Raw genomic sequence first — 72,089 nt, forward strand, 5'->3', positions numbered from 1 at the left:
TTCTATATAAATGTCTCTCTCAATCCCTATTCTTTCTCAATCTTTCTTTTTCTTTCTCATCATCACTAGCCTACACTATCTTTCTTCTTCTCTTGTTCATAAAATTTTTTATTCGGTTTTGTTGATATTATTCTTTTAATTGCTTGACGAGCTGTTAATTTTATGGTTTTTTTGTGGTGATGTTGGTTTGGTGGAGATGAGAATATTTGATCGACTATTTAAAGAGATTGACATCGGCTACAATTTATGTTAAAGACTTCTTTCCAAAGGTTAGCCATTAGTATTGATTCTTGTGTGTTTTTTATTAATTATGTAATTTTCTTTTAATTATTTTTGTTTTATAATGGAAGATTGTTATAATTTTGATACTTGTTTGATTAGTACTCTAAGTTGTTAAAGTTTGGTATAAATTAATTAATTAGTGTTATGAGTATCTATTGTGTTTATTATTAATTTATCAGGTGCATATATATATATATATATAAAACTTTACTTTTGTTAATGTACTCTTCTTATAAATTAATATTTATTATTTTAAAAATATTTATTTCAGGTTTTATTGAGGCAAGCTCTGCATCACCAAAACATCGAATACACCATTGAGACAAGAGTTACATCAAGAATAGTTATCTATCAATTTTGATATGATTTATTTAAGAATTCTAAGTTTTTAATGTTATTGGAACATTTTTCACAATTGAAATTTGTTAATCTATAATGCTAGCTTATGATTGTAAATTATGATAAACGTGTTACTTTTCTTTTAATAACAATATTGATTTAATTTTATTTATGATATAATATCATAAATAAATTTTTTTGATAATTTATATAATTTTTTAAAAATTCACTAAAATACGTTACAAATACCAAGTATATCATAAAAAAACATGATTGTTTGTGACATTAAAAATATCATAAATGATATAATATACAATTAATTGTGACATTACAAAAAATTAATTTATTGTATATTTTTTAACAACTATGCATGTCACAAAGTGTTTATTTTTTTATGACATCTATATTTTTGTCACCTTAGTTGAATGATCAATGGATTTAATAACGAAAATATTTTTTTTATTAGTGGCTAATTTTCATCATCACGAAAATAAACTTTTGTCACTAAATATTATATTTTTTAACAATATATAGTGACATTCAACATTTTTTATGACACTATTCTATTAAAAAGGGTGACGAAAATTTTTGTTATTATTTGAAAATCAAAAGGAATGTCACAAATGATAAAACTTTACCTCATATTTAGTGACAATTTATAACATTTTATGACAGCTTAGCACAATGTTTTGTGATAAAAATACATGTCATTAATGATTATAAAATAAGTAACATATAACAATTTTGTCACGTAAAAGATATCATTTTGTGACAAACATGTAAATTGTTACATTAACCCTTTAGTAACGGAGCAAAGGAGACAAAAGTGTGCTGATGATAAAAAAGTGTTACAAAATATTTTTTGTGACAAAAATATATTATTTTATGACATTATTGAATATGTCAATAATTGACAAATTTGTTGTAGTGCCGCCTAGTAATATGGGCTTTAAATTTTACCAAAATCTACCCATATTTTATGACCTTAAATCAAGGCCCACCCAAGCCAGCCCAAAATAAATTAATTTTTATTAAATAATTAATCAATTATGAAAAAAAATTTATAATAATATTTAATTAAGAGACTAATATTACTCCTATTATTTGACCTCAAAGTGAATCTTAATTTCATAACTCTAAAAGTCTAATGCAAACCATCAAGTAAATTAAAAGAAGCAAACGAAAGCAGTTTCCAAATCCAAACATTCATGTCTTCAAGGATAGAAACAGCTTCTCACTCATCTGTCCTTACTAACGGAGGTTATAAACAAACATAGAAATACCAAAGAATGGTATTAACTCACAGGCAACAAGAACTGTCTGAACAAATGAAGTGAAAAATCATATAACAAACTTTAGGAAGCATAATAATTTTTGGTTTCTTAGAAATGTAAGACAAAATGGCCAACAACTAAACTCACATAGTTTTAGAAAGACAAACCAACAAAACAAGGCCATGCATCAAGAATAAAGACGATTTAGAGTAGAATCAATTGTGTTTTTAACCTAAAACAATAAAGTGTAAGGGAAGTTAAAAAAAAAACCTATATGGTTTCCGGTTTTTACAAATAAAGACACGAGTGTTTTTTTACAATTAAGTACTTTGTGGTTTTTCGGTTTTTGCAAATCAAGGAAAAGTCGTTAATGTCGTCTGTGTTTGCTTACATGGCAGGGCAAAAAAAACCTTTAACATAAATTTTTTTCCCCCATGCCAGCTATAATTTAGTTTAAGCCTTAAATGGAGATCCTCCTCTTTTTCTTCCAATTGCTCCTTGATTCATCCTCTCGCCTGCCATCTCTACTTTCACTTTGCTTGAAAGAGTTGTACATCTTGATTCATGGATGCAAGATGCTCATGGATCACTGCACCCTTTGTGGCCGGATTTGGTTGTTGTTGCTTAATCCGGTGGACTCCGGCAGTTCTCATGATTTGAACCCTAAGATCTTGACTTTTCTTGATGTCATCCCGATCAAGGAGCTCGGCTTGAACCCCGATGTTCAGGATCATATGCGGTTTCTCTGGAGACGATGTGGGAAATCGAAGCTCTATATTGACGACGATGATGAGTTCCTTCATCTCACAGTCTTCTATTTTTTGAAAGAATTCAAGAACAATTGTGCTTCCGATTGCTCTGAGCTACAGATGGTTTTGGTGGACCAGTTTGGGATTCGAGATGCAAGAGCTTGCAAATCGGAGATTGAGTTTGTGGAGGGTCATATCAATGTCCATGAAGAAGATGCTGGCCCGGTGGTACTCACCTGTGTTGCAGCTCTCTTTCGGTACTCTCGATCCTTGCTCTTCGGTTTTAACGAACTTAGGACTAGAGAATTGAATAAAAGCCGTGGAATCAAGTGGATTTACCCTAACTTGATTCTTGTGTATAATTCCTATCAGCACAGTAATTAGAAGCTTAAACTAACTTGATCTAGTTGGCACGGGGAAAAACATTTTTATGTGAAAAGTTAGTTTTGCCCTGCAATGTATGCAAACACAAACGGAGTTAATGGCTTTTCCTTGATTTGCAAAAACCAGAAAATACAAAGTATTTACTTTGAAAAAAAAACACACATGTCTTTATTTGCAAAATCCGAAAACCACATAGGTTTTTTGTTTAACTTTTCCCTAAGTTATATGGTTATCTCTAGCTATCCCAAGAGACTATAAACATTACAGCCAAAGTTAACAATAATCAAGGATTAAACCTCCATTATAGAAGATAATAATAGGGATTGGTTCATAAGGCTTTTGATGAAATGAAAAGAGCCATTTTGGTTGAATAGATTGCTTGCATATGATTTCAAAAACAAAATAGCCAAGACACAACACACAAGTTCAGAAACAAACCACAACCAACAAACAACACTTTCTTACAAACTACCACCTCGTAGACATGTTGCATAGATACCAAAATATGATGTGTAGAAGCATAACTTGCAATAATAAAAATAACAAACATGAGATTAATCAAGAAAAGAGTTAAAAGAAATGGTACACTTAAGCTTATTAACTCAAGAACTATTTTGAAAATCAAAATGATATGTTGCTAACAACTTGATCACATATAGGAAAAGTGGAAATTGAAACATGGTAAACATTTCCCTATACTCATGTTCTTCAAATTAAATAAATAAAACTAAATTTCATATAAATCACAAAACTATTTTTACCTATGAAGTCATTACAGTAGCTTCATTTTCCTCATCATCTTCATCATCACTAGAAAATGATGCTTCATCTTCCAATCCTAATGTTATTGCAAAATAACAAAGAAATGAATCATATAACAAAAATATCATAACAATATATAGAATGACAACAAAAATTAATCACTAGTTTGAAAATCCTCAAGAGTGCATCCAATCATCCAAACAAACAATAGCTTGAGTGGTTTTTAGTTTGAGTGAACTCCTCGTATAATTGATGACTTTTTTTTCAAATACTAAAAACCAACTCTGAAGCCACAGTAGATATGGGAATTGCCAAAAGATCATGAGCCAATAGTGAAAGTTCTGAATATCTTATAGAGCTTTTATTCCAATAGTCCAAAATGTCAATATCAGTGTTCAACTCAAGTGTTTTATCCTCCAAGTAAAGATCCAACTGTGATTTTTCACCTTCAACTTTAGATGTATTTAGATAGTGCGCTTGTAATCTTCAATCTCATCATGGCTATCAAGTTTACTTCTAATAACATTAGAATCTTCAAAGCTGAATTCAACAAAACTGGCCCTTGTAACATTTGAACTTCCAACCAAAGATGAAGAATTGGATTTGAAGTTCTTCACATACTCATCAAACAATATTTTAATAGTATTAAGAACAGTTTGGACAAATCAGATACATGACTACCATAGAGTTTAGTATAACAATACTCCACATAGTTCAATTTGTAGCGAGCATCTAAAATTAGCAGCACAAGATAAAGCCAAACTATATTCTACCCAGTATTTTTTAAAATTTTCTTGCATTTCCTTGACCATAGGACTCAAGAATGTGTGTGGGCCTTTAATAGTGTCTATTAAGACATTGTGGATTTTCCAAACCCCTCTAAAGTAAATGTTTGAAGTTGGATATTTGGAACCAGAGAACATACGAGTTACATCATAAAAATTTTCAAAAACTTACAAAAGATTTGAACATTTCTCGTTTCTTCAACAGAAAGTGCAAAACAATGAAAGCCTTTATCAGATTGCCCCCAATAATTTAACACATCTTTGTAATTAATAGCAAATTCAAGCATTAAATATGTGGAGTTCCACCTGACACACACATCTTGATGCAATTTCTTTCTTCCATTCAAGTGAAAAGCTTTTTCAGCCATTTCAGAAAACATTTTCTTGCGAGGACCAAATTTTTTAATGTGCTTTATCCAATTTTGAAATTTACTAATAACAATATCAACAAGTCTCAAACTAGCTTGAAAAATGAGATTTACAATATGTCCACAACATATAATTTGAAAAAAATGCACCATTACATAAAAGAGCCATGTTGGTGCTAAAATGACTTTTAAAATAGGAAACCATGACATCATTATAAGAAGCATTGTTCAATATGATGCTGAAATTTTTATTGGCTATTAGCCATTGAGCCAAGCACATAATAAGTTCATCTACTATGTTTAAACTATCATAAGGAATAGTCAAAGCTCTAAACCTGATTATTTATTTATTTATTTTTTTGTAATTTCTAATCACTATCAACCCAATGTGCAATAACACAAATATATTCACTAATAGTATGCCCAGCTTTCCAATTATCAGAAGTTAAGCATATTCGACCAAGGGCTTTAGCTAACTCTTCTTTGTCATGCTCTCTTTCTTTTGCATAGTATCACATAACGTCTCTAGTTGTTGTTTGTCTACTTATATTTTTATAGTTGGAACTTGCAATACTCATCAAATATTTAAACCCTGTTTCTTCAACTATTCTATAAGAATGCTTGCCACATACAAGAAAAATTGAAATAGCTCTACGACATTCTTCTTCATCATAGTTATAGTTCTTAATAAGTGACCCGTCACTTATACTTGGCTGACTTGTTACTATGTATTGTCTAATATCTTTGTTATAATTTTAGGTAGCCTTGTAAATGACGTCTTAAATGGGAAGTTCCACTAGAGGATTTAGTAGATAAAATGGCCTTACAGTGATTGCATTGTGCCTTTATTGGTTCCTTGTCATCACTCTCAAGCTTTTTCATATCATTGCACACCTTTGATGTAGTTGTTTTTTGACGCTTGGAAGCACTTTCATACTCAGTGTATCCGTCCTCCACATTTATAGGAGTATTTGAACTTGCCATTGTCATAAAATTCAAGTCCTACAACAATATAAAATTTTAAATGAATAAGAGTAGTAGAAAATAGACAAACGCATGATTTGATTTATAATAAAAAACAATTGAATAATGGGAAAAATAACATGCTATAAAGTTCTACAAATCAATATGGTAGAGCTAGTTTAAACATATTAATCATTTGAAAGAAAATACTTAAATCCATTTATTTGTTTGTCTTTTTCTCACTTGTTTTTGAAAATCATGAGAAACATTGAAACTTTATATTGAAGGAACCTAAATTCATCATTGTTGAAACTATTATGAAGATTCAAAACTAATTAATGTTAGCATTCAATTAAAAAATCATAGCATACGGTCACATGTGAAATTTACAAACAAAACATAGAAAAGATTTTACAATGTGCAAAATATTTATCATTAATAACTAAATTAATATGCAAAAATACATGGTCTAATGGAACATAACTAATACATAGTCTTATCTAACATGATAGACCTCCATAGAGCCAAGATTTTTGCCTTGATAGTAAATCCAATTTTATAAACAACCACTAGTTCATGCTGACCTCTCAAAATAGAAAAGCATCTAGCTTCTTGCCAACAAAAAGCTCACAGGATCACATGAATATACAAGAGGATGTTGATATAAATTTAGTCATAGGCAAAACTAATTAATGTTAGCATTCAATTAAAAAATCATAGCATACGGTCACATGTGAAATTTACAAACAAAAGATAGAAAAGATTTTGCAATGTGCAAAATATTTATCACTAATGACTAAATTAATATGCAAAATACATGGTCTAATGGAACATAACTAATACATAGTCTTATCTAACATGATCGACCTCCATAGAGCCAAGATTTTTGGCTTGATAGTAAATCCAATTTTATAAACTACCACTAGTTCGTGCTAACCTCTCAAAATAGAAAAGCATCTCGCTTCTTGCCAACAAAAAGCTCACAGGATCACATTAATATACAAGAGGATGTTAATATAAATTTAGTCACATGCAAAACTAATTAATGTTAGCATTCAATTAAAAAATCATAGCATATGGTCACATGTGAAATTTACAAACAAAAAATAAAAAATATTTTACAATGTGCAAAATATTTATCATTAATGACTAAATTAATATGCAAAATACATAATCTAATGGAGCATTACTAATACATGGTCTTATCTAGCATGCTAGACCTCTATAGAGCCAAGATTTTTGGCTTGATAGTAAATCCAATTTTATAAACAACCACTTCGTGCTGACCTCTCAAAATAGAAAAGCATCTAGCTTCTGGCCAACAAAAAGCTCACAGGATCACATGAATATACAAGAGGATGTTAATATAAATTATTGAAGGGTAGTAAAAGAAGAGAAAAAATAAAGTTTGTGGAAGTGAATTTGACAACAAACACCAAGAAAACCTAATATGGCAAACATTACCTCTTTTCAATCTTCTTAGATGAAAAAGCCATACAAATTTAATTGACTATAAATAAGTTCCATAAAGGTTAACATATTTTTCTATAGAATTTATCATGCATTATTCACCCTCCAAATAACTCATGTTGGAAACCACCCTGGATCGATGGTTATCATGCCATTAACAAAAAGATCAAAAGACTCAAGAAAGAAAGAAAAAACATATCTCATGCCTAGGTAAGTATCACTCAATAAACATCTCAAGAACTAACACATAAATGGACATCTCAAATCACAAACTTATGAGAAAAAAACATAGCAAACAACAACAAAGAACCAAAAGCAACCAAGTTCCAAAAACCAAAAAACAAATATCCTTGCTCCTCGATCATGTCTATGTTCTACAAAAATTTAAAAATATTCTACATTCAAGAGTTGATAAAGTGCTTTTAAAGAAAAAGGAACAAAAGATAGAAAAGATTTTACGATGTGCAAAATATTTACTATTAATGACTAAATCGATATGAAAAATTTTGAGAAAAAATAAAGGTTTGATTTGGTACCTGACTCTTTGAATATCTCTTCAAAAAAGGACAAATCCACCAATTCCCACAAGTGATCCAACCAAAACACCAACAAAACCTACATATTTAAAAAAAACCATAAAAAAACCGACATAATGCCCAACAAGTCACCAATGAGAACACACAGCACCACCCAAAACTGATAAAAAAAAATTCCAAAAACCTAACAAAACCATAAAAACAAAAGAAAATAAAGACCACAAACCTCAAACACCCAAATCCGAGCTGAGCGAGCTCTCGCAGAGGAATCACCAAAGGGATCTGAAGAAACTAGAGGAGATCAGGGGGGATCGCAGGGAAACACTGACGAGGGACAAAGAGAAGAAGAAGAGAGAAGAGAAAAAAAGAAAGAAAGAAAGAAAGTTTTTTTTAATATTTTCTAAATTAATAAATATATTATATATTTTCATGCCGAGCTTGTCCTAGCTGGGTTTAAAAAGATAAAACCCAAATTCGGCCCATTTTTAAAATAGGCTTTTTTTTCCAAAGCCTGACCATCGGGCCTCATATATTTGTTCAAGCTCTCCCATATTTCGGGCGGGTAGCGTGGCCCTTCGACAGGTCTAGATTTGAGGGTGATCTCAGAGGAAAGATATTATCAAAATAGATAACGTCTCTAGCTTCAATGATAGTATTTCTAGCTATTTCACTCGCTTCCGAATTAATAACTAGGAATCTCCCAACATTGTTGTATAAGGCATACCTTACAAACTCTATATCTAGGGTTTTGGACCTATCTTTCTAAGATCATGGATTTTAACCTTAGCTAGACATCCCACACTTTGAAATAGTTGAGTTGTGGGGCTCTTCTTTTCCAAAGTTCATAAGGTGTTGTGTTACAGTCTTTAAAAGGAATTGTATTTAGGATAAAGCAAGCTAAGAGCGAATCCTGCACCCACAAGTTCTCGAGTACACCAGAACTTAATAGTATGGCATTCACCATGTCCATTAATGTCAAGTTCTTCTTGTCAGCAATCCCATTGGACTCAGGAGTGTAAGGAGCAATAAACTCATGCATAGATTGAAGACATAGCATTTGAAGTATACTCTCCATCTCTATCAGATCTAAGAACCTTAACGGTCTTGCCTAGCTGGTTTTCATCTTCAAATTTGAAAATCATGAACTTGCTAAGGGCTTCATCTTTGGATTTGATCAAGTAGATATAACAGAATCATGAATGATCATCGATAAATATAATGAACTTATGGTTTCCTGCTCTAGTAGGAGGTTTACAATAATCATAAATATCACTATGGATTAAATTAAGAAGATCAGAGTTTCGGTTGATGCATTAGCAAGGTTTCTTGGGTAATTTGGCTTGAACACAGATTTGACATTTAGAACCTTGATCAATATTAGATTTAGGAATCACTTCAAAGGTTCATCAGCCTTCTAATGGTTCTAAATTTCACATGACCCAATCTTCCATGCCAAATATCATAAGAATCAACATTCAAGACAAACATATAAAGAAGAAGGATAATCAGAACTTTCATTAACAGATAAATCAGAAGATTCACATACATTGAGATTGAACATACCACCAGATACAAAACCTTTTCCAACAAAAAAATATTACTTCTAGAGATTACAAGGCAGTTTGACTGAAAGTACATTCTTATAACCAAACTGAATCAAAAAGGAACCACTAATCAGATTTCTCCTAATGTCAGGTACATGTTGAATGTCTAAGAGAACTTTTCCAGAAGTCATCTTCAAATCAGTCCGTCCTCTCCTTATCAAGTGTGCTACTAACCTGTTTCCAAGAGTCACACATCCTCTACTTGAGACTTGATAAGTGGAGAACCATAAACATTCAACACAGACGTGGATGTTAGCAATCAAGAAACTACTGTAGGTTTTGACAAGTCAAATTAACAGAAGGAATAAAGGAAACTAACCTAAAGTGAATCCCAGCAGAGGGTTCACCCATCTTAAGCGCATTTAATTATGGTTTGGGTGGACCCAAAAATTTTATTAACAAGTTCATTCTTGCGGAAGAAGCAATCACGAGCAACATGGTTTGTCATACGACAAACAAAGCAGTATTTAAGATTTTTCTTAGAAGGTTTAGGAGCATAAAGTTTGGGTTGCTAAGAGGTTTGAGGACGTGAGTGGGTTGGCTTACCCTTGACCTTAAAGGGTTTTCCTTTAGAGAAAAACCAGTGACCTTTATCAGAAGAGTGAGAACTCCTAGAACTCTTAGAATTATTAGGGCTATCATTATGCTCAACTAAATAGATATGTTCCTTGTGAGAATCAACACCGTTAGAGAAGATCTAGTAGGCTTCCTTAATCCTAATAGTGTTATAACTTCTTACAAAGTTCAAGGAATCAATCTTGTGCCTAAGTCCATTTGCAAAGCCTGATCAAGAAGGTGGTAACTTGTTTAGGAGAATGGACACAATGTGGCTCTCATTGTACACAATACCACACTTCATACGTACTATGGCACTAAGGTAGTCTTGAAGGTATGAATCTGTTCTCCCATATCTACGCTATATACCATCTTGTAGTTCTCAAACTCTATACTCAAGTGACTGATCCTAATGGCATTGTCAAGGCCATACTCCTTTTCCAGGGCATACCATATATCCTTAGTAGTCTTATAATCAAAGTATTTGCCATAAAGATGATCAGATAAAATTCTAAGGATTCTATGGCGACAGTGGAAATCAATCTCTTTAGGAGTCTTACTACGAGTTGAGGAACTAGAGGATTCGTCTATAGTCAAGATGGATAATCAACGAAGTCAATTCGGACCAAGATCAGAAGAATCAGAATCAAGGGATAGAGTGAGGATTATGTGCAATTCTAAGGTGTACAACCAAAATTCAGCTTGTTTTTTTCACCTCCTAAAGTTCACCTAAGCGTCAAACTTGACAGGTCTATTGGAAGTATCAAATTATGTATCCATGTGTGTGAAGTGTATGTTAATCAAGTTCAAGGGCTACTAATGTGACACAAGCAAGTTTTTCAGGTTTTTAGAATTCAGAAAAACTGAATAAAATTGTAGAAATACAATTGTAGGAATAAACTTGCAGAAATTAAGTATTGTAGAATTATATGTACAGAAATATGATGTACAAAACTATATGTATGAAAATACAGTATACATAATTTTATATACAAAAATATAGTATATATGATTTTACATACAGAAACACAGTGTACAGAACTATATGTATGGAAATATGATTTACAATATTATAAATATAGAAATACAGTATCACAAAATATACTTGAAGAAATATAACAATACAGAAATACACTTGCAGCTACACAAAATATGTATAAGAACATAATTCAGTGTTAGATTGTAAGTAATACTATCAATATAGCATGCATTCTACACAAACAAGTACTTTAGAGATCAAGAATAATTTATCAATCACAAACGATTATTATACGTAGAGATTTCAGATAAGTTTCAACAAGCAATATAATTAATTAAAACTCAAAAATAAGGGTTAGAAATTTTCAGCCTAGGGTAGGCGTGCATAAGCACTACCCGAACGCTAAATTGGCTTCATCGTGCAGGATTTTCTGGTCTTCCTCCAAGCGCTAGGATACGCTAACCTGAGAATGATGAACTCCTCGCCTAGCACATTCAGCGACGATGTTTCCAAGTGCACCCACAAGATGCAAGCGATGATGAGATGAAAAGATGATTGGAAGATGGGAAAACACCAATTCTCTAAGTTCACAGCCGGGAGAGAATAAAATGTTGAAATACCAAACAGGTGGGCACGCGTACGCGTGGTGTAAAACATGGGCTAATACTCTCTTAAAACCCTAATCAAAGTGATAATGACACAAGACCTATATAAAGGGGCCAAAGTTTTATTCCACATTAAACGTTGGACTATAACTTATACTGAGATGAGTGAGTAGCTTAGTTTGAGTAAATAAAGGCATGTGGGACCGACCGAGGACCCATAGGCAACAAAGAATTATTTCAGAAATTTGTCCCAAAGGACTCACATCCAACAAAGAATAATACAAACAATACAACAAAAATTAAAAGTATAATACCCGAATTAGTCCCTTTACTTTTCTCTCTCTTTTCTTTGGTCCCTCTACTCAGAAATACGCCCCACTAATTAATCCCTCTACTCTTCAAAATGACCCAATTTAGTCCCTCTACACTTATTCTCTTCCCATCTAGTCCCTCTACTTTTGAAAATACAACTAATAATTAGCTTATTTTAGAGTAGAAGAGACTAAGAATAACCATTTTCAAGAGTAAAGGGACTACTTGGGAGCATTTCTGAGTAGAAGAACCAAAAGAAAAAAGAGAGAAAAGTAGAGGGACCAATTCAAATATTATACAAAAAAATAAATGGTACGTTGAGTTATAGCACAAATACTAATATTGTTTTATTTTTAATGTTTAAGGGCATTACAACTCAGCTCCAATATTGTTAATTACGTTTTGTTGAAATAAAATATGTTAAGAATGATCTAGTTACTTTTTTTCTTAATTAAAGATAATTTTATTATGCTATAATTTGATAAAATTTGTATACATTTTTTTTTATAAATGCTATAAATGCAATTAGTAAGGAGTAAGCACATAAACCATAAATTATTCATTAAGCCTCTAAACCTTTATCTGACAAGGAGTTTTAAGTTACAAGCCTGTACTCATGTACTGGGATCCATCATCAACATATATATGCTTTTGACGAGACTTAAGCTATGAACACTTAAAAATCCCATTTAATTTTTTTCCTCTACCCCAGCACTATTTGAAAACAAATGGATGAAAATAAAATTGTGCTATCTAATGGGAACCCAGGTGTTTTTTTCACTTGATCATAACACAATGACAATCATGCGTTGATTTCCATAAAAAATATTTTAAACCCTGAATTGGAGTTTTCATATAACTTTACTCATAACAGAACTACATGAAAGCCATTAATTATTTAGTATATAAAAAGTCCAAATATCATCACCAAATAAACACAGCTACACAACAACATTCTAAAACAACCAACCGACATACAAACAAACCAAACACACTAAAGCAACAACTCCAACAAAAGATCAAAAAACATTCTGTTTCCTTTCACTAGGTACTACTCGCATTAGCAATGCTCTCAGTAGTGACCTCCTCCTTCTCATTCTTATGATAACCAGGAAGCTTCTCCTTTATCTTTTCCAAGAACCCCTTCTTCTCCTCCTTACCACTTTCCTTGCATTCAACTGTAACAACTTCCTCTTCACTTGGTTTCTTGCTTTGCATGGGCAGTTTCTCCTTGATCTTCTCCAAGAATCCCTTGTTTTCTTCTGCCGGAGTTTCATCATCTTTTAGTGATGTTCCTTCCAATTTTTCTACTATGATTACTGAATTTTTATCGTCAGTAACAACTGATGATTTTTCGTATTCATTAACCTCTGTTTTCTCCTCCTCTCCGGTGCTCAACTTCTCCTTGATCTTCTCTGTCAGTCCCTTCTTCTTCTTCCTCTTCTTCTCTCCATTCTCATCTATTTCTTCTTCATCACTAGACTGTATCACCAAAATATAAATATTAGAAATTTTAAAATTATTATAAAATGGTAACATAATTTGTTAGATACTATTCATTTAAGTATAACAAGGACATCCCTTGAAATATATATATATATATATATATATATATGGAGCCATATTATTCACTACCTTGAAACTCAACCAAATTCATATTAATCTCATAATTAATAATAAGATTAATAAACACAGTTTTTAAATAGAAATCTTACAGAACTAGAGCTACTGTGAGTACGTTGCAGCTTCTCAAGAATTCCATGCTTCTCTTGATCATTAGGTTTCTCCTCCACTTCCACTTTTTCCACCCCACTTACAAAGACCAGTTCCTCATCTTCTTTCTTTTCCTCCTTTTTCCCCATGAAATCTAACAAGCCCCTCTCCTTCACTTCCACATCCTGAACCTGCTTTTCCTCTTCAGCCATCCTTTAATTTCTCTCTGAAATAAATTAATATCAATAAATAATTATAATAAAACTATTTAATAACTAATTTATCAAGGATTAATTGCTTTGGAAGTGGGATACAAGAGAATGAGGTGGTGCAAGTCCTTATATAGAGACTTTGTGGGTATCACGTGATAAGCACGTGACGGAGTAAAGGGTTATATTAAAGCGCGGGTGGGACCCGATAATCCATAGCACCCGCTTTGTGAAGAAATATTAGCCGTTGGATTTGCTCCGAGATCAGAGGATTTGGGACCCACGGTGTCTGGCTCAATTGAAAGGTGCCATGATGTAATCAAAGAGCGGGAGAGTGTGTGGACTCTTCTTGCCGACAGCCAATGGATCATTGACACGTGTTGTATTATCAATGTATGGGGCCTACTTGTCCACGTGGACAAGCTTTCGGTGGAGCAGGTCGAGGTCGACAGCCAATGGTTTGGCGTGATTGCCCGCACGTGCGACGCACGAGGCCGTGACTTAGACCACCATTTATTAGTATTTTTTTTTTAATTTGTTTTCCCTCGTTAGATTATTATTCATTCATTAATAATTCAGTAGACTTGGTTTTATAGTAATTATCACAGAATCAAGATGTAATTTATATTTAACTATAATTTAATAAATTTTATTATTTATTTATATGGCCTTAATATATATATTTCAAAATATTAAAAAAATCAAAACATGCATTATTTTTAAAAAATAATTCGATTATCTGACATGTCAAAGTAAGTATAACATCAACTGGGACTCATATGATGTTAATTTCTCATTGAATATGAGATGATTATTTTGATATTTTATTTTTAATGTTAATGTAATTATAAATCATATATATATATATATATATATATATTTTATTTTTAAGAATAAATTCAGCATATGAATAATAAATATTTTAAATTCCAAACTTCTTCCACTCTCTTTTGTAAAACACTCCTCTTCTCTTTTATTTTTTCACCGACCCATCCAATCCAAAGAAAATATTTTTATATATGATAATTTGCTATTATTTAATATTCTTCCAACAATTTTTTTTTAAATAAGTACAAAAGAAAGACTATACATTGGTAGAGACTTACTTTTACAATGGTCAAAAGAACACTCAAGAAAAAAGAGAGAGAGGACATGCATGCATGAGAGTTCCTAGAGAAAGATGCCAAATGATATCATATGCTCCACATGAGCAATTAATTCATATCAATTACATTTACAACTTTAATTGTACCATTACCTGATATCTAGGTAATCACCTCCTCAACTTTAATTATGCCTTGAATTTCCAATGTCTGTCTTTAAGTTGCACCTATCTCTCTTAAAATGTGGCTTTAATAAAAATAATAATAAAAAAGGACCCTCCAAGTTAGGATATATGCAACATTTATATATAATCGGTGGAATTATTGTTCCCATTATAAATCATGTTTAATTTAAGTACCTTTGTTTAGATTGATTTTAATTACTAGGAAATATATGGTAACATGCATGGGAGCATATTATCATTTACTAAATAAAAGGATTTTTATGCAAGTCTTTTGTGACTAGTAAATGAGTTGTGTTTGATTGGATTAGGCCTACTCAAGCTCAAATTAATTCAAAAAAAAATTTGTCTGAATTTAGTTCTAATTTAATTTAAAAAAATCGAGCTTAGCTCAATTTATATCAAAAGTAAATTGAATTGATTTATTTTTCAAAATTAATTTGAATTTAATTTGATTTAATTTAAAACTGAATTCTAAATTATAACTTGATCTTTGTTCTGAAAATAAATTATATAAATGATATGATATCTGAAATATAATCATATATTATATAATAATACTATAAATATATGAAAATAATAATTTAATTATATATGTTGAGCTAAGCTAAAGCTTGATTAACACTGACTCAACTCACATTTAAATGAAAATTAATTTTGAGCTTGGAAACTAAGCTTCAATTTGGTTTGAAATTTCAAAATTTCAAACTAAGCTTGAGCTTTTACTAAGGTGAGCTCAAAATGCTCATGAATAACTTCATTAATTGACAATTGTATTTGCAACTTCAAGTGCCATTAAAAAACTACATTAGCATAAATAATATTAATTGAATTCAATTTGAGAAATATGCTTTAGCCATGACTTCATGGTTATATTATTACTTAATGAATAATTTGAATTTTTTTTAAACAATCTATATTCTATATCTATACATACTATTAATGTAGATGTATAAACTGCACTGAGGGCCCGTTTGGTATGATGTAAAGTTGTTACTTTCCCTGCAAAGTAAGAGGGGTGAATCTATTTCAAGCGTTTGGTTCTTAAAAATAATATGGTCTCCTTGTAATCACTTTCCACTTGACTAGGAAAAGTGATTCACAGGGGGGGTGGTGTGAAAGTGTTTACACCGTTGGATGGAAAAGTTTGGTAATTGTCAAATTACCAAACTACCCTTTATTACATAAAACTCTTTCTCGGAGAAATCCTGGTAATATTTTTTTCTCAAGTTTGTTAGATTATTTTGTGTTAAATTTTTGTTAAATTTTTCTTGGTGTAAAATTCATATTTTAAATGGATCAAAGATAAATAAATTTCATATTTGTTTGGATAAAATTTTTATTGGAGAATTTTTGTTTTGATTAAATCAAATCTATGTTGAAATAATAATCCAACATGATAAGATAATAACTTTGAGACATATATATTTTTACTTGTCCACGATTGTTTTTAATTCCCTACGAAAAAAATTGTTCAGATTTGTAGTGAATCAAAAGTTTTTAAAATATATGAGATATATAAATAAATATTAAGTAGAAGCATCTCAAAATCAAAAATATTAATTCCTTAGTTTAACAATATTATTTCTTGTCTCTTTTTATCATGTTTTGCATAACATATATTTTTTTATTTTTTTATGGGATTTTTATTGTAGATATAATGGTGCAAACCTTTTTTCTTATGTTCATAAATTCCATATTTTTGCTAATTTTTGTTAACTTGGTAAAACTTTATGTAAAAGAAAAAAAGGATGCCTTTTGATATTTTAAAAAAAGTTGATGAAATTCAATGTAATTCATCAACATTTTAGGGTTTTGCTTGCGAATTTCATACATTCTTTTGAAAATTGGTTTATTTAACTTCATATATCTTCTTTTTTCCCTTTTTTTTTTTTTAAGATTTATGTTGTTGTAATAGAAAATCTTGAGTAATAGATATGATGTAGATAATAAAACTACTTTGAAAACAAAAGTAATGTGAACTAGTGTGGATAATAAAACACTAGTGTCGGATAATAAAACTGGGTGGACTTTGTTTTTGATTGATTTTTGGAGGGTTTTTTTATGTATAAACCCTTGTAAAATCTTGATATTATATTCAGTCCTTAATTTTTTTCACAACCAAATCATTGATGAAAATATAGTTTACTTAAGCCATAAAAGAAAGTGAGATTTTTTTGAATGCCGAAAAACCCAAAAAACTTTTAAAATGATTACGTACTGTAGTAATGTCTATTTTAATGTGTGTGTTTTATCGGTCTGTAAATCAAGATTAAATATTTGAATTTATTTTAATGTGTGTGTTTTATATATATGTTTGTAATTGATGAATTTATTTTCTTAAAGCATTTGAAGAAGCTTTGTAAAATAAAAAAGAATAGACTCAATAATCACCTTTTTAGGCCTTAATTTTTATTATATGTTTTTATAGGTCTATTTTGGTTATAATTGCTGAAATGGATGAAATTATAGAAGAAGATCATGCAATGCTCTTGGCTGCGTATATAGTTACTCTACATCTCAACAACTTACTTTCTACAATTGGTTCATTTTTGGAGTTCTATGTCTTAAAGTTGAAAAATAGAAAGCGAAAGAGAAGAATGAGTTGTAGTTATGAGAGACATCTCATTAATCAAGTCAATTTTAGGAGGATGGTGTTTGATTCGGATTTGACTTGTATGGAGAACATTAGGATGAATAGGGCAGCCTTTAATAAATTATGTGATATGCTTCAAACTATTTGTAGGCTTGTCCCAACAAAAAATATAAATGTTGAGGAAATGGTTGCTTTATTCCTCTATATCCTTTCTCATCATGCTAAGAATAGGATTGTAAAAAGAGAATTTGTAAGGAGTGGAGAGACAATAAGTAGGCAATTTGGTCTTGTCTTACTCTCTGTATTGAGGTTGCATACAGAATTATTTAAAAAACCAGATCCCGTGCCTCAAGACTCCACAGACCTTCGATGGAAATGGTTTAAGGTAAAAATATATTTTATTCAATCAAACATTTGTTAATATAATATTTCAAATTTGAGTTAATTAATAAACTAATTATTGTGTTTCGCTTAAAATTTCAGAATTGTTTAGGTGCTTTAGATGGGACTTATATAAAGGTCAATGTTCCTGAAGTTGACAAGCCTAGATACAGGACAAGGAAAGGAGAAATTGCCACTAATGTTCTAGGAGTGTGTTCACAAGATTTGCAATTCATATACATATTACCTGGGTGGGAAGGTTCTATAGCAGATTCTAGGGTACTACGAAGTGCACTTTCTAGGACAAATGGTGTAAAAGTTCCTCAAGGTAATAATCGCTTATGTTCTCAAACTAGCATACCAATAGTGAGACATTTATCATTTAAATTTAAAAACTTAAAAAAACTTTTTATCTTCAGGTTTTTACTATCTTTGTGATGCGGGTTATACGAATGGGGAGGGATTCTTAGTTCCATATAGAGGCCAATGTTACCATTTGAATGAATGGAGACAAAATAATCATCCACAATCAAAAGAAGAATTGTTCAACTACAAACACTCAAGTGCACGGAATGTTATTGAAAGGTGTTTTGGACTGTTGAAAATGAGATGGGCAATACTTAGAGATAGGTCTTGGTACCCAGTTAAAACACATTGTCGAATTATAAGTGCATGTGCACTGCTACATAATCATATTAGGAGGGAGATGGCTCTTGATCCACTAGAGGCTGAATTGGATGAGTCATATGCGGATTTCGAACCTTTCTCAAATGTACAAAGTATCCAATACATTGAGGCTTCCAATGCATGGACAACTTTTAGAGACAACTTGGCTCAAGAAATGTGGAATGAATGGCAAGCTTCTAGGAATCAAGCTTGAATTAAGTTTTTTGCTTTTTTGTTATTATCTTTAAGGGCAATTGTTACCATATGTTTAATGACTTTTGGGTGGTCTATGTAATTTTGGAAAACATTTTATATAATTGAGAGTTATCTCAATCTATGCAGTTTTCCTTTTTATCAATGAAAATATTGTGTTTATCCATTATTTATGAAATTGTTTATTATGTTATCTATGTTTATACATTATTTATGAAAGTGTTTATTATGTTATTTATGAAATGTATTTTTTTTAAAATTACTAGTTTTGGTGGTGACAATGTTTGATTTCTTATAGATGGAGAATTTAACAAGTCAAGCAGGTGTAAAGACAAACAAGAGAAACAACCATCAGTGGACTCCAGGGAAGGACAAAATTTTAATTGAATGTTGCTTGGAGCTTGTGAACCAAGGTTGGAGAGCAGATAATGGCTTCAAGACAGGATATTTGAGTCAACTACAAAAATGGATGGCTGAAAAGATCCCCAACTGCAAAATCATGGGTGATCCTCATATTAAATCTAGGATGAGGATACTTAAATCACAATTTAGAGAACTAAAGGAGATGAGGAGCCAATCTGGGTTTGGATGGGATGATGCAAACAAATGTGTAACCTGTGAGGATGATGTATGGTATTCTTGGTTGAAGGTAATATGCAATTCATCTATAGTAGGAATTTTACAATTATGTTTTTATGCGCAATGTTGCTAATAACTACTTATAATGCAGAGTCACAAAGAGGCCGCTGGACTTAGAAACAAGCACTTCCCTTACTTTGATGAGCTAGCAATCATTTTTGGGAAGGATCAAGCAACTGGAGATGGAGCAGAATTCGCAAGTGAATCTGTGGAAGCTTTAGAAAGGGAGAACTCAACACTCGCAGCAGCCAAAGCAGCTTCTGAAGCTCATGAAGCAATGAAAAACATGGTTGAAGATGACTACTTTGGTGTGGATATTGAGTTAGAAAATGAGTGTGTCTTCATCTCTGAAAATGCTTGCGATGACTCCTCAAATGCTTCATGCAAAAAAGTAAGGCACAAGAGAAAATGCAAGGTGAATCAAGTGTTCCTCCAAAAAAACAGAAGAAACAGAGATCAACTAAGGATCCAATTGATGATTCCTTCTCCAAGCACATGGAAAGATTTTACGATATTTGTGGAGCAAAGCAAGAGATAGGTAAAGTGGCAACCTATTTCCAACACTTGAATGCAAATACAAAAAAAAAGACACTTCTCTATGAGAGCATCACAAAACTCAATGGTTTAACTAAGGAAGAGGCAGTTCAAGCTATTGGCAAAATTTCAGCAGATAGAGGCAAAACTGAATCCTTTTTTTAATTTCCAGATGATGATGCGAGGTTGATTTATGTGAAGAGTGTTTTAGATGGTGTCATCTAAATATTTTGTTTAATTTTGTTTCTTTGGTTTGTGATTTGGACATATTTTATGTTTTGGATAATTAAAACAATATGTCTAGACTTTGTCGTACTTTTGAGTTTGGATTATGAATTTATGGTAATACTTTGAGCTATTTATTAATGTGTGATTGTTCATATGGAATGTGTCATGAATATTTGTTGGATAATATCAATCAAGGCAATAGATGTAAGAATTGAAACAAATAAAATTGTATGATGGACAATTAGGAACACGTGGTGGTTTAAATCTATATTTTTTTTAGTGTACTAAAAAAAACATAAAAACCCCATTTGATTTTTTTTTTAATTTATGAAGAATAGGTTAATTATTGTTTGCACTAAGTTAATAATATTATTAGAGTTGAATAAAAACCCAAATTTAGTAACTATAACAACTAAGGGCAAAAATGAGAATAAACCTAATTTTACATTGAAAAGAAGTTCATACCAAACGTGGGAATTAAGTTTGCATGCAAAGTAATTACAATTTTGATTGGGATAACCAAACGTTGTAATGTTATTTTGCAGGTAAAGTAATTGCATGCAAAGTCTTTCCCAGCAAAGACTTTACATGCAATTACTTTCCCTGCAAAATGCCAAACGGGCCCTGAGAGTAATTTAAGGAATAATTTTAATATTTTCATTTATATTAAATATGGTATTAATAATTGAAAATTTTAATTGCATTGATTTCATCATGGGCATTAAATCGGTTTTGTATTTTTTTGTATTAAATATTTAATAGAATGTTCTAATGAAAGCCGAGGGTAATCTGATTGGAGAGGGTTTTTAAGGAAGATTTTTATTTTTTGTCATATATTTAAAGCGGCATTGATTTTATCATGCTCATTAAATCGGTTTTATATTAAACCCTTCTTATTTTTTTTTAGTTTTTGCTTTAGAAAATATTTAACAATATTTATTTGGTATAATATTAAATATTAAAATGCAAAAAAAAAATATATATATATATATATAGGATACTAATAGATAATATTATTATATTAAATAAGATCTTCTAATGCAAACGGATAATAATCTGATTGGAGAGGGTTTTAAGGAAGATTTTTAAACTCTCTCTTAAAAAATTCACCAAGGTTGCCAGACCCGGCCCGGGCAATGACCCGGCTAAGCCCAGGGGTCAGGGGTCAATGGGTTCGACCGGGTCGAACCGGGATCAATAATTAAATATAAAAAATATTATAATAATTAATAATGAGCAAATATAATATTAAATCCATAATTATATTATAAAAACCTACTCAAATTTGATATTTAAATTGATAAATGACCTTATATAGAGTAGAGTTTTCTAATTATGTCATTTATTTTTATATTTTTTTAAATATTTACAAATTTAATATATATTAATATATAATTATCGAACTTCTCTCGGTGTTATTTATTTATTTATTTATTGGTTGATTTTGTTAAAATAAATAAGAAATTTAATTCAGTAATTCTTATATCTCAATTGAGTTTTTATTTTTTCTTATATTTTTTATTTAATTAGAATACTTTAATTTTATATTTTTATAATAAAATTACACTCATTTATTGTTTTATTTTCTTAACAAATTAAATTTTTAGAAAGTATTTACATAACACATTAATATATTTTATTTAAATGTAAATTTTTGTTGGTATATTTATGATATATATATATATATATATTGTAATTCTATTTATTGATTATAAAATTATAAATTAATATTAATAAATATACACGATTTTGTGATTTCTAATAAAAAAATAATAATATTTTATTAAATATTGTAAAAATTAAATATTTTGACCTCGATTGACTCGGCCGGTCAACCGGTTCCTGGTTGAACTGCCGGGTCACCCGGGTTAACACCGGGTTTTTAATCACCGGTCGATGGGGTATCTGCCGGGCACATGGCTCGCTCCGTTTTTTTCCCGGTTGAACCGATAGCCGGCCCGGTCTCGACAACCTTGAAATTCACCCATTGCATTATGAGCATATAAGATTTAATGGAATTGATTTTATCATGGGCATTAAGTCAATAAACATTTAATAAGATCTACTTATGGAAATGGATGACCTTTGGAAATTGAAAATCTTTACTAAATTTATTTGGAATTATTTGTTTAGAAAGAAAGAACAACATTTATTTGGTATAACATAAAATATGAGAAATAAAAAAAAATGTGTTATTAATAAAAAATTATAATTAAATGAATAAAAAATTAACGACATTTATTTGGTAGTACATTAAATTACAACATGGGCTTTATTTTTTAAAAAATAATTACCAAGAGTTTCATATTTATTAAATGATATAGATTGGGTTTATGGGAAGATGAATAGACAATTGTAGAAGAAGATGAAAAATCTAAAATAAAAGAAATTAAATGATGGTAATATGAATGGAGAGGGTTTCAAAGAAGATTTTTAATTTTTTTATTTTTTGCATATATTTAAAGTGTCATTGATTTCATCATGGGAATTAACGACATTTATTTGGTAGTACATTAAATTACAACATGGGCTTTATTTTTTTAAAAAAAATTACCAAGAGTTTCATATTTATTAAATGATATAGATTGGGTTTATGAGAAGATGAATAGACAATTGTAGAAGAAGATGAAAAATCTAAAATAAAAGAAATTAAATGATGGTAATATGATTGAGGGTTTCAAAGAAGATTTTTAATTTTTATTTTTTGCATATATTTAAAGTGTCACTGATTTCATCATGGGCATTAAATTGATTTTATATTAAATATTTAATAATAAAAGTTTGAGATGCAATGAATTTATAGATGTCAAAATGAATCACAAAAAAAGTAAAATTCAATAAATTAATCATGAATTGATAGCTAATGGTTAACACATTTATTTAATTAATAATTTTTTTTCTACAAAAATATGGATAAGACATAAATTCAAACTATTTTAATTTAGTAAAGAAAATGACTATTGCATAAATTGTTATATTAAAACCATAATTTTTATTTATATTAAATATGGTATTAATAATTTAAAATTTTAATTGCTTAGTAGGCATGATTTCATTATGGGGATTAAATCGGTTTTATATTAAATATTTAACAAGCTCTTCTAATGGAAACAAATGGTAATCTGATTGGATTGGAGAGGGTCTCAAGGAAGATTTAATTTAATTTTTTTTTGCATATATTTAAAGTGTCATTGATTTCATCATGGACATTACATTGGTTTTATATTAAGTATTTAATAATAAACATGATGGTAATCTAATTGGAGGAGAGGGTTTCAAGGAAGATTTTTAAATTTTTTTTTAAAGAATTTTTGCCATTGCATTATGAACATAGAAGATTTAATGGAATTGATTTAATCATGAGCGTTTAGTAGGCTTTATATTAAACATTTAATAAGACCTACTCATGGAAATGGATGGTATTTGAAAACTGAAAATCTTTGCTAAATTTATTTGGAATTATTTGTTTAGAAAAGATTAAACAACATTTATTTGGTATTACATAAAATATGACAATAAAAAAAATGTTGTGTTATTAATTAAAAAATATTCAATTGCATTAATTTTATTAAAGACGTTAAATCGGTTTTACTTTACAAATTTAATATATTTTTACATACATTTAAAATGGCATTGATTTCATCATGGGCATTAAATCAGTTTTATATTAAATATTTAATAAGATCTTTTAATAAAAACTGATGATAATTTTGATTAGAGAGGGTTTTAAAAAAGATTTTTGAGCTCTTTTTTAAAGAATTTTTCTCATTGCATTATGAACATATAAGTTAATGGAATTGATTTCATCATGGGCATTAAGTCAGTTTTATAGTAAACATTTAATAAGATCTACTCATGGAAATTGATGGCATTTGGAGATTGAAAATCTTTGCTAAATTTATTCGGAATTATTTGTTTAGAAAATAATAAACAACATTTATTTGGTATTACATAAAATATAAAAAATAAAAACATACTATTAAAGTAGATGTATATAATCTGCTCACATAGAGTTTCAAGAAATAAATTTAAATTTTTTTTATTACATTTAAGTTTTTATTTATATTAATTGTGATATTAATAATTGTAAAACTTGAATTGCACTTATTTATTTATGCAATAAATGTTCATAAAACTTTTGAAATCCAAGGTATACAACAGTTTCCATTGTAGGAGTTATCTAATTATATTATTTTTATAATTTACTTCTAGAGTGTTTTAAGGAACAGATTTAAATTTTATTTAAATTATTTATTATATTAATAATTGAAAAACTTTAATTATACTTATTTATTTATGCAACAAATGTCTATAAGACCTTTGAAATCTAATTTATACGATAGTTTTTATTGTAGGAGTTGTTTAATTATATTAATTTTATACATGATATTGCCTTAAAACCCCTCACAAAATTTTAAAAACTCTGATGCGAAGCCGGGAAGAATGCCTCGTTCAATTTGACATTAATGTTAAGTTCTAAAATGGTACTCACATTAAGTAAAAAGTCTTTAATAATAGTAGCAATGGGTATTATTTGTAAAAATAAAAAAACTTGCAGAAAAAATGATAGAACCACATATCAAAGATGAAGAAAAGTGGATCTGCTATTCATAAAAAAAAAACCATCCATAATCAAGTCGGTACTATATCTTATATACAAATGAAGCTAAGAAATAAAAACAAACTTTTTTGTTTCTTTGTTTGTTTTATAACAAACTAACAGTGTCTATCTATTTGTTACAATATTAGTTAGCTAATAAACAAACTTTGATCGATATATCAGCTAATGAATTTAATTTAATATTTCAACATTATACGTTTATCTTTATAAAAAAAAATTATCCGTTTTTCGAGTTTTTGAAATAATGGTTTCTCTCTTCGTTTGGTTGAACTATATTTATCATAAAATACATTTTACTATTTCTCAATAATATTAGGGCCTTATAATAAGCAGGTGCATAGATACTCTTGTTATCTTTTTGTTTAAGCAACAATTTTGCATCTTCTTTCATAGCACAAACTTGCACTCAGAGCAACTTTAATGGTATTGTTGGAAGCGCTCATTGAGCGTTCAATGCTATATTACACCATTAGAAGAGGTTGGTGGCCATTGAACACTCAGTGGCGACTGACTGTTTAATTGATGGATCCCTTTCTATTTTTTTTTTATTCAAATCCAATGGGCCCATTTTTCGAATAAAGTTTTTTGGTTAAAATCGAAAAAAAAAAAAATCAAAGGTTAACTATTGCATCATCCAACTGTTATAATTTTTTTAATTTTAAAACTTTTTATCTCGATATATACACCAACATTTTCAAACAAATCCTATATTCTTCTCCACTTTCTCATCTTTAAATTTTCTTCATTCCTCATTTTTTAAAGACCTTGAATCCTAATCTATTTCAAGTTTCAATGAGTGGCACGCCTTTTGCACCATATAAATTTTAAAAATTAGCAAATACAAATTATTATTATTATTATTATTATTATTATTATTATTATTATTTATTTAGCACACTATATATATAACACTATTTTTACTAAATATCATACTTTAATATGCGGTAATATTTTTAAACATAGATGATATAATACCAAATATCAAAGTTATTGATCTATTTTGAAAAGCTAATTTGATCAACATACTAGATACAAAAGAGTTGGTTTTTTAAACTTAGCCTTAACATTTTATATTTAGAGCTTGTTTGTTTCACCGAGGTGGAGCCCGAAGTGACCGAAGTGGTGACTTTTATCCCACTTCAATCTGTTTGTTTCACCTGTTTTGAGGCCGAAGTGGTGATGTGACACCTCCATTATCCACCCACTTCACCCATTCCACTTTAGAGAAAAAAAGGAGAAGTGGGATTTATGGGGTTTTTCATACGTGGCTGAAGTGAACTTTAGAACCCACATGATTTGTCAGGCCTCATTCGGATCACCGCTTCTTCCATCACTTCGGCCTCTTTCATCTTCCCCACCACTTCAAATCACTTTCCCCTTTGTGTAATGGCAGCACCATTCCTATATTAGGGTTTTCGTTTTTCAGTTAGGGCTTTTCTATTTTCCCACCACTTCAGTTTCCCCTTTGTTCAGCTTTGGTTTCATCCTTGTCTCACTTGAGGTAATGCATTCTCGTGTCCCCAACATCCTTATTCTCGTAGACGAATATGTGGTTTTCTAGGGTTGGGTTCTTTTTTTTATATATACAGGGATCATCCCTAGTCCTTTTTTTCATCTACGTCTTCAGATTTTTTTCCCCATATTTTCAATCTTTCGGTGTTTTTATTTTTTTTCACCTTTCCGGTCATTGATTGGAGGCCCTATGTGTTGTTGGATACCAAATTTGGAAGTCAAGCTATTGGATTCATGATTTTTTTGGTAAGGTTTCAACATCTTGATGGGTCCTGCTTTCCATTTTAATTACATTTGTTGATTTTTCGATTGTTTTAGATGATGAGTTTATGATTTCTACCTTGATTCTTGATTTTTATTTTGTTTTTTGTTTGCTTTTTAGTTAACTATTGTTTGATATGTGATCATAAACTACGGGTTCATTTTATGATCTTCAATTTGTGGTTTTCATGGCCAGATCTATGGTCTCTCCCATCATTCATCATTCATAGTTAAACGTTGTCGTATATTAGGGTTCAAGCAAAAATTTGTGATGTCTTCTTTTGTTCATGGATTTTAATTTGTTTGTTCTCTTTCAGGTGTGCTTGGACACAATTATTCATAACATGTTGCTCGAATCACTTTTTTTACGGTCAAATCTATGATATGTTGCTTGAATAATGTTTGTTAAATTGTTTTTTTCCATTTTGATCTGCAATATATATATCCATGTTTTTAGTCCATATTCTTTGGATCATGTCTTCTTAATGGCAGATCTATGATTTCACCCATGATTCCAGGTTATTTGTGTTGATATGTTGTTGTATACTTTAGTTGGGTAGTGCGGGGTCATATTTTGATATTGGAGTTATTTTTATTTTGGCAAGATTTATGATTTCTACTTTTCCTTATGCATTTTAAATTTGGATCTACAATTTTAGCTATCCTTTGACACCAATTTCTATAACATGATTTTGGATTCACTTGTTTTTAGGTTAGATATATTATTTGTAGTTTGGTTATTATTTTTCCCCATTTCTCCTTTGTTTTGCATATATTGCCATTTTACTATGCCATATTGTTGCATTGATGGTCTGTTTAATATCAAGTCTAAGATCTCTTGCTTGTTAAAAGTTTGTTTTAAAATTAAGATATGTTGTTTCGTATTTCAATCAGGTACTATGGGTGTTAGCAAGCTATATGCAGTGTTACTGGTTTCATGAGTTTTTTTGCATTGGACTTTATTGTTTAACATTGTGCTTGGCTTCGTTTTTTCTGTATCTTAATGTCAGATTTATGTTTTTTTTTGCTGTAGAATGTAGCAATTAGATGTTTAATTCAGTTTTTTTCTTTTGGGATTGTTGTTTTCCTATGCTTATGAAAGAACTTGTTTTTCCATGGCTTTAGTTTTAATGTACTAGATTCTTCCATAAGATTTCTGAGGTGATGCATTAGTGGTTGCATTTAAATTTTTTTTTTGGACCTATTTCCATACATATTTATGCAAGTGTTTATAATGCAGTACATGTTTATGCAGGTTTAGTAATTTTGTTATTCTATAGCTGAAACCATTGGCTATATAGAATATTTTTCTATCGCGTTAGTGCATGCTATAATTCTGCTATGCTTTTTTCCTTCTGTGCTTTGCTGGAATGCTATATAATTTTTTCTTCTTATGCAATGCTAGGCTGAACAACTTGTTCTTCTTATACAATGCTTTGTTGGAATGCTGTACAATCTTGTTCTGTTATAATTTTTTTCTTCTTATGCAATGCTAGGGTGTACAATTTGTTCTTCTTATGCAATGCTTTGTTGGAATGCTGTACAATTTTTTCTGTTATAATTTTTCTTCTTATGCAATGCTAGGGTGTACAAATTTGTCTAGATGGATAGTTGGGTACATAATGAGTATGCCATACCCCTCACAACAGCATTCACAACAATTGTTGTCGTAGTTGCTTTTTTGTTTGAAGAAATGCATGAACCTAGGGTGTCAAGGTCTCAACAACCTTCTCTTTTCAGAGATCTAACTAGGAAGCGCCACATGGAGAATATCTTAATTGGTGGACAAGATTATTGTGTTAGTTACCTTAGGATGGATGTAGGGTCTTTCATGCATTTATCCTCCATTATACGTGATAGGCACCTACTTGTGGATTCAAGACATGTGTCCATTGAGGAGCAAGTGGCAATTTTCCTATACATAGTTGGACACAATACAAAGAATAGAACAATGCGGATAGAGTTCCTCCAGTCCGGGGAAACAATTAGTAGATATTTTAATAATGTTCTAAGAGCCATATGCACACTAAGTGATGACTTTGTACAACCTCCTAGTGGGATTTGTCACCTCGAGATTCAAGCTAACCCAAATTGGTATCCTCACTTCAAAGTAAGTATGTCATAATCCTATAGAAAATTTTCTAGAAAATTACTAAATCCAATTGATATGTTCATAATGTTTACTTGTCGTGTAGGACTGTGTTGGGTTGTTGGATGGTACTCATGTTGATGTGTCCGTTCCCACCTTAGAGTTACCACATTTTCGTGGCCAGAAAGGACCAATGCAAAATGTTCTAGCGGTTGTCAACCCAGACCTCAGGTTCACCTATGTACTTGCGGGTTAGGAAGGATTCACAAATGATTTCATCGTATTAAAAGATGTTCTATCACGGCCACAACCTGAGGGCCTCAAGATAATAGAAGGTTGCCAATCTAGTCTTTACCTTTTAGATCCTTAACCTTTTTCAATTGAATTATGATTCATTGTAGTGAATTCTTGTAGGGAAATATTACTTGGTTGATGCGGGTTATACGACCATGAATGGGTTCATTGCCCCTTACCAAGGTGTTTGATACCATTTAAAAGAACATAACGGAAGGGCGCCAATGAACCCAAAAGAATCATTCAACCCAAGGGACTCTATGTTATGGTCGCATGTTGAGTGAGCGTTTGCCATATTAAAGAATCAATTTAAAATTTTGACCTCCCACTAGTTTTTCCCTTTCAAGACTCAAGTTTTGTTGGTTCTTACTTGTTGTATCATTCACAATTATATAACAGGTGCTGATCCGAGCGATCAGATCTTCTGTAATAGAAAAATGTAGGATGATGAGGTCCTTGCATCGCAGCCTTGTTCGTAGTGAGAACAACGCGAAGATAACAGATAGTGGGTTGAGCTAAGGGATAGAATCGCTAATAAGATGTGGTGTCATTACTATGCCAGTATTTAACTGCTATTTTTATTTGATGTGTTATTTGTCTACTTCATTTGCTTTTTCCTGAATGATTTGCATGAATATCTACATATCTTGAATGTATTTACTTTATGCATTAAAAGCATGCATTCAACCCTATTAGACATGCTATCAATGGTTCTTAGGATTTTATATGCATTGTATTAACTACTCTTTTAGAATTATGAATTGCTTTATATGGTATTTCATTATCCATATTACTATAATGTATGCTACAACCTTTCAAATGTTATTCATGCACTGCTGTCTTTCCGCTTTTATGATGGTTGTTATTTTGTCGATTGATCCATGTCATACTTGTACTATATCAACTCCAGTTTTTATGATGGTAGTTATCATTTTTGGGGTGAATAATGTAACTATATCATATCTATTTTATGATAGTTGTCATTCTGGCCAATCATCTAAGTTTTATTTCTACTATATTAAATTTGTTTATATGATGGTAGTTGTCATTGAACTAGTGTTGTATTAATGTCTCCTGTGCATTATTAGATGAATTTAATATAGAATTTGTACATGTCTCTGTAGGTATAATTAAATATTGGGTTGTTTTTCCCACTATTTTCCCACTCAATGTATTTGTTTGCATTGTTGGCTTTTTAGGTAATTTATGTTTCTGTGTTATGAGTTTTGGGTTTTCATGGTTTTTTGTGGTTTTTTGTTCATCATGCATGAATATTTTCCTTATTTAGTTATCCTTGTTCAATGTTCTCTTCCCTGCACCATCTGACATGCATCATTAGTTTTCATAATTAGAATTTCATCGAGTATGGAAGTTGGGAATTGCGGAAATGATGGTGTGAATGCGAGGTCTACCAAAGGAAAATGTGGAACTCCCAACAAGAGATGGAAGGCAGAATTCGATAATTTTTTGATTCCGTTGTTGGTTGAGCAAGCTAACAAAGGGTTGAAATGTGACAAATCTTTCAAAAGAGTTGCTTTTGCTCATGCTGCGTCCGCTATGAACACCAAATTTAACACCAATTTCATAGTGGAAAACGTTGAGAACCATTACCAGATTTTGAAATCTCGATATGTGGAGATAAAAAAGGCAAGAGACTTGAGTGGGGCGGGATGGGATGATGAACCCAAAATGATTATCCTCAACCTAATCGTTGCATTCACCTATACGGAGGTACATGTCTTTTGTTTTTTTTTTCTAGCATGCTTCATCCATCTGCGATCAGTCATAGTCATCTTCTATTTTTCTTTTTTCTTTTTTTGCATTTTGTATGGAGGCCCATCCAGCTACAAAAGCTTTCATCAACAAACCTATTAAAAACTATGAAGGGCTCCTGATTATTTGTGGTAAGGATAGTGCTACAGGGTTATATGACACACCTCTGTATTCTGATTTTGGATAGAAAAATGTTGGAGATGAAGATAATGAGAATGAGAACTCGGAGTCACCCAGTCAAACAAGCTAACAGTGATGATGACGGCGCTGGGAATTTAGCACCTCCGGTTGCAGCGTAGCACCGCAATGTCATCGAGCTTGAGGTCCCAACGCACGAAGGGAACCAAAGGCATTCCAATGATAGCTGATTTGGTGACAGTTGTTGGGGAAATGACAGCGGCATTTAGAAACCCTACACATTGGTCAGAAACACTGTATTCAAGGGTTATGGAAATTGAGGGCTTCAATGAGCATTTGCTGGAAGAGGTGGTTAATTATCTCCAAGAGAGGGAAACGGAAGCCAGAAGGTTCATGGTTAAACGGTCAGACATGAGGGAGGCCTTGGTTAGGGAGTATCTCGCCAACCTTGATTGAGTGTTGCTTGCTGCAAGGAATTCCTGGACCTTGCTTAGCTGAAGGGGTGTTTAGGCATGGTTGCTAATTAATTTTATTTGCACTGCTTCATGCATTATCTGCTTCCATATTAGGTTTGCATCTTGCACTAGTTGCATCCCATGCATTTGATCAAACAATCATGTTACATTATGTTTGCTGATGACCTAGCAAGCCACTGACTGTTTGGGTACATGGTTGTAGCATGTGGCTTCGTTCTATGGTATTCTATCTAAGACACTATTTATGACAGAGCTATCTAGACATATCTAGACATAATGTGCTATGTGTTTTGATTTATTTGCCTCTGCAAGTTATCTCCAAGTTGTTTTGTTTTGTTTAATTTTTATATAGTTGACCAATGTTTGTTTGATTTATTTCATCTTTCATGCATTTTTGGTTAATATTTTCATATTCTATATTTTCTTTCTGTTTGTTTTATGCTTGCAAGTACAAGTATTTTGGCAATGATGAGGCAATGTTTTTAACAAGCACTGAGGCAATGTTAACTATTCATATGAATGTATCCTCAATGTGTGCTTCCATTTAGTTGGGTGCACTGATGGGGCAATTTTTTTGCAGCCATGATTGTTGCCCAATTGAAGTGAAGTCTGTTGAGGGTTCAATTCACATGTGTGTCCCTTATCATGTAACTAGTATGGCGGGCAAAGGGGCACTTGGTGTCTCCATTACAACCTATTCATTGCATTTCTTCTTGCAAATCAGTTTTGTGTTTTATGTATTGTATGTTTTCTTTTGATTGCCCATGAAGTGCTTCATACTGACTTGCCACCTGAGCCAAGGCTTGTAAAAGCTGGAGCACACTGCAGCCTTTTTCGTGATTTGGCAACCATGATAACACGAAGAATTCATCTGCACAGTTACTGTTTTTTGTTTTCCCATTATTGAAATGTCTATGCCTAGCACCAGTAAATTTGTAAAACTGAAAAGTTATAAATTGGAAGTTGTAAAACCGGAAGTTCTTGCAAAAACTGAAATTTATAATATTGTAATGGATGTTTCAACTTTTGGAATTAAAACTTATGAATTTTATTCTCATTTCAGTTCTTTATTTGTTGTAAAAATTTTTTTACTGTGTGTGTTCTTTCATGTTATGGGTGTGGTGTCACACACGGAATTAAATGGGATGGTTGCAATTAACACTGTCAGGATGATTGTCTAATAGTCGTTTGTTAAATAGAATGTAAAATATTTTGAAAATATGGATAATTCAGACTCTTGTTCCATGCAGCATTATAGCAGATGAAAACATGTTCTGTGCTTTTGAGTTCAAGCATACATGCTTCCAAAAATTGTTCAAAGTTCACAACAACAAAAAAAATATAATATAATATAATAAATTAAAAAAATTTATTAATAATAATACTATCTAATGATTAAAAAAACTAAACTAAACTCATGTTCAACATATCACAATATCCTAACTACCAAACTTGGGGAGATAATCTCACTATGGTAAAATAGTGGTGACTGGAATTGCACTTCCTCACCAACCAAACATTAGGAACCGCTGAAGTCAAGTTTACAGGATGTTCATTTCCCCAAACCAAAAACAAGAAAGTGATCACTATTGTCCCACTTCCATTTTGAATCAAACACACTGGAGTGCCACTTCCACACTTCCACTATTTTGGTCAGTTACTTCTAAACCAAACAGGCCCTTGTCACAACGATCCCAATACCATTTTATTCATTAAAATGGTTGGAGAGCTCTCTTGTTAAATATCTAATCAGTACTATACTGGTTGTCCACCATAAAACAAGAAAAAATTAAAGAAAATAAAAAAGGCCTCTTCTCAGCTATTGGCCTTTTTACCCATTTTCTTTTTGGCAAAACATAGTACTGCTGAATTTTTTTAAAAATTATTTGTTTTAAATTGTTAATACAACAAGCTTTCTTTCACAATTTTTTTTAAAACCTATATATATATATATATATATATTTTTAAAAATTTTCTTTATACATATTTTTTTTAAAACTTTTTTTTAAAACCTATTCAGGTATATATATATATATATATATATATATATATATTAATTTCTCTTCCTATTAGAGTGGGATTATGAATGCGGTCATGGAAGCATTTTATGAGGCCTTTAGACTATATACCAGTAATTTGAATTCTTGTGGGAATTGAAGTACAAAGAAACTGTTAATGTGAAGAGAAATTTTATACAAAAATTCACTCGAGCAAGTTTTTAAAAAAATAATTTTTTTAAAAAGGTTTAAAACAATTAAAACAAAAATAAGTTTTTTAAAAAATATGCAAAATGCTTGCTATTTTAATTATTATTATTTAAAATAACTAGATTTAAAAAAATATTAAAATCTGATTTTTTTTTTTAAATCAATAATATAATTTTTTAAAAGCCCAGAAAACCCAAAAAGATGAAAAAAAGGAAAAGCAAAAAAAAGTTTCTCTTTGGTGCTCTTTGGTCTGAGTCAACATAAATAATTGACTAAGCATTTGACAAGATAGCATCAAAGCCATTTTGATGAATAAGTGGCGCTAGGCTATTATGGTAAGAATTAAAAAAAGAAAAAAGTTAAGGCTAACAACCCAAAGAGCATTAACAGTGATTTGAAAGATTCACTTAAAACAAAATAAAAAATAAGTCGTAACATATGTCCTCTTGAAGTTTAAGGAAAAATTGATTAGGTTAATTAACTGATTTTAATTTGTTATATTTAACTTTTAAATATATACTTCTCCAATGCTGAGGTTGTTTCAGTTCATGTGCTAAGGTTGAAGTTAACTTCTTATGTTAGCATGCATCCTCAAATTTGTCAATGCCCTTGTCTTTAATTTTTTTTTAATATCTTTTATTTTAATAGATAATTCTTACTATCAGATTTGAACAAAATGAATAGATTTTAAGTTTTTTTGACATTCTAATGATGACTTTGATGAATAAATGGCCATAAGCTATTGTGGTAAGAATTAAAAAAAGAAGAAAAAAAAAAAAGTTAGGCTAAAACCCAAAGAGCATTATGAAAGCTAACAGTGATTGAAAAATCCACCTTAAAAAATTAAATAATAAGTCGTAACATATGTTCTCTTGAAGTTTGAAGAGACATTGTTTAGGTCAATTGATTGTAATTTGTTTTATTTTACTTTTAAATTTATACTTCTACAATGCTGAGGGTGTTTGAGTTCATGCGCTAAGATTGAATTTAACTTCTTATGTTAGCGTGCATCCTAAAATTTGTCAATGCCCTTGTCTTTATTTTTTTTAAAAATATATTTTATTTTAATAGATAATTCTTACTATTAGATTTGAACAAAATGAATAGATTTTAAGTTTTTTTTTTGAGATTCGAATGATGGCTTTGATGAAGAAATGGTCATAGGCTATTGTGTTAAGAATTAAAAAAAGAAAAAGAAAAGAAAAAGGAAAAGTTAGGGCTAACAACCCAAAGAGCATTATGAAAGCTATCAGTGATTTAAAGATTCACCTTAAAAAAGTAAATAATAAGTTGTAACATATGTTCTCTTGAAGTTTTAAGAGAAATTGATTAGCTCATTGATTTTAATTTGTAATATTTAACTTTTAAATTTATACTTCTACAATATTGAGGTTGTTTGAGTTCATGTGCTAAGGTTGAATTTAACTTCTTCTTATGTTAGCATGCATCCTAAAATTTGTTAATGCCCTTGTCTTTAATTTTTTTTTAATATCTTTTATTTCAATAGATAATTCTTACTATCAGATTTGAACAAAATGAATAAAATTTAAGTTTTTTTATATTCTAATGAGGTTTATTATTGAAACATATTTGTGTTGGGAAAAGATTAATGTGTTTAAGCTGACATATAAACAAAATCAAAATATACTGATGCAGGAAAGGTAAAAAAAAAATTAAAAAAATAACAAAAACAAAAACAAAAAGTTTGTAAACTAAAATAACTATATTTGTGTAGTTTATGAATGATAATAGTTTATATTTGTTATGTAATCTCAAGAGCACACAAAAACTTTGAGAGTTTCTTAGAAGTGTACATATAGGTAAAAATAAACCTTGTTCTTTGTGTGGGTTCAAAATTTTGTTAATTGGGAGGGGTAGTTTTTGAAGTTCTTGACACATTTCAAATTGCGTGTATGTACCGCAAGTGCACAGGTGTCGAAGTAATACAAATACCCCGGTAAGTGGGTTAGTCAAATCCATAGGGAACGGAAGTATTAGTAGTAACCAATTCTTAGTTATCTAGTTGAAATCAATGGTTGTGATGAAGTGAACTAATTGCAAGAATATTAATAAGCAAACAAAGGACAAGATAGAGAGTAAAAGAGATCTTCAATCAATAAAGATGAGGTATTCGGGCAATGGCCCCCTCAGATCTAACATGAAGCTCAAGACTTGCTAAATGCTTCTAAACCGAGTTTAATGAGTCGAGGTAACCCAAGAACAACCGGCCCTTGCCTCCAAGCCACCGGTAGTAGTCCCCGACAAGGCCCTCGGTGGAGAAATTGATCAATCTTAACACCTCATACCCCATATGACCGCAATAAGCTCTAGGGATACTTAAGAGTGAAACCGATTCCTAAGAATACACCTAACCCTACTTCTAGATGAAAGATCTCTAACCCCCTACAATTTCCCGGGGAGAGATCTCTCAATCTCACGCCTCACACCAAATATGGTTACATAAAATCTAGGGAAATACGGAGATAGAAAACACTTATCGGAAGGGAAGGGGAACACTCCACTATCTCATGACTCGCCATCTCACCCCTCTTTAACCTAGGAGTTGCAACTCTAATGGAGACCTTTCTCTCATCAAAGTAACAAATCATGCATATACAATCAACCACAAGGATCAATAAAACATGCAAGCTATAGAAACACAAAATTAAAATTCAAATCAACTTGGATTTAATAGAAAACATAAAGCAAATCAACACAAAAGATAAGATCCTAGGCTTCACATGCCCAAATACCTACTAGAGTTTAGCCGTCCATGGAGCAAGTTACAAAACAAAGATTAATACAATGAATAACAATGAAAACCGTAGAGAAAACCCCTTGAATTCATGATGATGGCCTTGATGGGTAGCTCAACGTCTTGAAAAATTCTTCTCCGAAGCTAGGTTGCCAAAGGCCCCCTCGATGCTATGACAGAGGAAAGATCGATCAAAGTTGGTGAAGAACAACCCCCAAATCTCACCAAAGACCTCCTCTAGAACCCTAGCCGCCTAGCCCTTAGAGTGCTCGCAAAAAAACCCTGCAAAAAGTCCCCAAAGAATAGGGCAAACGGCATATTTATAGTCACAAACCTCGGATGTCAAGTGCCTTCACGCGCCCGTGTGGATTTTCCACATGCCTGCATGAGCTGTAGGAATTTCCATGCGGTCGCGTGGAATTTTCATGCGGTCCAAACACTCTTCTCTTGAGGCCACATGGTCAGGCACACGCCTATGTGGTAGGCTATAAGACTTTTCTTCGTCGACTTATCATTTGAAAGGTCTTGCATTCTTCACAAAGAAAAGGAGGATGAAGATGTGACTGCCTTTGTGCCCTTCCGACTAGCAAATTGGCTTGAATCCTCTTGGAAGTTGGCACACACCTCCATGTTCATGAGCTCCTCTTGTGTCGTGATCCTTGGATTGAACAAAAACTCCCAAAATGTGTCTTTATAGCCTATCTTTGCTTCTTTTTCTCCCTTCAAGGTATTCACAATCTAATTGCACAAAAGAACACAAAATACACTATATGAGACATAAACCACCGTAAAAATGATGCTCACTGTATGTAAAACATATAGAAAAATATGTCTACTCAAGAACTTATCAGTTCTATTCTATTAAAAGAAACTAGAATTACTAAATTGATAGCATGCATAGTTTGGTGCTTGATATTTTTTAAGAAATAAAAATAATACTTTATTTACCTTGACATTAAATTATTTCATTTTTGTTAGAGCTAGGCTTGATGATTGACATCATTTGACATGTGTCAATGGTGATGTGGCAAGATGACTTGGCAAAAGATGATGATGTGGCTTGAAGACTAGAATATCATGGTTGACGCTATATTAGGAAGATCTCTCAAGAAACCATGTGGAGCTATCTTTAGTGAGAGCTTATATTTGGAGGATCTTTCTCAATAAACCAAGTGGAGAAAATCTATTGAAACTATCTTTGGTAAGAGCATTAACCTTGGCAGATATCTCTTGGGGAGCAAACAAAAGGCATGTGGAGAATATCTACACAATTATCTTCGGCAAGTGAATCAATCATAGAAGATCAACTACTTGGAGGCCAAGATTATTTGTAGCCTAGTTTGGTGAGAGGCTAAATGAAGAAGCATTTCATAAAAGGCAAGAGCAAGAAAGCAAGAAGACATGGACCATATTTAGATACAATTAGAGATTTGTTTAGATTTGGATGTAATCTAAATATGGGTGGATCTATTTGAAGACCAAACTATTTAATGACAAATCTATTTGGAGATAATTGAAGCCCAAGCTTGGATGAATAAAGATCTTGCTTCGAAGATATTGAAAAACCAAACTTGGATGAATGAAGATCAAGTTTGGAGATTGTGAAGACAAACATGGATGAATGGAGATCAAGTTTGAAAATCTTTGAAGACCATCTTTGGTTAGATGGAGACGCACCTTGGTGGGTGCGACTCTCAGGAGAGGGAACTACTGATATGATGTGAGGAAGCAAGCTAGTTGCTGCCAGGAAGAGCTTGGGAGGAGTTGACTGCATCGACTTGGACTGGCACAACAGGGAGGGTTGGAGATGTCGCAAGGTCACATTGCAATGAAAGCTATAACTCAGTCATGATCAGCAGGTGGGTAGCGTTGTAAACCCCGTTACAATAAGAGTTGCAATGTCTAATTTTGAAAGGTGCTTAAATTAGGAGCCGCGGTGATTCTAAAAGAGGAAAGCGCTATATTTGGGACATGGAGATGTCATTATAAGAAAATTTTCTATGAGATTTAGGGTGTGCCATCGGAGAGAAACCTAAGTGTGTGGATAAGCGAGAGTGGGAATTGGCTAATCTAGAGAGGGTTCATATATTCATTGTGAGAGTGAGAGTGAGTGTTGTACTAATATTTCTTTATCTCTTTTGGTGGATTCTTATCTTCGGCCTACGCCTTTCCAGACGTAAGCAAGTTGTTCCAAACTGGATAACCAATTCATTTATCTGCTTTCTCTTACTTGTTTGATTTTACATTGAGTATGTATGTGCTTATATTACATGAGAGATTGAGTGAAAATCACCACACTAGAACCCCACAGGAACTAACAATTTTTAGTAATAATTTTAGGATTTTCATATGTTTACATGCATTGCAAAATTTTATGTCTACAAATTAAATAAAGTGAATGAAATTTGTCATTCTTTATATTCATTGTAAAACAACTCTAGAATGTCTACTCAAAGGTTGGTGTTATATTTTTTACGAGTGGGGTCTAAGAGTTTTGTTTCTTTTTGAAATATTTTGAATCAGATATTTGTATTTGCATTAATTATTTTAGGGGTTCACTCCATTTTTGAAGGTTTTTATTATTGGAAATTATTATTAATATGATTTTTATAATTATTTAATTATTTAATTAATTTGATTTAAATTGGATTATGGTTTTAGTATATTTAATTATTCATATTTTGAGAAATATTAGTTATCCAATCATGATATGAGGCTAATGTTGAGAAATAATGATAGTACTTGCAGTAACATTCGGTAGATCCTCACCTTCTTCATTCATTATAGTGAAAGATTCAGGTTTGAGATCTAGCTTGGGACTATTGTGGTCCACCCCATGGTGTGCTGCTCGAAGCAACTGATCTGGTAGTGGCTACAAGAGTCGAGGCAAAAGGCTGTGTGTCCCTGGATGGACCATGATGGCCAGAAAAAGGGAGGTGGTCCAGAATTTACCTTGCTCAATTTTGGGCAAGCTGATCGAATATAGCTTGACTGATTTTAGTGGAAACACTTTTGTGCCTCCTGACATGAGCTAGAATGAAATTTGTTGCATCTAGGGTAGCGAGTTTTAGAAACCATATGATTTAGAGACCGATGCATTACCAGAGTATGTTGAATCCCTCTGATCAATGGTTTGACTCAACGAGGTTCTCTCTAGCTTCAACTAGGGTGCTCACACTCCTACTCTTATTTGATGTCTGAGAAGAATAAATCTCATGGGTTCCTTCTCTTGGTGAAGTTCTCTCTAGCTCTCTTACCAACTCTGACCAATTTTTCTGCTCTCAAGATCATTTAACCATCTCCTTATAACTTTGTGTGCTTGAACATTCAAACTCAAACCATCCTAAAACTTTAAATAGAGCATCTCTTCAGTACCTGCCAACTCTTTCACAAAATTCATCAATCCTTCAGCTGGATATCATACTTAGTCACTGACTTCCCACCCTGAATCAACCTCAAAAATTCATGGCTCTTGATCTCGATTGAATAAAGTGTAGAACTCATCCTCAAACTCTTTTAAAATCTGGCCAAGTGAGCTAATTTTCTCTAGAGGTAATTTCGATGGTAATAGTGATGCTATGGTGGTGAAGAACTCATCCTTCAAGTCAATGTCTTCAAATGTTCTTGAAACCCTTTTCAATCAGTTCTTTGCTACCATAGCATCACTTGTGTCAAAATTACCACAGTCGAGCTGGTAAGCTTCCTTGAGCATATTTGGCAGTGCTGAAGCTTTGCGGAGACTTGCATCTTCTTCAAGAATCTAATGTGGTGTAGGCTTTGAAATTACCAGAGATGGTACAAGAGCAAGTGATGGACTTGCATGAGTCTGCCCTCTAAACATCTTCCAATAGTTCATGAAGTCCTGATATATCTCATAAGTCGGTTACCTTCCTTGTGAATCCCAGTTAGCCTTAAAGAAATACACATGTTTAGGTTCAAAAAGTCTGTAAAATCAACTTGTCTCTAATACCAGTAAAATTATCCTGCCCTGTCCATAACAGAGCGCATGGCAATCACCACGATATCTCGAAATAGGTGACATAAACACCCACCTTACCTTGGAACACCATACGGGAAAAACATCATGTAACTTTTCATTACAACTAAATATATATGCAAAATCACATAAAATGAAACTTTGAAATAACATAACATTATTAAGTGTGGCATTTGGGAAAATGTTGAAAACAAAGCAAGAATTGACAAACTATAAGCATTTACTACACAGTAGTGGATCTAACTAACATGTTCGAACATAAGAATGTAATCCGACCTAACAACAACTCAAAAAAGAGGAGAGACCCAACACAACGCCCTAACGCCACTTCACTAACAATTAGTACCTGAGGAATAAAGCAAAATAGAGTGGATGAGTAAAATAGTTACTCAGTGAGTGGTTATTAAGGGTGTTTGAAACATCATTTAATTTTATAAAATATTACATTTAAAATACACATTCCAGGAATAATTTTGAAACAAGAAATGATACCGATAAACAAGTCTTCCATAATGTAATAAGTTCAAATCAAAGATTTTAAAAGTAACCATAATTATAATAACCAATTAAAATTTGTATATAAAATCCAATATTATAAATCTGCTAAGAAATAGTTCGCAAACTAAACCACCATCATGATTAGGGATGGACCACCAAGGCCAGTTACACAATTTTAAATATGAATATGAGTTAACCTTCACGTTGGCCTTTGAGTTCATGCATGAGGTAACACATAGTGTCTCAGAATAAGGGAGGGGGAGAGGGGGTGGGGTACTCACCCATTTTCAATTTCAGATTCTCTTCTCACCTCTTGAATGGGTAACCAATATCAGCCAGTCTAGCACACTGTCTTTTACTAGGCTGGTCCCTAGGGACCGCCACTACAATAATTGAGTCACAAACTCCTGGTAACAAAAATTCAAAATACCACATGTCAATGTAATTGAAATAAAGAACTTTTTAAAATAAACAGTAGTGGATCATAATTCATGAATAACCACATAAAGAAATTTGATATATTATACTATATAGTAGCAACATGTTCGTTTAAAAATCAAATAGGAAAATTAGTTTGAAAATAACTTTTAGGGAAAGACATCCATTCATAGTGCTTAGACCCTTAAGTCTAAGAGCTTAAATGTGGTACTCCTCCGCAAGCTCCTTGTCTTTACTTGAGGGCTTTCTCACCTAAGAGAAAATTCAATTTAATGCAAAATTTTACCTAAAAAAAATGCATTCAAGAGGAATACCCATAATTCAAGTCATATATGTGATGCATTAAAAATTAGGATTTGTTTTGGCTTAGAATCGATTTCTATTAACTGAACCTAGTTTCAATTAAGGTTAGAAAGAGCCTAACATTGAAAAGTCGGAGAAATCTTAAAAAATCTCTATGGTGATAAAATAACATGTTGAGCTACATTAACACATGCTATAGTAATAGGCGTTTGCGAGCACATTAGACATTAAATTAATGGAAGATCAACAAATCTATAAAACGTCAGATCTAAATTAAAAGATTTATCAATAAGAAATTTCTCATATTTAATTCCAAATCTCTAGGTCTATCAAAAAATAAAAATCTCTTTATTTCAGAGGTCTCCTATCAAAGCATAAGAAATTAATATGATGCATAATGATGACAAAACCAGAAAAATTATTATAAAGAAAAAAGATAGGACGATCAATCTTACCTCGAATCTTCAATCTAAGTAGAAAAAAAAAAGAAGGAGATCCTTGATCAAAGTTTGCTCCAAGAGGAGTTAGAAGAGAAAGAGAGGATTAATTGTAGAACATAGGTATTAGGTTGAGAGATTTGAGTTTTTATAAATAGAAAATTTTCAAACACTCTTTCTAAAGATTACTGCACCAATGTATAAGTCCTGGTAGGACAAAGATTAATATTTGAATTTAGGTAATATCCAAATTTAACTGAATTAACTTGAAATTCATTTATCTAGAAATAATTCATTACAAATGTAAAGATTCTAGTAGGAAAAAAAACTAATATTTAAATTGAAGTTTATCCTAATTTAACTAAAATCTAAAATTCCCAATTTTCCACAGGCTTAGGTCTAATTCTAATGCTAGGTATTACACTTAAATTGCCCCCATTTTCATGCATAATGCCTTTTGTACCCTAGATTAGGGAAAGCTGCCACTAGATTGCCACCCTTTCACGTTAGATGTGTCCCACACCATAGTCCTCCTAAGAGCCTCTAAGGTATAATTTCTCTAACACGGGCTACCTCTGGCAATCTAGAATAAAACCACAAGATGCTACTAGGTTGTTGTCCTTCTCAAGTGGGTGCTTTAAGCACTCTAGATTAAGGCATATAAGGTGCTATTAGAGTGTTACCTCTTTCAAGTGGGTTGCTCTTGGCACATAGTGTAGTCCCATAGGTGTAAATACGATGCCACCTTTCTTACATAGGGTGCCTCTAGGACCCTATAGTAGGGCCCATAATGTGTAGCTAGGGTGTTACCTCTCTTACATTGGGTGCCACTTGGCACTCTAACTTTGGATCTAAAGGATGCGATTATGGTGCCTTCCTCCTCACATATTCCTGGTCTTATAACTCAAAGGTTGTGCCCCTTCTCATGTGGGTGGCACTCAGTTTCATTATTTCAAAATAAAATTGAATCGTAAAATTTAGATATTTAATATAATTTCTATCAAATAATCATAAAATAATAATTCAAATTAGATAATTGCACATCCATAGAAATCATCAAATCATTAAATATATATTAGACTTAAACAATGAAGATAATAATAATTGGTTAGTTAATGTATAATTGGAAGAAAGATAATATACTATTTCATATATGATTTCCTACTCTAAAAACTGACTATATAATGTTTTTAGCTACCAAATAGATATTTTAATGAAGATATAATAATTGGTTAGTTAACCTATAATTGGAAGAAAGATAATATACTATTTCATATATGATTTCCTACTCTAAAAACTGACTGGATAACTTTTCAGCTACCAAATATATATTTTGCTTAAGCTATGTAAAAAGACAACAATTAATCAATATATTGGCAATCAAATTATTGATTTGGTGTAATGTACAGACAATATAATATAACATTAATGCAATATTTATATAAAATTTATGTTTGAGACAAATTCTTAACAAGTGGCAAAGATACATGAAGAAAAATTTATATCTGTGACATATTATAATGCACAGATCAATGGGTTCAAACCATGGGCAAAGTTAGAGACTAGATATAAGCTTGCAAGAGAATTAGTTTTAGTCGTTAGAATAACAGGAGACATATTTAGGAAATTAATAGATAATTTATTATGAAACATACAAAAGTAGGTTTAGGTTAGGTAATATTATCAACGCAAAATCATGGCCCCCATTTACTTGCTCCTTAACTTATGTACTTTTCCTCATCTTCATTTAACCCAATGCCTTTCTAGAGCCTTATATGAGCATCTACATAATTGAGGTTATCGACATTCATTTTTGAGCACAACATTATCTCCCATTAGTATTCCATGGGCACTTGATGTGTATTCTTTATAACAAGGGAGGATGGCTAGCAGGTATCCAATTAGGTTACAAGTATTTAATAAAATGTAAAATGAAATAGGTACAAGTGACACTTAAAAGTAGTTAGGACTAAATGAATCCTTATGTATGATTCAAATGCATCATCCCGCTCTCTTAGTATGCAATTACATAAAACCCACAATTATGCCTATTTTGGGAAGAAATAAAGTGGAATTATATAATTATCAATGATATAGTGTCTTACATAGCACTTAGTGAGAAAAACCTCTTATTATTTGCATTACAAGTTCTCTTATTGTATAAATTGTGGGTATTTGATGCTCTCTAACTAGTAAGTTCACTAGTCGTATTAAGTAATAAAATGTACTATAAAGCAAGATGTTAATCCCTCAAGGATTTTAAGTACTAAATTTATTAGAAACTAAGTGATAGGGAAATAAAGGAAAGGAAATCATTGAATAAAGGAGGTATCTAGACAAAGATCCCTATATAACCACAATTGCAATTGTACTCTATATCAGTTGAAGGTTAGATTGTTTTGGACTATGGAGACTTATATGCCATGCTAATATCTTTTTCACGGCTACTTGTAGCTAATCTCATATACAGATTCATTGAAATCTCTTTCTAATCGAATCTCCATATAATTGCATTATGCTTTATGGATCTCTCTATTAAGATTGATGGCATCTGGCTCTCTAATCCTCATTTGGAAATGTAAATCTATAGTCAAGGATTTATTAATCTCACACGTAAATCTGGCTTGAATTAAAGCTCTCATTGTGAGTATAATTCATACATTAAAGCACATATGGATGAATCTCAAACAAATCTATATACACTAATATAAATGCATTCAATTGTAACTTCAACCTAGGGTTCTCCGATATCCAATTACCTAGGTAGTCTAATTACTCATCCTAGACAGATTCTCAATACAAATTAAGACAAAGAAAATTAAATGAAACATCATAGAAAATCAATTGAATTCTAAGCTTGGTTGATTGAATTATAGACGTGCTTTTCCTCTCCAATCATGCTTGAGCAATACCAATGATACCACTTGAGATCTCTCCTAGTGATTCCTTTAAGCCTTAGATATCCCCCCAAAGAAGATGGCACAATAGATTGATGAAATTTTGCCCCCAAAAGTCCCTCAAAGAATCGAAACTCTACCTTTTATACCTAGAGGAATCAAGGTTAAATGCATGTTGAACATAGGCTTGTCCAGGTTGTGTTCTTAAACCCTAAGCAAGTTGAAGTAAAATTCTCCATAGAATATCACAAAGTACTATTTTCTTGTGATTTACATAGCCTCAAGTAGATTTACATGTCCGTGTACTTGCTAGTGTAACTCATAGGAACTGGTACAATGATTTCGTTATAGTACTTGACGTCACTACTTACTATATTAAATTGTTATAATACTTACAATAGTTTTTGCTAGTACTTATTATAATAACTTATAGCAATTAGGGCATGATACAGTAACTTGTTATAGTACATGCTCTATATGCTACACTATACAGCGGGAAGACATAGATACCCACACGCCCCTGTTAACTTGCAGGGGACTTTTTGCAGTGTATGTCCATGTGGAAGGCTATGTGCCCTAGACAAAAAGGCACACTAGTGCTCATATAGCTATTTTAATTCACAATAGGTATCATGGGAAGTACATGGGAACCCACACTCCCATATAGACTCGAGAAGCAACAATTTGACCTTGGTGGTCCACAACAAGCTAATTTTTTAAAAATACAAAGCTAGGATAATCAATAAGAGCTTTTTCTATGATTCTAGCAATGACATCCTTCTAATTCATAAAAAGAGCATTAAATAATCCACTAATAGCAAGATCTTTTACTTTCTAAAGCCCTAGATCTAAAATATAGGAAAAAGTACCAAAAAACCCCTTGTGGTTTTGACTTTTGCAAAATAAGAACAGAGGTTTTTTTCCCTATTTTATGACGTGTGGTTTCCCAGATTTGCAAAAAGGGGGAGAACCATTAATGTTGTTAACTTTTTCTTTTTGGGCAGGGGAAAATCATCCATTCATGTAAAAAAAACTGCCACACGGCATAAAAATATGAATTTTTCAACATGATGGAATTTTTGTTTTTGTTTAGTAGAATTTTTCAAAAAAATATTAATAAACTTATATATATATATATATGTCATATAATTCAGTTTTCAAATGAAATGATGATTTTGCCAATGTGAGTTAACACCATTAGCGGCTTGGTAATCATTTTTTCTCTTTCTACAAATCTCTGGGAGACCCCATGTCATGGAATCGATAAAAAAAAAACATCATGTCCTTATTTTGCAAAGTTTAGAAACCACAAGTTTTTTCCCAAATTAATCAGATATCCCATCAAGAAACTCCTCAGAATCAATCCTAAAAAAAAAAAATCTAAAAATTCAATAAACCCAAGCCTATGTACTCATAAAGTCAAAGATATAATCTCAAAGGATGAAGAATCAAAGAAGTTAGGAGAGGATGATGCAAATCAATGCAAAGAACATGAAGAAAAGCCATGAATAAAATAAGATGACAATCTTACCTCAATTTTTTAGTGAAAGAAGGAGAAAGAAGGAGATCCTCACTCCAAGATGACTCCAAGAGGGATTGACAAGGAAAATAGGATTGATTAAAGAAAATAGGGCTTGGGTTGAGAGATTGGGATTTCATATGAATAAAACTAAAATTCCTAAAACACCTGAATCCTCTTAAAAAATCACCACAAAAAAACAAAATTATCAAAATTCCCTATGACCATGCCTAAGTTAGAGGCCAACCATTATAAAAAAAAGTAACTTACCATTGAAAAAATTGTTAAAAACATTTTATTATAACCTTAATGGTTAACATAATGTGGGCCTTACAATATTTGTGATTTTTCCACATTAGAAGGGAATCCAAGCCTAATGATTCTACCCCTCCTTAATACATGGAGGAGATTACCAAACCATAAACCAAGTGATAGGCTTCAAACTTTGATCTAAGTAGCCTTACTACGTGGAGGAGATTACCAAACCAGTAATCAAGTGATAAGCTTCAAACTTTGATCTAAGTAGTACATTAGCACGCACATAATAACTATTATCATTTGTATAAATCTTTCCAAATTTAAGTTGTTTAGAATCTAAACCTTCATGGATTCAATGATATCTCACATCAATATCCTTCAACCTGCCAAGAAAAGAAGATTCTTGCCAAAATGAAGCACTTTGACATTCATAAAATAGCCGATACCTTTTCTATATGAAACCTAACTCATTTATAAACTTTTTCATCCGAAGCAATTCTTTGCTAGCTTTAATAACTATAATAAGCTTTGCCTCAGTTGTAAAGAATGGAGTACACTTTTGTAGTCTTGACTATCATGCCACAACTCTCCTTGTAAAAGTAATCAAATACCCAAAGTGGACTTTTTTGAGTTTATACTTCTAGCTCAATTTGAATCAGTATAGAATTGGTTTTTCACTCTCAAAATAAATCTTAAAACTAGAAAAACCCCAAAGATATGTCAAAATATGTTGTACTTCATTTCAGTGTTCTTTTCCTAAATTAGACAAAAATCTCCTCAATTTGTAAACTGCATGAGCTGTATCCCATCGAGTGCAAACTATTTCATACATTAAACTCCCAATTGCATAGATTCTCTTTCTTGCACATTGGAAGGTGCTTAATTAACACTTAATCTAAAAGATGTAGCAATTGGTGTACTTACAGCTTAAGCCTTGCCCATATTGAATAGCTTATGCATGGGTAAAAATCTTAAGAGGTCACCAAACTATAGTCAAATATCAAAATGTGTACCAAGCTTAAATTTGTTTCTTTCTAAATACCACACTTTGATTTGGCTTCAACAGAAACGGTACCCATACATTTTAGGTGAGAAATTATCAATATGGATGCAGGAACGACCACATGGACTATGTTTTGATAGGTCATATGCTGATGTGGAAACACCTATGAGGAGTTTTTAATCCACATCACCTGTAAGAGAGCCACATCACCTTGAGCCAATCCACATTATCCCGTTTAATTAACGTCACCAAATTTTTGGCGCCACATTAGCATCCCGCTCTTCCTTCTCTTCTCCCTCTTCTCCACTTGGTTTTTTCTTCTTCTTCTTCTTCTTTTTGCTCAAACCTGAACACAAAGTTCTAGTGAGGGAGAGTCACTACCCACATTATTCAGTTGAAAGCAATTTCTAGTGTGAGGTTAAGAATGCACAACATGGAAGTTGATTGGGCGAATAAGGCCTATAGAACTAGAAGAACCAAAATACCATAAATGCTTCCTCCTCCTCTACTTTTAGGTGCTAGGGATGCAAGTATGGTTGTATGTGGGGGTCCAAAATGGAGGGAATTTAAGTTTAGTTTGAAGTTTGGATAAAAGATTGTCCCCATTGTAGTTAGGGTTGTCAATTCCCCTAGTGTAAGCGATTATCTTGAAATGTAGTTGATGTGAGAGGGAGGGAGAGGGGGTTGTGTTTTTCTTTGATTTATGCCATCTACAATTAGGGTTTTCCAAGGAGGAAGATCCATAAGCAAAGTAGGCTTAATGACATTTACTTCAATCTATTTTCTTTGTTGTCGGCAAATCATATAAAAGTTGGTAAAACCTTTATGCATTCTCTGGTTTAGCATCTTTGGATAATTATTTTTATTTTTTTATTGCAAGAAATATGTTGAAGAGTATTGAATAGCTGAGCAATTGTCCATTTCAATTGAATTGATAGGTATTTTTGCATTCCTTCAATTGAAGAGATTCATCATCATTGTTATTTTTTAAGCCAAACATGATAATTGCATAGTTAGAAATGGCGCAAATATTTTGTAGTCATTTTTATAGTGTTGTGTGTAACTAAAATATTATTAAGATAGTGTTAAGTGTTAATAAAAGATAACATATAGCCTAATCAATTCATCAATTTAGCATCTATGGTTATAAAAAGAAATAGTTGTTTATCACATAATGTTTTGTTGTACAATAGTCTAATTATTTACTGCCATTGTTCTATATGATGAATCTGAGCTATATAATGGTTCACATCTCAATTTTGTTATTGATGAAACATACACTTTGACGTGCAAAGCTTGGTTAGCACATAATTGTTTACCATACACTTAGTTAGCATACTCTAATCTAGTCATATAATCTGATTTATACTCTAGCATCTTTGTGAACAGAAGATAACATATTTTGTTGTAAATTGTGTAAACATTTATTTTGGTTATACATAATTTACTGGTTATTATAATTTAGCATCTTTGTTATGATAACATGTTCTGCTATTTATGGAGTTATGATGGTATGTTCTACTTTGTAGCATCTTTGTAATTTAGCATCCTTGTTATGAGTTTACCATTTATGAATTTAGCATCTTTGTTAATAGGACATAAATTACTGATTAGAACTGATCATTGTTATGTGTGATGAATTTGAATTGCATAATTTTGCTCTCATTTTGCCATACAGTAGTTTAGTTATTTACTTGTCATTATTTCCCCAATTTTGTTTCCATCATTTTCACATGTTAGTGGGCGCTATACTGTCTATGACTAATTGGTATTTATGCATTCACTTTATTGGTGTCTAATAGTTAATAAGCATTTCAATATTTTCTGTTTCAGCACACAATTCAGAGTATTTCACAATTTAGCATGTGTTACACTTACGGTGATCTGTATAATTGGGTTGACTATAAAATAGCAAGCCATATTGGTTACTGTTGTGTTGATAAAATATCTAAACTAGAGATTATTAACATGGCAAAAGAGTTGAATTTACATGTGGAGGGTAGTACTTTTTGGTGGATGGAAGTGAATGGAGGAAAAAAGTCACTGGTAGAAATTAAAATATGACTTGGATGATCATGCAATTACAATGAAGGTTGACCATAGAAAGCTTATGAATGTATATGCCAACATATGTAAGAGAGGATGTAGTAGTGATGGTCATGGTGTAGTTGAAGCTGTAAGGAGGGAAGGGATTGGCTATGATAATACTTTTGTTGTAGTGGAAGTCTTGGAAAAGCATGGTGCAACAGAAGTAGAATTTGGTGAAGATGCTGAATTTGTAGACACTGCATTTGGTGCAAAGGAAACATGGAAATAAATAGAGGGAAATAGTGAGTCACAAACAAGTAACTTATATGACATATTACAGCTTCCACAGCGATGAACTTGATGACCATGAAGAGGAAGACCATCAAGCAACTGTTGAGGAAGAAACTAGAGGAGTGGGAAAGGAGGCTAAAATTAATTCTGAACATGATGAATATGAAATTGTTGACTCTAAAGACTTAGAATCATGCTCTAGAATTGATGAAGAAGATTTGTATCTTTTAAGGTCTAATTATGCTGCGTTTGATAAAGAATCTAATATGAAGGAACTTGAATTCAAAATTGGCATGAAATTCAGAAGCTTTAAACAATTCAAGGGAGCTATCGAGAACTATGGGACTAAAAATAGGTGTACCATGAATTTCAAGCCAAACAACAAGAAAAGGTGCAAAGTTTTTTGCACACGATGCTGCCCTTGGTATCTTTGGGCTTCTCCAATGTTTATAGACAAAATAACTATTCAAATTAAGTTTGAAACCTGAAGTATGAATGTCACAAGAGATCATAATATTACACATGTGATTGCACAATGGATAACTATCAATTACTTGGAGTAGTTTAGAGCTGATCCATCTTGGAAAGTTGCGGGCATTATGCAAGCTGTGAAGCTTAATTAACAAGCTGATATAAGTATGCTTAAAGCATGGAAGGCCAATTGCATTGGTCTTAGGTGATTCCTTTTTATTTTTTCTTCTTATTTTTAAGGGTTATCAATGTGTTCATAGGTTATAGTATATGTCTTTGTTTATAATTGGTTAACTCTAACATGTATTTTTTCTTCTACAAGGATTATGATGAACAATCACAAATTGGCAGGGTTTATGATTATAGTATGGAGTTATTAAGAACTCATGCCATGCCGATAGTGAAGGTCAAGTATAATGAAGGTGTTTTTGTAGGCATGTATGTTTGTTTAGCTCAACTCAAAGCTGGATTCTTGGATGGTTGTAAGAGAATAATTTCATTGGATGGTTGTTTCCTACAGAGCTTTTATAGTGGCCAGTTACTTTCAGCTGTAGGGATAGATGGCATTGACATCATATATCCTTTGTCATGGGCTATGGTGGCCAAGGAAAACAATGAAAATTGGCAAAAGATCTTAGAGTTGTTGGCTAAAGACATAGGAATAAATAATAGCTACCATTGGGCATTTATGACTGACAGACAAAAAGTAAGTCCATTTTAACCTAGTATATTTATTTCTAAAGCTAATTAGATTTCTCTCCTCAATAATTTTACTTATCTGTGTTTTTTATTTTATTTTATTTTATATTTTTTGTTTTATTGCTTCTCTTGTTCTCCTTTGTTTATTGGCTATGGTGTATGAAATGAACATTACTATAGGGCCTTATACCTGTTATTGAACACTTATTCCCAAATAGTGAACATGGATTCTGTGTGAGGCACATCCACACAAACTTTAGAAAGCACTTTAAGGGTATGGGCCTTAAGGATAAATTATAGACATGTGCTAGGTCTAGCTACATTCTAGCTTTTGAGAAGGCAATGGAAGATTTAAAAGTGATGTCTGCAGGTGCAACCAATACATGAAAAATATAGACTCAAAACATTGGAGCAAGCCTCACTTCCAAGCTCAATTCAAATGTGACATGCTTTTGAACAATTCATGTGTGTTTTAATAGTCAGATATTAGAAGCTAGAACAAAGGGCATAATTACAATGAATGAAATGATTTAAACAAAGCCAATGGTTAGAATCCAAAAACAAAAAAAAACAAAAAAAAAAGATACAATGGAGAAATGTAAAACCATACACTGCCCTAAGATTCTCAATAAGTTATAGAAATTGAAGGAAATGAGTAACATGCACATGTCAACATGGTCTAGAGGGAATAAATATCAAGTCCTAGGGCAAGTGGCCAATTTGTGGTTGACATTAGAGAAAGAAGTTGCAGTTGTAGAAAATGGCAACTAGCAAGAATTCCTTGTAGCCATGCAATATCGACAATTTAGTATAGTAAGGATAGGCCCGAGAACTACTTGGAAGAATGTTACAAATTCTCCACTAGCTTTAAAACATATAGCCATATTCTACACCTAACACAAGGCAGAGACCATTGGGTGATCTAACCCCCATGCTTCCACCTGAGCCAATAAATAAGAAGAAAGGCAGGAAGCCCTTTCTTAGGAGGGAGGAAGATGGGCAGAGTATGCAAGAAAGGGATTGCAATGAGATGCAGTATTTTTAGATAGCCCAAGCATAACAAGAGGTTCCATGGTGTGGAGGTATGTTCAGTTTAAAAAATTTTGAGGTTCATTTTTTTTCCTATGACCTAAACCATATTTTCCTTGGTTTTAGGGGAGAAAGGAGCAAGTGGACAACCTAGTATGTATTCAATTGGAACAAGCAATGCAAATGATGGAGTTCTTTTTGTGTTATATAAATTAGGTTCCTTTGCAATTGTGGAATTTAATTAACTTTGTTATGCCTACCAGGGTGAAAAGCAATGATCCCATGGCAACCATTGATCTACAGGTTCTTGAGGATCATTTTGTTCAGTTTTATCATTAAACTTTCTTTTGTAATCTTGTTTTTAGCCTCTTTTTTTTTGGCATCCAATTGTATGACATAAAACTAATTGTCTTTTTATGAACATTGTAAGATGGATCTCCTCAACATAAACACTGAAACTAGGGAACATTCACAATAGGTTGAAGTTGTAATAGAAGGTGTATCACAGGTGAGTTTAAATGTTGCAACATTGATACTATTTTTTATTAGGATTGGATGTCTGATCAAAATTTAATCTAGACATTCTAGGTTCTTGACACATGTGAGCAAGCTCTTCTTAGAGAATCGATTATGAGTGAGATAAGGCCAAAGAGAAATAAATTGCCAACCGGGGAGGCAAAAAAGATGCTAATGCTAGGTACCTACCAGGCATCCTGTGAAAGAAGAAGAGCATATGGTTCAATTAAATCAATCTCGAATGAAGAAAACTCCATGAACTTCAAGAATTCATGTGCCAAGGCCTCATGTGAATGATAAAGATAGGGTTGTTACAAAGAAAAATAAAATATGAGTGCCACCTGGTGTTGGAAGGCCTGCTACTTCTGGTGGTACATAGTGAGACATAATGAAGACTAGTCAAGTATTTGCTATTAAATTTTATGATTGTCATCAACACTATGCTAGTGAAAAAACTTTTGTAGTGTTTGAAACTACTTTTTTTTTTTTTTGGGTTTTTGGTTTCTTATTTTTTTTTTTGTTTTTTTTGTGTGTTTTTTTTATCAAAGAATTAATGGGTTATGTGCAAAGCTTGTATAGTTTATAAACATGGTGCTCCTTATTATGTGCAACGCAGTAAGGCTTGCAAATTTTGGAATATATCTTACTTGTTATGAATAAACATGTGATTTTTTACAACATTGTCTCCATTATGAGTATATTTGTATATTTTCAAACCAAAAGTGATCTGCAAATTATTTAATATGAATCAACAAGTGTTGACTTACACAAATTCATATTGATTTATACTGTGGGTTTCGAAACATACTTAACAATTGATTTTATAAATATTGATGTGCTTCTTTATACCTTCATTATTTGGGTTCATCATATGAAATTTTTATTTAAAAGAAAACCCTTGTTATAACATTCACAGCCCTCTACCAATGGTACCCTACACTGCAAGCAGAATAATCATAAAATGAACCCCTAATCTAAAAGGAACCTTCATCAAGAGATCAACACTTATTACAACATTCACATGAATAGAAATCGAATTGAGAATATCTAAGGTACTGATGTAAAGAGAAAGAGATATAGAGATAGAGAGAGGAAGAAGGCTTATGGCAATCGAAATGCTTGTTTAGGTAACTTTTCCTCCGAAACAAGTTGGGGCCATACATAATGTTCGCAATGACTCTCCCTCACTAGAACTCTGGTCCAGGTTTGACTGATGAAGAAGAAGAAGAAGAAGAAGAAGAAGAAAACTAGGAGGACAAGAGGTAGAAGAGAAGGAAAAACAGGATACTGATGTGGCCCCATATGGTGTCGTGGATTAAACGGGATGATGTGGATTCTCTTAGAGTGATGTGGGTCACTTATAGGTGATGTGGATTAAAAAGTCCTCACTAGCATTCCCACATTAGCATATGACCTGTCAAAACACAGTCCATGTGGTTGTTCCGGAGTCCACATCGATAATTTCTCACAGGAAATGCGCAAGCACCCTCCCGTTGAAGCCAAATCAAAGTGTGGTAACCAAAAAGAAACAAAGTTGAAGTTTGATATCTATTTTGATATTTGACCATAGTTTGGTGGCCTCTTAAGATTTTTACTTGCTTATGCACCTTCTCAATATACATTTCTTGAGAAAGCCATAATTTCTTTTATTTCCTGTCATAAATAATCCTCATGCCAAGGATATACTTTGCTAGCCCAAAAACTTTCATTACAAAGCAATTATTCAACTCTTTCTTCAAACTAACAATTCAGGAAGCATTAGAACCCACAAATGCATGCCATCAACATACAACAACAAAATGACAAAATTAATATCAAAGAATTTATGTACAAAAACACAATGAGTTGAATTAGTCTTCTTGAAGCCTTATTGACCATAATTGACATAAAATTCCTAAACTATTACCTTGTACTTGTTTCAAGCCATATAAATTCTTCTTCAGCTTGCACACATACTCTTCTTTCTCTTTCACCATAAATCCTTAGGCTATTTCATGTAGATTTCCTTCCTCTAAATTACCAAGGAGGAAAGCTAACTTGACATCCATTTGCTTAACTTCCAAATCAAAACTGGCAATCAAACCCTATACAACTAGATAGAGAACATCTTAACTAATGGTGAGAAAATCTTCCCAAAGTTAACCCCTTTATTTGACCAAAGCCCTTAATAACTAATCTAGCTTTGTACAGATGGCAAAGAATTCTTTTTCATGCTTTACTCTATAAATCACCCAATTCTTGAAAGCCTTTTGCCATTAGAAAGCTTCATCACTTCATAAGTATGACTGTCAAATAAAGACTGCATTTTGTCTTTCATAGTTGCAAACCATTTTGCCTTCAACTCATTTTCAAATAAAGATTGCATTTTGTCTTTCATTGCATCCTTGTATTTATAGACAAAGAAAAAAAATAAAAAAATAGTCTAATAGGCACTCTCCAAATTTCAAAGTCTCACTAACAAGGTCAAGATAGTTTTCAAATTCTACACCTGCATTGATATTTAAACCACTTAAATAGTGGGATAATTAATAAAATTGAAAGAAAGGAAATTATTTATTGCTACAAAGACTAAGGAAACAGCTTAAGCAAACAACATCAAAGTAGGTAAGATCCTATTTGAAATATAAACCTTAATTCAAAATTAAGGGTTGTATCACCATGACTCCAAACCTCTACTTATCTAATACATCTTAACAAAATTGATAAATATAATTTATTCAACTGTGTACACTAAACTCAAGCATTATTGTTTTCAGCTAGCAAACATTTTTTATGAGAAGTACAGAAAAGTTCATGCTATCACATTATAATTGAGAAAATAAAAAGAAGATCAATGAGAGTACTTTAAATGACTAAATGAGCAAATGCATCTAATAGAGTCTTGCCCCAAGGGAGTTGAGAGTAAAAAATGCTCAAGGTGTACACACTTAGACTTAAACGTTTCAAACATAAAGATCTTAACATTTCAGTAAATAAAAGTTGGTCATAAATAAAATTCACACTCAACCTGGTTTAACAACTGATAGCAATATGGAAAGCACTATGGTGAATGGATTGAGCTTGTGGCACTGATAGCCTTTACAAGAAACTCTGAGATATACCTAAAGATCAAATTAAGCACATATAAGAAAATTCATTTATCACTCTTAGAACTTTCGTTTTAATTTTAAACATATAATTATAAGAAACCCACAACATGAACCAGCGAAAATTGAAGAATCTAAAGAAAAATTAAAGTTGCATTGATGTAGATGTAATAGTTCAATGTTTGAAGCCTCAAACACTTAAACTCACGCAAAATAGTTTCAATCGGAGAAGATTTAGATGTAATTTGGGATTCTAATTTCTAGGGTTCAACCCCAGTTTCGAAGAGGGCAGGCAGCATAAAGTGGATGTAAATTTTAAAACTATTTTTTTTTGTTTTAAACCTAATGTTACACCATTCTAATCTAACCGGTTCACTGGTTCTTACTTCAAAAGTAGTTGAACAATAGTTCATTAAAGAGGTGGTTTATATGAGTGGTTGGACCGGATTAGCAGCCGATTCATGGTTAAACCGGCCGGTCCAATCCGGTTTTTAAAATATTCGATATACCCCTCCTAGGTACTTGAAATATCTCATTATGTATCTTCAATAGTATGTAAATTTGGTATTCATTTCACTTATGTATCTAACAGTGAATAAGGAATGCCATAAATGCAAGTCAATACATTGGCAGGGATTTTACTTGTATAAAAAGGAAAGCAACAACCTTAGGTAAAAGTTCCACTAGATTAGCCTCTAAAGAAACTTGATTGGGATATTAAGCTCTTTAAAATACAATCAACGGTTAGTGAAACAGATGGTTGGGAACATAACAACCAGTTAGACTTAGCCATGGGCAGAAGGATAGGCAAATATACTCATGAAAAGTGTGAGAAATCTTTTTAATCTGTTAGGGTAAATAATTTTTATTGATATTTATATAATTAACAATTGATTTCTTATTGAGGATTAATCATATTCTCATATATATATATATATATATAATATGTGTGTATGTGTGTGTGTGTGATAGATCAAGGTTATCTCACACAGATTTCACAAGTACAAAATCCTCCAATGCGGGATACTCTTGAACTTTTTATCCTTAATCCTTAAGTAGCCATTTTTTATGGCAATATTTATATTAGCCAAACCCTAATCTCATAGGATAATTGGATTAAGTTAGAGCATGTAGATTTGGACAATTTGGGACCTTTACATCTTTAGTAAATTGGTCCTTATAAATATTAATAATCACAATTATGCTCATCAAAAATTATAATTTAAACAAAAGTTTAGTGATATTTATATGTGAGGCTGTAATATAATATTTTATATATTAGTCCTTGTATTATTAAATATTCTATATAAATAGAATGATTAAACCACCAATGGCCCTATCGATCCCTAATTATATGTGTATTTCCCATGGTTGTCAAACCCGAACCGGCCCGGCCGGTTCGACCGGAAAAACCGGGAACCGGCCGCATGGTCGGTCCGGCTACCCATCTTGACTCGGCCTTATAGTAACCCGGCTAAAAACCGGATAACCGACTGGTTTACCCGGAAACCCAGAAACCGGTTGACCCGGTGATGAGAGGAAGTGAGGGAGGCTGCCAGAAAGAAATGAGAGAGAAGCGACAACAAGAGATAGCAGGGAAGAGTGAGCGCTCGCCGAAAAAGCCTTGACCGGGAGAGAGAGAGAGAAATAGTCCAGAGGCAATTGATTTTTTATTGTTTTTGTGAATCCCCGAAAGAGGGTGAGTGGATGAATTCTTACCCGCCTTTTTTTAATATTTTAATATTTTTAAATCAATGATATTATTATGATATAAAACTAAATTTTAAAATATTAAATTTAATGATATTTTAAATATTTTAAAAATCAAAGAAAATATATAAAATTAAAGTTTTAAATATTATATTTAATTAGTTGTGTTTTTTAATTATTTAAAATATTAATTGTATTATTTTTTATCATTATTAATTACTATAATATATTTTTTTAATATGTTATTATTGACCCCGGTTCAACCCCGGTCCGACCAGATCGAACCCATCGACCCCTGACCCCTGGACTTGGCCGGGTCAATGCCCGAGCCGGGTCTGACTACCTTGGTATTTCCATACTATAATGGATACAAAACAATTTAAAAAATATTTATAATTTATTTATAATTTTATATAATATAATATTTTCAAAATTAATCTACTTATTTTTCATCAACACACGAATAAGACAATCTACCATGACATATTTATTATATAATGTTTTTATAAACATAATAACTATTTCTCTCTATGATAGTGTTTAGTTTAAGGTAGAGTTTGGTATTTTTTATTAAAAAATATTCCAAAAAAACTAATTGATAGGAATTTGATTCCTTGGGTTAAAATCTTGAGAAAGTGAAATTACAAATTTTGGTATATAAAGTAAAATGTTTAATTAAAATCCAAGGAAAGCACATTCCAGTGTTTGGTAAATTATTACCTACTTAGGAATGTTTTATTAATTCTTCAATTTACCCTTCAACTAGCTAACTAATTAATCTATAGAAATTTAATATTTAACCATGTCAAATATAGTAGTTTTTTAAGCCTCTCTCAATCCAAAATCCAAAAGATGAAACATCTATGATATGTTTCATTAATATTTATTCATTTTTGGTAACTTTATCAATATTTATTAATATTTATTTATGCTTTAGTATTTTCAAATAAAATCTGAAAATAAGAAGGAAACAAAAAAAGAAAAGAGAGAGAGAAAAGAAAAGAAAACGAAAGAAGGCAATTGAAGAAATAAATTAAAAATGCCTGCTAGGTTGTCTTTGAAAAGAAGGGTATTTTAGACAAATTTTATATTTTTGCTACTTTCCCTCTCAATTGGGAAAGTGACTCTAACCCAAACTAATGAAAAGTTTTTCCCTCGTATCAAGGAAAATAATTTCATGGGTCCACTAACTTCTCTTGAAAAAAAAAAGATAAAATAAAAAAATAAAAAAAATAAACAATAGAAAGTGATTCTAGAGTGTTTCTTTTCAAGGAAAGTGAGAACTTTACATCGTATCAAAAGCATTTTAAGGAGCTGTTTACTTCACAGAATCTTACATTGCCATCAGGAATAACATTAATAGAAATGTGATTCCCAAGTAATTTTGATGGGAATATGTGCACTTCTTGTTTGGTTGACATAACAATAATATAGCTAGTGTTATAACCAGCCTATTACTGTAGCATTTTCAGCCCAAAACTGTAGATTTTATTATATATTGTAGCCGTTGTTACTATAGCAACCGAGGTTTTACTTGCTTTCTTTTTTCTTTTTTCTTTCTTCTTCTTTATTTCTTTCCTTCTCATTTAGCCGAACAACCTTGCCCTTAGGAATTTTCTGGTGACCCTTTTCTGGTGTATCCAAGCTTGAAAGCTCTTCCTCCTTTACTCTTGAATTCAGTAGGAGCTTTGATCTAAGTTTTATTTCGTATTTTATTCATATTTGTATTTGAATTCTTTGAAAACCTAGAGATAAATCCTAGATTTTTATGATTTGTGGGTGATTATAGGCTTAAATTGAAGCCATTGATTTTATGATTCATTGTTGTGGATGATTGTAAAGAAATTTCATTGTTTGATGATGTAAATTGCGAGGAAAAGCATTTGTTAGGGTCAGTTTGACTGTAGCAGTGTCTTAGTTATTGTAGTAAGTCTATTTTTACTGTAGCACCAGTGAACTTTAGTGATTTTTTTTTTGTATAGAGTGAAGCTCAGACCTTAAGGAATTCATTGGTAACCTTGAAACCCAGTTTTGAGCCAAAGCTAGGGCCGATTTAGGGTTGTTTGTCGTTAGTGTGTCGTAGGGTTTTATTTGTTTAGTTTGCTTCGTTTAATGCTTATTTATTATTTGTGTTTGTGCTTTGGCTAGGCATTGAGATCTTTGCTTGAGGCAAGGAGCCGGCGAAGGATTAGCTTGCTCGGGAATTTAATCCCCTAAGAGTGAGTGGGCTTTGAGATGCATAATTCTATTAGAATGATACTTATATATTTTTTTTATTGCTTTAGTTGAAGTTTTCCTTGGTTTTAAGTCATTGAATTGATGCTTTGATCGGCTTGGAATGAACTTATTTATTTTAGAAGCATACTTGGAAAATCTTTATGTTCGATTGAAAATACCCAGAGTTATATTTATATTATGAGTTGAATTGTTTTATGAAGCTTTTGTTATACATATGTTTTTAGCATTTCTATGTGTGGAAATGGCAAATATTTTGGCTATTAAATGTTGTCCTACTCTTTGTTGGGATATGCATGATTGCTTTATTTATCTAGATGGTGGTATCCTACTTCAGTAGGTGGTGTTTATGGCCAGCTTGTTGAGGTGGCCTGTAAACCCACTGAGTTATTGGTCCATTTTAGGTGAGTGTGTAGAGCCCTGATTGGATAATCATCGGGAAGCTAGAGTCACCACCCGATGGACAGACTGGTTATCGTCAAGGATATGAGAACCTTGATAACTATAAACATATCCGCGCCCACAGTAAAAGTTTATAGGGATTTCTAGACCAGTACTTGTTTGCTTGCTATGTAAACTTTGTTTTTTTCAGAGTTCATGTTTTTATGCAAAGTAAACTTTGAGATATGATCTCTCTTGAATTATTTGAAAACATAAACTGATTTGAGGGTGTTCAATTTGTTTCATGGTTTAAAAGCCATGTATTATATTTCGGGAGTTTGATTGTTGAAACCCTATTTGATGGAAAAAGCTTATGTTATGTTATGTTTGGTTTTATTACACCTGTGAATATGATTATATGGTATTATGTTCTAATCTTTTTGTATTATGGTAAAAGCTTAGTTTGGTATATTCTTCTAAAGTTGTGCTAACCCACTCACTGAGTGACTTAGGTTACTCACCCCTTTTTCTTCTTCCCAGGCTTTATTTTGTTGCGGTGGAGTGGTGTGATGGGACATTCACTAATTTATCCTCTTCATTCATCTTCTATTTCATGTGTCTTTGTTTTTTATCATGATCATGTTGTAAAATTCTTGGATCCACTAGTGTGTTTAAAACTCTGTCTGCATGGATGTTTACTTGGATACTTCTAAAACTCTTCTAAGTATTGTTGTTGTCATTGTTCTTGGAACTTCCTCATTCTATACTTTTTGTTCAGTGTCGTTGATTCCAGGTATTTTGTCAGCCTCACAGCGAGTTAAGGGTAGAGTGGTGGGGTATCCCTCCTCAGGTTGTCATAGTGGTTGTCATGTGCCGGGCCTGCGGGCCGGGCGTGACAGCTAGAATGTAAACATTACCATGTTTACTTACCTGGGAATCTTATATTACTAATTACCATTTTACTAAAAAAACCCATTACCTAATGGGTGTCAAATATATCAAGGTTTATAATATTTTGATTCAAATAGCAAAGTTGTTTATCATCTATACATACTATTAAAGTAGATGTATAAACTGCTCTAAGAGTGATTCAATGAATAATTTAAATATTTTTATTTATATTAAATATGGTATTAGTAATTGAAAATTTTAATTGCATAATAGGCATTGATTTCATCATGGGCATTAAATCAGTTTTATATTAAATATTTAATAGGATGTTCTAATGGAAACGGATAATCTGATTGGTGAGGGTTTTAAGGAAGATTTTTTAAAATTTTTTTTTGCATGTATTTAATGGCATTGATTTCATCATGGCCATTAAATTGGTTTTATATTAAATCCTTCCTATTTGTTTTTTTATGTTTTTAGTTAAAAAAATATTTAACAATATTTTTTTGGTATTATATTAAATATTAAAATACAAAAAAAAATTAAGGAGACTAATAGATAATATTATTATATTAAATAAGATCTTCTAATGAAAAAAGATGATAATCTGATTAGAAAGGGGTTTCAAGGAAGATTTTTAAACTCGTTTTTAAAGAATTTTCCACATTGCATTATGAACATATCTTTTTTATCATTACAATTTCACCATTAATTCTTCTTCTGATAGTCATCTGAGTATAGCCAATTATTCTTCAACTCTTCAGAATATCTTTTAACTTATTGCACTTGAGTCGGATATGGCCACTTACATCACAAAAGAAGCAGGCAGGAACTCCCCTTTTTGGTTTTGTCTTGGGTTTGTCTTTCTTCTTATGCTGATGTTGAGCTTTCTCAAAGACATCTTCTAGTTTGTCTTTCTTTGCTCTTGATGATTCTCTAATATAACCAACACCATATATTTGGTTTTTATCGGTCTTTGAATAGTTAGTATTTCATCAAGTTTAGCGTTTCCTTTGTTCGTGAAGTCAATACCTTTTTTTGCAAGAATCAATTTTTTCTCACATTCAACCAACTCCTTTTGAATACTTTCTTTTTCTTCTTCAAGTTGTTTGTTCTGCAAGATCGTCTTGTCAAATTTCTTTAACATCATTTCATACCCAACCAGAAGATCTTTCTCGCTTATCACACCACCGTTATTGTCATTTTCTGCTCATGTTGCAACACAATTTGCAATACTTTTATTTTTATTGGAGTATATTGCTAAGAAAACCAATATAATGACTGGTTTGATCTTCTATTTATTCTTCATAATCTTCCAAGCTTCCTCCGGATTCATCACTCCAAGTGGCCTTAAGTGCATTTTTATTTTTCTTTAAAGTATTGGCACACTAACTTCTAATGTGGCCAATGCCACCACATTCTCAGTATTTGATATTTCTACTTCTCTTGTTGTAGTCTTCTTCTTCACCTTTCTTCTCTTCTTCCTTGGAGTCTTCTTTTTAGAATCTTTTGTTTCCTATCCAGTATTATCTGAATATTTTGTGTAGCTTCTTGGACAAAAGTGTAATTTCATCTTCATGATCATCTTCCTATTGTAACCAGCTTGTTGCAACATTCTTTGTATTTCAGCTTCTACTTCAGTGCCATGCCTTCCTCTTTTTTGCCCATCTTCTGGTTCATCTCATATGATTGGAGTGACCCCATCAACTCATTAAGACACATGGTGGTGATGTCTCGAGCTTCTTCTATTGCCGTCATCTTTCCTTCAAACCTTTTTTGGTAGAAACCTAAGAGTCTTTTGAGCTAGCTTCTCATTTGAGTATCTTTAACCAAGTTGAAATGCTTGATTTTCTATGTCCATCAATTTGGGGTTGAATATGGCAATAGTCTCATCTTTCTCCATTTTGAGATTCTCGAACCTAATAGTTAACATTTCAAGTTTTGAGATACGTACAAGATTTGTACCTTCATGTAATCTTTGAAAGATATCCCAAGCTTGTTTTTTTGATTCACATGTTGCAACATATTTGAATTGATATCACATGTTCCAAAGCTTGTGTCTTCTATGCTCCAGTTGTACTTCTTCTTCTTAACTTCATTCTTATCGTCATCTACTTCAAACGGAGGAGACCAACCTTCTTCCACCACAGTCCATACACTCTTATCAAGGGATTTGATGAAGGCCTTCATACGTGTCTTCCAATAAGGGTAATTGGAATCGTTGAGCAGCGGTGGTTGTGTGACGGATGCTCCTTCTCTTGTGGCCATCGTTGGAACTCTACTTCAATCTTATCGGCTTTAAAACCAAAGCAACCACCAGCGACCAAGCTTTGATACCACTTGTTAGTTCCGAAGGTGTAATACTGTGATAAATATTTACTCAATTTCACAAGTAATGAAATCACACACAACAAAAATACAAGAGAAAAGAGACAAATGAAATGTTTACCCAGTTCAGTGCAACCTTACCTAGATTTGGGGGGTCGAGCCTGGAGAAAACAATCCACTAAAAAAGATAAAAGAATGAAGAGTACAACTGACAAGTCCAAATATGCGTGTAAACTGCAAGTGCACGGGTGTCGAAGTAATAAAATACCCGGTGAGTTGGGTAGTCGAATCCACAGGGAACAGGGCTACTAGTACTAACTTCTTCTCTGCTTTCTAGCCTAATGATAAATGGAAAGGTGTGTTGATCTAATGTGCAAAGAAATGAATACTGGAGACGAATATGCAAGGGTGAAATGGATGGAGATCTCAATTAGTAAAAGTGGGGTATTCGGGCAATGCTCCCCCTAGGATTCAGGTATTAGGTACCGAATAAGCAAAGTGTTTCTATGATGAGTAAGTTAAGTCGAATATAATCAGATCCGGCCTCCAGATCGCCGATACTAGTCCCCTACGAGGTCCCGGTGGAGAAATCGCTCAATCTCAACACCTCACACCACATATGACCGCAAAGCACTCTAGGGATTCCAAGAGGTTTATCCGATTCCTAAATATTGATCCAACCCTAATTCCCGGTGAAGGATCCTAACCCCCTACAAGGTCCCGACAGAGAAATCTCTCAATCTCACGTCTCACACCAAATATGGTTGCATAGAGCTTAGGGAACGGAGATAGAATACACCAATCAGAGGGGAAAGGGGATGCTCCCTATCTCATGACTCACCTTCTTAACCCTCTTCAATATTGAGATTCTAACCCTAATGGAGACCTCTCTCTCACCAAGGTAACAGATCATGCAAACCAAATAACCAAAAGATCAATAAGGCAAGCAAGCATTAGACAATCAAGATTAAGACTTAATCAAGATTAAATAGAAACACTAAGCAAATCCACAAAAGATGAGAATCCTAGGGTTCACAAGCCCAAATACCCTCTAGGGTTTTAGCTCTCCATGGAGCAACATACAAAACACATCACCAATGAATGAAAGTACATTAAAACCATAGAAATAAACCCCCTTATATATGAACTAATTGCCTTGATGGAGAGCTTCGACGTCTTGAAGGAGCCACTCCGAAGCTAGGTTCACCGGTGGCTTCCTTGATGCTATGACGGAGGAGGAATCGATCAAAGTTGGTGACGAAGCGCCTCCAAAGCCGCAAAGACCTCCTCTCCAAACCCTAGCCGTCTCACCCCTCAAGAGCCGCACAAAAGATGAGAAAGAATAGGGCAAAACAGCTATTTATAGGCCTTAGACAGCATCTGTCACGTGCTCCCACGCACCCATGTAAATTTTCCACGTGCTCGCGTGGCTGCAGGAATTTCCACGTGGGTGTGTGAACAGTAATTTTTCTGCAATACTGTTGCAGTAAAATTGCTACAGTATTAGCTGCAGTACTTTTCGCAAAACGCGGTCCAAACACTCTTATCTTGAGGCCACATGTTCGGACACACGTCCATGTGCTAGGCTATAAAACTTTTCTTCATCGACGTATCTTTGAGAGGTCATGCAATCTTCACAAAGAGAATGAACATGAAGATGTGGCTTCCTTTGTGCCCTTCCAACTAGTGAATTGACTTGAATCTTCTTGGAAGTTGGCACACATCTCCATGTTCATGAACTCCTCTTGTGTCTTGGTCCTTGAATTGAACAAGAACTCCTAACATCGTGTCTTTATAGCCTATCTTTGCTTCCTTTTTACTCTTCAAGGCATTCACTACCTATATGCATAAAAGAACACCAAATACACAATATGATACATAAACCATGGTAAAAATGATGCTCAATGAATGTAAAACATATATGAAAATATTTCTACTCAAGCACTTATCAACAACCCATTCTTCATTCACACAATGACAAAGAAACCCCTCTCAAGATTGCCCGATGCCTACTATCCTCAACCCACACATAGGGTCTCTCACTTATTGTTCATCGTAATCTTCAAGCAGGATATCTTATATAGACATCTCTACATCCCAAAAAAGCTTTCTCTTTTATATTCTCCGCAGCTTCCTAACTTTGATATCTTCCAAAGTTAGGCATTACAACCCCAATTGCAACCGAGCTTGCAACGCGGCCGACCTGCTAATCTTGATTGAGTTTTCAACATGACTTGAGACACCTCCAACACTGCCAATTGCTCTAGTTCGTGTCGATGCAGTCCACTCCTCCCAAGCTCCTGCCACCAGCAACTAGCCTCCTTCCTCACATCATACTAGCAGGTCCTTTTCCCGCGGGTCGCACCCACCAAGGCGCGAATCCATCTCACCAATGATGGTCTCCAAAGATCTCACAATCTTCTTTCCAAACTTGGTCCAAGTTTGGTATTCACACAATTCTCAAACTTGATCTTCATTCATCCAAGTGTAGGTCTCCAATATATTGTTACTAAACTTGATTGCTTCTTATCCAAGTTTAGCCTTTAATATCATCCAAACATGATCTTCAATCATTCAAGCTTGGGTCTTCAATCTTCAATCAAACCTCACTATATATGTTTTGTATCCTTGAATAGCTTCACCACAATTAGCCTTCATACCAAAATATGCTCCATGTAATCTTCAATGATGATCTTTTAATCTTACCAATCAATAAATTATTCCTCTCTTTAGAAATAGACCTCTCATATGGAAAGAGTTTACCAAAGATATAATTCATCATCTTGGATCTTACCAAAAATAGATAAAATCATATCTAAGATAAATCTTGCTCTTCAAAAGAGATCCTTTTACCTTAATGCTCATGCCAAAAAATAGATTTTCGTCATATGGTTTATTGAGAGAATTTCTCCAAGCATATATTCTTACCAATATCTTCTAGCCCTTCATATCTTCATGCGCCATCTCATTAAGAGTCTTTTCCATGTCACCTTGATTGCCAAGTTAACTCATTTTCCATGTCACCATTGCTTGTGCCATGCCATCTACTTGCTTGTCACATAATGCCAATTTTAGGCTTCCAGACCTAACAATCTCCCCCTTTGACATTATTTGACACAATCTTCTCTTTCAAACTTTTACCAGATCGACACCAGTTACTACACCCATTACAATATGTACTCAAACCTGGACAACTCAACTAACTTTTACAATACTCATCTAGTTGTTGCATTACAAGCATTCATGACATTTAATAGCAACAAGCAACTAGTAATTATAAAAAAACATAACAAACCATAACAGTCTTTAACCAAATACAAATAACAGTTCAATGACTAAATAAATAAAATAAACTATTCAATGATGATCAATCATAAAACTAGAAACCAAGGATGGTTAGTGGCAGATGGCAGTATTTCTCCCCATTTATTGCAGATGATGGTAAACAGTCTTCTCGATACTCCACAAGAGGTTGTTTCTATAGTTGTAACTCCCCTAGATAGCACGACTGGTGGTTGATGATGCTCCCCTTTTCTTCTGTCTGAGAACTTCAAGGTGAGCCTGAATGCTTTGCTTTTGTTTAGCAATGATGATCAGTTTTGCAGACATCATTTTTTGTCTTCGCTCTAATTCTTCATGTTGTTTTATTAGCAGCTTCTCATAATCATCTTCAATGCTTAGACTTGGAACTTTTGCTACAAAGGTAAAAGGAGATGGTGATGACTGCCTTCCAACAGGTAGATCAATAGTCTTGCCAAACGTAAAGAGTTTTGGAGAAATCTTCAGTTTCTTAATGCCTGACACCGTCTCTACTTTTTCAAAATGTATCTTGTGTCATGTTGTAACAGATACTAAGTGATCAACACTGGATACCCTAGATGGCTCACAGTTGCAAAGTTGGTGGCTTCTTCAGTGATCCTCTCGAAAATGAACTGTCCCAAATTGAATTTCTTTCCAGTGACCATGGCATACAATAACAAAGCCATCTCCTTCAGGATGCTTGAGTTATAAGCTATTGGTTTCCAATTAAATATCCCTAATATGAATAAGATGTTATATTTCACAGTAAAAAAGGATGCTAGTAGTCTTGATTCAGGTCCCCATGTACCGCACTTTCCACCTGCTATTTCCTTGAGAACTTCATTAGTATACTCAAGGCCTTCTTCAATCACTTCATCTTCAATATCGATGGGGAAATCCAAAAATTTTTTGATATTTTATGATGAAAACTCTACCATCTGTGCTCTCACAAAAACATGATGAAAGCCCTTTGCTAGTGAAGTCTTAACTGCAGGAATCAAGTTGCTGTAGAATTCTTGTACTAAAGATGGACTGTATCTTTTTACAAACCTGGCTGATTTGATGAGTCCTTTTTTAGATAGGAACTCAATTACTCCATACTTCTCGAAAGCGTCTTCATCAATTGTTCTTTCTACAATCATCCCTCTTTCACTGATGTTTTTCCATTTTTTTACAATTGCCATTTAAGAATATCTTCTGTGCCACTATTAATAATTATGCAGTCTTCTTTCTGTTTTTGGGAGAAGTTTTCTACACTCTCTTCTCCTTAATTTTCTTCTTAGCTACTGACCTGAGTTGAACCTTACTTTCTTTAGGATCAAAAATAGAACTTTTCCTTGGTCTCTTTTCAGCATCCTTCCCTTGACTCCTGAGTACAAGGCCTTCTTTTCGATTCAGCGAAGAAACAGCTTTTTCTGTTCTTTAATAATTCTTCTATATGAGATTTCAATGGAATATCATCATATTTATGTGAGCTATCTGATGCTTCATTAGGGGATAGAACATATTCGGTGTCTTCAACTTTAGCCTTTTCTTTTGAATTCTTTCATTTCCTCAAAAATCTTTTGTACAATGTCTTCTGGATCTTCATCAAAGTCGGATTTGTAACTGCCTGAGAAGTTACCTGATTCTTCCTCTACTTCATCAAGTAGTACACTTTTTTCTAGTCTTGTCAACATTGCTAGCTATTTTTTCTAATACCTCTGTAGTAACTTTCTCCTGCCTGCTTTCCTTATTCTATTCTACTTTAGTCATTGGTTTTGCCTGTGATGCAACATCTTCTGCATCATCTTTCATTATTGATTCTGAATTAAACTAAGGTTGTTCAACCATCTTCTTCTCTTCTTCTATTTTAGAAAAATTATGAAATAGATTCTTCCTCTAGTCATATGAAACCTTGTGTTTCTCTTTAGCTTGTGAACTTGCTGTATAGCCAACAGGATTGATCTTAAAGGAACCTTCTTTTTGGATTTTCACCTTCTTCTCCTCTTCTCCTTTGAAAATTCCTGGAAAGCATCTGATATCCATCAATAAGGATCATTTTCAAAAGGCTTACTTTTGAAACTGTTTCTCCTATTTTTTGTTCTTCTTTAAATAATCTGGCAGATGCCTGGAGAGCCAAGCCATTTGATCTCTTTTTTCTTCTTCAGATGGCTCTAGAGAAACTTCTCTTAAACAAACGGGTGCTTTATATGGAACAATGGCCATGATAGGTCTTCAGTTGCTTATAGAGCCGGATTGTTCATCATTGGGCTTCTCTATTGCTTGGGATGAATCGACTGCTTCGCTTTGCTTCTTTGGAAATTTATAGGTGACCTTCTTCATCTTCATCTTGATTTTATTTTCTCTTTCCTTCTGAGCGCTTTGGAAATTGATTTTAGGGTTTGGAAAACCCCTTTTATGATCTTAGAAAGTTGTAACCAATCAGGCGCTTTTTCAAAATAAAAAAAATAATAACTACCCTTATTAAAAACCTTTTCCGTCCAATTTTATTTATTTATTTATTACTTTTTTTAAAAAAATTACCTTGATGCTCATGCCAAAAAAAAAAAAGATTTTCATCATATGGTTTATTAAGAGAATTTCTCCAAGCATATATTCCTACCAAGATCTTCTAGCCTTCATAACTTCATGCGCCACCTCAACAAGAGTCTTTTTTTATGTCACCATCCTTGTCACCTTGATTGCCAAGTTAACTCATTTGCCATGTCACCATTGCTTGCCAATTTTAGGCTTCTAGACCTAACATTAATGAAGATGAATAACAATTCCTTTCCTTGGTATAGGTTTATTTTTCACATAAGTGTCTATAATATTACTTACTTACTATTTAGTTTATCATAGTTTTGTTATTTTTTTTTAATTCGATTGTTCAATTATTTGTTGTTTGGTTGTGTTCTTTTTTATTGCAAATATCACAGCTGTCTGATATGTTCTTATTTGGATTAATTTGCAGGTAGTGAAAAGCTAAGTAAGTGTTCTGCCCAAAGTTTTTTAAATCTAAGTTTTCAAATTATCTATACATACTATTAAAGTAGATATATAATTTGCTTCTGGTGTTTCAAGTAACAAATTTAAAATTTAAAATTACATTTAAGATTTTTATATTACTTATGATATTTATAATAGAAAAATTTTATGCAATAAATACCCATGAGACCCTTTGAAATCAAAAGTATACAATAGTTTCATTGTATGAGTTGTTTAATTATATTATTTTTATAATATGCTCGTAGTATTTGAAGGAATAAATTTAAATTTTTTGTTACATTTAAGTTTTTATTTATATTACTTATGATATTAATAATAGAAAAAATTTAATTGTACTTATTTATTTATGCAATAAATGTTCATAAGACCATTTGAAATCCAAACGATACAACAATTTTCATTGTATGAGTTGTTTAATTATATTATTTTTTTAATTTGCTCCCAAATTATTTCAAAGAAGAAATTAAAATTTTTTTATTATATTTAAGTTTGTATTTATATTACTTATGATATTAATAATTGAAAAAACTTTAATTGCACTTATTTATTTATGTAAAACTCCGATGTGAAACAGGGAGAATGCCTAATATATATTATACATATTTGCAAACCTACATTGAAAATTTTGTTTCTATTTTATCTTATCTGGTCACTTATCTGTCAAACCTAGTTAATTAGAATCAGAATTCAGAATTAAATAGCGGAGGAAGATAAGTCAGGGAATCTATAGGATTTTGTAAGAACAACATGAAAATATCTTAAGTTTGAAATTTTTAATAAGATGATATTTTTGAAATTTTAATGAATTTATAGGCTAATTTTAGTACAAAAGGGTAAAATAATGAGGGTATAATTAAAAAATTCACATTGAATGCTAAATTACTATATATTGAGTTTGATAATCACTTTACTAGTAATATGGCTAAAATTATCGGATTTTGATAATATAATATTTCCATTCGATGCAACTAAACAATTAATTTTATATTCTTTTGGCCTAGATTTCGGTGGTAATATGAATTTATCTCCAACCAAATACTACCTAAGAGTTCTGTAGTGGTTTAATTTAACATCTGTCAACTACAAATACCGATAATGTTACTGAAAATCTTTACTTAAGTAGTTGAAATATGACACTTCATCATATACAATAATACAACAAGTGGCAATCAATAATAAATATAAAATCATATTTTATCTCAAATATTATGACCTATTTTAATTAAGCCTAAAACAAGTATAAAAAATTATGTCTCAATTTAATAATCTTTGTTAATGCAAAATAAAGAATAATATATATTGTTAAATATAAAATAATATAATATTTGTAATTATGCATGCCATACAATGATCAAAATAATAAATATTATTTCATTAAATATAAAACTAAAATTAGTTTTATAGGCATATTAGTTTTTCGAAAATATAATCTTGACAGAAGAGAAGAATGGAGAAGCCCAGCCGCACCCAAGATAGAGAATGATGGTGACGTAATATGAAAGAGACAATGGCCGCCATTCAAAATTCCCATTTCTTTCCTATAATTATTATATATGATTTGTCATTTTTCATACAAACCCTTATATCAATTATTATTATAATCAAATTTTATTAAAGTACTTTTACTATAAAATAATTTTTAATAGATTTTAAATATTTTATTGAACCATTGTTATTATTTATGACTTTCATAATATCAACATTATATTATATATGTATAATTTAATTATTTTATTTAATTATAATACATTTTATTTATATTATTCAATTATCGATTTGGCCCGGGAAGCTCCAAACACACATTGCGGCCCAGCAATTAGAGTTTTTCAATGGGCCAGGGAGGTAGCCATTGGAGAAGTCCGATGGTGCCCAAGGCCCCCATCTCCTAGCCCATGGATCTTAATTTTTTGGAATTTAAAAAAAAAATTAAAACATTTTTGACCGATCTTTTGCTAAGATTCTTCTCTATATCTTGTTTGACAATTTTTTTGATCATTTATTTGACATTAATTCTCCTTATTTAACATGAATTCTTGCTCTATCATCCTTGTAATCAAACTTATATAAATAAGAAAAATGTTGTAAGAATATTTTAAATTACCCTCTATTTTTTAATTTTGAGCTGAACTATGCACTAAAGTTTGTAATTTAAATTCTATTTGATAGAAAAAGCTCGGAGTGTGATTTATTTGAATTTTTAAATTATGAAAATTTTTGGGATATGTG

General features: G+C 32.2%; 5 protein-coding genes across 5 annotated transcripts; 4 read left to right on the top strand and 1 right to left on the bottom strand.

The window, feature by feature from the left end:
* Positions 1 to 12,793: 12,793 nt before the first annotated feature.
* On the bottom strand, positions 12,794 to 13,993 carry LOC120255178 (dehydrin DHN1-like). The gene is made up of 2 exons (XM_039263073.1): positions 13,683 to 13,993; positions 12,794 to 13,449 (listed from the first exon to the last, which is right to left on the bottom strand). The coding sequence occupies exons 1-2, from the start codon at positions 13,890 to 13,892 to the stop codon at positions 13,012 to 13,014; spliced, it is 648 nt and encodes a 215-aa protein (XP_039119007.1). The 5' UTR covers positions 13,893 to 13,993; the 3' UTR covers positions 12,794 to 13,011.
* Positions 13,994 to 17,954: 3,961 nt separating this feature from the next.
* On the top strand, positions 17,955 to 19,031 carry LOC120255179. Its single transcript, XM_039263074.1, has 3 exons — positions 17,955 to 18,155; positions 18,254 to 18,479; positions 18,571 to 19,031. Exons 1-3 carry the CDS (start codon positions 17,955 to 17,957, stop codon positions 19,029 to 19,031), a joined length of 888 nt encoding a protein of 295 aa, XP_039119008.1.
* A 297-nt stretch (positions 19,032 to 19,328) lies between these two features.
* LOC120255180 (uncharacterized protein At2g29880-like) lies at positions 19,329 to 20,207 on the top strand. The gene is made up of 2 exons (XM_039263076.1): positions 19,329 to 19,679; positions 19,761 to 20,207. The coding sequence occupies exons 1-2, from the start codon at positions 19,329 to 19,331 to the stop codon at positions 20,205 to 20,207; spliced, it is 798 nt and encodes a 265-aa protein (XP_039119010.1).
* Positions 20,208 to 26,677: 6,470 nt separating this feature from the next.
* On the top strand, positions 26,678 to 31,842 carry LOC120255182. The gene is made up of 3 exons (XM_039263078.1): positions 26,678 to 26,810; positions 30,561 to 30,939; positions 31,169 to 31,842. Exons 2-3 carry the CDS (start codon positions 30,574 to 30,576, stop codon positions 31,229 to 31,231), a joined length of 429 nt encoding a protein of 142 aa, XP_039119012.1. The 5' UTR covers positions 26,678 to 26,810; positions 30,561 to 30,573; the 3' UTR covers positions 31,232 to 31,842.
* LOC120255181 lies at positions 28,429 to 29,399 on the top strand. Its single transcript, XM_039263077.1, has 3 exons — positions 28,429 to 28,935; positions 29,021 to 29,165; positions 29,329 to 29,399. The coding sequence occupies exons 1-3, from the start codon at positions 28,429 to 28,431 to the stop codon at positions 29,397 to 29,399; spliced, it is 723 nt and encodes a 240-aa protein (XP_039119011.1).
* Positions 31,843 to 72,089: the final 40,247 nt, after the last annotated feature.

Source organism: Dioscorea cayenensis, unplaced genomic scaffold (genome assembly GCF_009730915.1).
Source record: "Dioscorea cayenensis subsp. rotundata cultivar TDr96_F1 unplaced genomic scaffold, TDr96_F1_v2_PseudoChromosome.rev07_lg8_w22 25.fasta BLBR01000873.1, whole genome shotgun sequence".
In the NCBI taxonomy this organism is placed as follows: domain Eukaryota; kingdom Viridiplantae; phylum Streptophyta; class Magnoliopsida; order Dioscoreales; family Dioscoreaceae; genus Dioscorea; species Dioscorea cayenensis.

Coding starts and splice junctions, on each gene's coding strand:
- LOC120255179 (XM_039263074.1), top strand. CDS start 17,955: ATGGTTGCTTTATTCCTCTATATCCTTTCTCATCATGCTAAGAATAGG. Junction 18,156..18,253: donor TTCGATGGAAATGGTTTAAG/GTAAAAATATAT, acceptor TTAAAATTTCAG/AATTGTTTAGGTGCTTTAGA. Junction 18,480..18,570: donor TGGTGTAAAAGTTCCTCAAG/GTAATAATCGCT, acceptor TTTTATCTTCAG/GTTTTTACTATCTTTGTGAT.
- LOC120255182 (XM_039263078.1), top strand. CDS start 30,574: ATGGAAGTTGGGAATTGCGGAAATGATGGTGTGAATGCGAGGTCTACC. Junction 30,940..31,168: donor TTGCATTCACCTATACGGAG/GTACATGTCTTT, acceptor GATTTTGGATAG/AAAAATGTTGGAGATGAAGA.
- LOC120255180 (XM_039263076.1), top strand. CDS start 19,329: ATGGAGAATTTAACAAGTCAAGCAGGTGTAAAGACAAACAAGAGAAAC. Junction 19,680..19,760: donor TATGGTATTCTTGGTTGAAG/GTAATATGCAAT, acceptor CTTATAATGCAG/AGTCACAAAGAGGCCGCTGG.
- LOC120255181 (XM_039263077.1), top strand. CDS start 28,429: ATGGATAGTTGGGTACATAATGAGTATGCCATACCCCTCACAACAGCA. Junction 28,936..29,020: donor ATTGGTATCCTCACTTCAAA/GTAAGTATGTCA, acceptor CTTGTCGTGTAG/GACTGTGTTGGGTTGTTGGA. Junction 29,166..29,328: donor GTTCACCTATGTACTTGCGG/GTTAGGAAGGAT, acceptor GAATTCTTGTAG/GGAAATATTACTTGGTTGAT.
- LOC120255178 (XM_039263073.1), bottom strand. CDS start 13,892: ATGGCTGAAGAGGAAAAGCAGGTTCAGGATGTGGAAGTGAAGGAGAGG. Junction 13,450..13,682: donor CTCACAGTAGCTCTAGTTCT/GTAAGATTTCTA, acceptor TTGGTGATACAG/TCTAGTGATGAAGAAGAAAT.